The 72,089-nt window shown below is 37.5% G+C and overlaps 1 protein-coding gene across 4 annotated transcripts; it reads left to right on the top strand.

Annotated features, from left to right (window-relative positions):
• Positions 1–15,572: 15,572 nt before the first annotated feature.
• On the top strand, positions 15,573–71,888 carry LOC134529307 (serine/threonine-protein kinase 16). 4 transcript variants are annotated; one of them, XM_063363217.1, is made up of 6 exons: positions 15,573–15,745; positions 27,150–27,384; positions 31,958–32,162; positions 59,635–59,789; positions 59,871–60,005; positions 71,426–71,888. In XM_063363217.1, the coding sequence occupies exons 1-6, from the start codon at positions 15,669–15,671 to the stop codon at positions 71,540–71,542; spliced, it is 924 nt and encodes a 307-aa protein (XP_063219287.1). In that variant the 5' UTR covers positions 15,573–15,668; the 3' UTR covers positions 71,543–71,888. The 4 variants fall into 4 exon arrangements, with proteins under 4 accessions (XP_063219287.1, XP_063219291.1, XP_063219288.1 ...); XM_063363218.1 differs by lacking the exon at positions 15,573–15,745 and adding an exon at positions 15,756–15,923 and having other exon boundaries at positions 71,426–71,824; XM_063363220.1 differs by lacking the exon at positions 15,573–15,745 and adding an exon at positions 27,756–27,912 and having other exon boundaries at positions 27,296–27,384; positions 71,426–71,834.
• Positions 71,889–72,089: the final 201 nt, after the last annotated feature.

Raw genomic sequence — 72,089 nt, 5'->3', positions numbered from 1 at the left:
AACCAGGTGATGCCACAACCACGGCAAACCCACCCGCGACAAGGGCAGCACGACGTGAACCACCCACTACGACACTCACGTAAGGACGCGATGACCCCAGTGCCACGCCACGCTTAACCTCCGAGTACATCCACCGTGCCGACATACGCCACATGAGCGCCAGTGACACCACGATGAGCCACGTCAAGCACCGCCCACCATAACACCTCGCTACCGAAGACCACCAGGTATGCCAACCACGACAGAACTTACCACGACACTCACGACAGGACCTGCTCCGCATGCCCGTCGAGGCGAATGGACGCCCAACCCTCGCCCCCATCGACACGGGGGCAAGCCAGGTGTTCATCCACCCCTCGCTGGTACCTCTCGGCACCTTCCGCCTACACCAGGGCGAGCTCCGGCTGGCAACCACCACCCACACCAGCCGGATGATAGGAAATCCGGATGTGAAGGTAAACCTTCGGGAGCTAACTACACCAGTGACCGCTGTTGTTGTGGGGGACTTGGGGGAAGAGCTTGTGTTAGGGCAACCCTGGCTGGCAGAACATGATGCCCTGTTGGAGATGGGGCCAGCTAAAATCAATGTGGCGCGAACTGAGAGATTCGTTGTGTATGGGGTGGGTCGAACACCTAGTCCATCAGGCCCAACCATAACCCTAGACGACCTCCACCACGATGTACCACCGGAGTTCCGTAGCGCCATCAACAAAGTCCTGCACGAACGACGAGGTGTGTTCGCGACCGCCGAGCCCTTACGGCACACCACTGTAGCCGAGCACTCCATCCCGACCACCACCGACCAACCCATCTATGAATCACCCCGGGGTTATGGGTACAAGGAGCAGAAGAGCATACGGGAGCAGGTCACTGAAATGCTGCACAGTGGGGTGATCGAACCCTCCAACAGCCCCTACAACACGTGTATTGTTCTGGCCCCCAAAAGGGATGGTACCCTGCATTTTTGTACTGATTTTCGCCCCCTCAATGCCGTAACCATCAGTGCACCACCCCCGCAGATCAGCATCGAGACGGCAGTATCCGGCCTCGGGAGGGCGCGCGTGTTCAGCACGCTAGATCTGAAGTCGGTGTACTGGCAAGTACCAATCAAACACCAAGACCGGGAGAAAACCACCTTCACCGTCCCCGATGGCAGGCGATTTCAGTACAGGGCCTTACAAAATCCAGAGACGCGTGGGCAGGACCGCATACCTGGTCAGACTCGGGGGGCGGTGCATCCGGAAGATCCACTGCGACGATCTACGACTGGCCACGACACAGGGTGAGCTGATGCTGGAAGAACCCGACCACGACGAGACATACGACGACATGCACGACGACGAACAACCGGTAGCAGACGAGCCCGAACCGGCTACCGGAGAGCATGTCCACAACATCTAAACCAGGACACCAGAATATGTCCTCGATGACCTGGAAACACGAAGTGACGCACAAGATCCCATGCACGAGACGACAACGTCATGCCAACCGGGACAGATGACCCGCCACGGACAGGTGACCATCACTGACGTCTCACTGAGCGACCTGGAGGGCCTATTGGGAGACACCGCCACCATCGTCGACGAACCCGACGACGTGGTACTCGGCGCCGCCGGACAACAACTACAACTCTGTGCGGCTGGGCCAGTGATCGCCCACGCATCAGAGGAGGAGGCAGAAACCATACCTGAGGGCACAACACCCCTCGTGGAGGAACCCGACGACGAGGCAGGAGAAACCACGGGTATACCCGAACGAAGGAGGCAACCTTACTCTAGCGGGCCGTCCAACAACCACGACACGAGCAACCGCCGTACAACCCAGACAGAAGACCACAACACCACCACGACCACCACTCGGATGCCTCACGACCCACCAGTAGCGCCCGACGAACCGCCTACATGCCAAGTGACGAGACCCCCCAGGGTCAGGCGGCCCTCGGGGTACCTGGCCGATTACGACCTCAGGAGGGCCCAGAGGGGCCACCGCGGCCCCCGCAATCCCGAGGGCACGACGGAGGAAACTCGACCACCGGTGGACATGCACTACCACCTGCGACCGCCCAGAGCCCCAACCACTTGGACATGTTGTGAAAACTAGGCCACCACGCCACACCACCACACGACCACAACACTGCACACCACCACCTCATCATGCCTCCATGTTGCCCCACCAGTTGGAGCCACCAGGTCCAGAGCGCCGGTCCCACCAGCCGCAACCACCCCAGGTGCCAGGATGGGGAGTCAACGACATGCTAGGGGTGCAAACCGCTGCAGAGCCTGATCGGGTGCAAGGCCGGGCTTTTTCAGGAGAGGAGGGGCGTCTGACGACGTACCGACCGAAGGCCATTAGTCCGGCCTCAGCCCGCAGTACTGGCTCCTGCTGACGGAACGCACCCCTCAATAATTCTCCACCCAGATGAGACGAGCGGCATAACCTTGGCGCATGGAGGGAGTATCCCCTCCTCCGCACGCCAACCCCAGAGGCAGTTCTGATCAGCTCGCAGCCCGGAGCGGTTGTGCGCGTACTGTGGGGAGCCTTCAAGTTTTGTCTCTCTGATTCCTCATGACTGGTAACTATAGCCATCACCAAATACCTTTTTCAACGCAACTCCCCACGTGAATCGGGGTCGTTTTTTTTTCTACGGTGCAGGGATTAACCCGGCCGTCGCTTCTTTCCAAGTCAAGCTCCGAGTCTAGGGAACACGCTGGGGCCGATCGACCCTTTCACGGGTTAGATGACAGAGCTAGCCTGGCGCCCTCCCGGAAAACACCCCAATTCTCACGTACAGCTCCTTAAGGTACTATTTCGCTGGAACTGCCGACCGCGGCGGTTGGCAGCAGCGGTCGGCAGTTGCGACTTCTTCCCCTGTTGTCTGGTGAGAGTCATTTCGCAGAAACGGTTGCGCCGCTCGCGGCTGTGACGTCACGTCGGCTGGCCGTCAACTGCCGAGACTCGACTGCTCGAGGAGCAGTCTGTCCGGTCAACCGCCGCGGTGAGGAGGCTTTGCGCGTGCCTAATCGTGATTATAAAGTGTTGTCTTGTCGATTCAGCATGCCGAAAGGGACGTAAAGCTTTCTCCTGTGGCCAAGTATCTGTCACAAGACAAAAAAGTAAAATCACAATGTTTGTTGAAGCAGCATACTAATGAACTAAAGTTTATTATGTAAACAAACAATTATTATGTTTAGTAAACATTTACAGTGAAATGGCCTTTATTTTATTAACTATCATAAATGTTATCTATTTAATTTTAATGTAAAGAAACTTTATCTACAGAGAACACTAAAGGACTTAAAATATTGCAGTTGAAATTCATTATATATTATTGAATGTTTTCGTTTGCTTAATCTATATTTTGTACGTTAAAACAAACATACTGGAGCTCAATAGTCTAACCTGAAAAATGTAAGTAATTTTGTACACGTGACAATTGTAATAAAATGTTTGAGTTTTCTATACTGGTTTCAGTGTGGTGTGTGTTAATTTCGTGTACCCGAAAATGATTATTGTGTGTTTATAAAAGGGTTTTTGTTTCAGCTGAAATGTGTAAAAAACGGTGGAAGGATATACGAGACAACTTCTTCAAAATATTAAGGAAGAACAAATCATCAACAGGCTCTGCAGCACCGGCCTTGGTTAACAAGTGGGCACTATTTGACAGACTGGCATTTCTAAACAGCGTACGCCGGGAGAGAGAGACCTTTTGCAACATTTCGCCTCAGGAATGTACCAATGTCGGCGACACATCAGATAACGACGGTGACAGTTCTTCGTTTGGAGCAACCTCGGACGTAATCGAAGACGCTACACATGAATCTAGTAGCCAGAATACACTTACTCCTGCAAGTGATAAATCCAGTCTCCAGTCCACACACATAGGTAGATCGGCGTCATCTAAAAGATCTAAAGATCTCGCATGCAGGTAATTGAGGAAATGAGCAAGAGGCGTTTAGCATTACTTGAACACATAGCTACTAAAGAAAAGAAGATGATGACTTTGATTGCTTCAGGAAAAGTATTGCGTTGTCAGTGAAAAAACTACCAAGACATCTCATTTCCCAGGCGAAAATTGACATTTTAAGTACTGTTACACGACTCGAAGCTCAGGCTAGTTACAAGACAAGTGAAATGCCATCTGCGACAATGTCCACTCTTCCCTACCTTACCTCAGCTCCAAGCTCATCTGCTACATATGTGACCGCACATCTTCCTCAGAATGCTAATACATGCAACGATAATACAACTACTTGATTTGCTAACGTCCTTCAAGATAGTTTTCGAAAATGTATCGATTATAATGTTTCATATGCGCATGCATTGTTAAAGTGGCAAAACGTTTGTATGGATGTAAGTTACTATTTTTCATTGTCAGTTTTTAGATTCAAATTAAAACATTTTGTGTCACTGGCATATATTTTCAACCAAATCACATGTTCTACCTAATAAATGTACGTACCTCAATGTAATTGCTAATTTTTCCTTTGCACTAATCGGCTCTTGCATTGCATTAGTAGGTCTTCTTAACAATTCGTCACCAACTAAACTAAGAACAAAATCAAACTGTTGTGTATTAAGTCTAAAGAAATTTAATTTCTTCGTCATTAACGAAATGGGTTTGTATCATTGTTATAAAATGTCCCTCACTTTTCCTAAATTTGTACGGTTCACTTGTTTCTCTTCTCACCAACAGGCTCATCAATTCAGCTTCTTCCTCTTCTTCCTCAATCATAAACGCTGCAAACATCTATTGTATCCATGTCTCGATTGGCATTCGTACTACACAATTTCAGAGCTTGACACACACTGGCAGTAGCGGTGGGCAGTTTGAGCGAAATGCCCCAGCAGTAACTGCCGACCGCGGCGGTTCGCAGTTACTGCCGACCGTCGCGGTCGGCAGTTCCAGCGAAATAGTACCTTTAGACTCGCCGCAGGAATCACACCCGAAACCCCTGCTGATGGCATAGCTTACGATTTGAAGCCAGTTGTTAAAAATGAGATCTAAAATATGATCGACATAGTTCCGAATATTTGAATCCTTTAGTTGTGGTTAAGATGAAAACTTTGAGTGGGGAGGTGGCTAAGGCTAAGTTTAGATGGAAGAAAAATAAATCAGAAAATGGTTACATACCAGGAATCAACAGAACCTATGGATTTTTTAATACAAAAATTGAAAGGCTGTGACACCAGCCGATAGTGCGCCTCTTAGTCGTTCATGCCGCTATGCCTCTCCGACGCCTCTCAAAGCCGTGTGCCACGAACATGCCCGTGCGTGCAACATGGTGCAACGAGTGTGAGTGCACCGAACGACCCGCAGCTAGCACCACTACCGGCCACCTCGGCGGAAGCACTTTGCCGGGTGTGGCAATGTGCTTCCTCAGGACTATAGCATTCAAGGGCACATGTTTTCTCTCACAGACATAAACTATGTAATGTATAATTCATCAAACGTTTTTATTTATTAATGCAATTGGTTAATGTGCGAATATGTCCTAAACTTGGCCGTGTCTATTCCCCGCACGCTGCACTTCTGGCGTGCAATTAGCAGGCCGGCTATAGCGCCGTGCTACACGAGCGAGGGAATATCCACTGGGAGTTCGGTGAGGCTGGTCGTCTTCGCGGAACGTTGAGAGGCCACCTTCGCAAAAATTCTGCAACCTCATCTGGAGCGTGAGTTACAACACCACTGGCCGTGCATCACCGCGTAGGTCTTAGCAGCCGTCGCGCGCCTAGCGCCATAAAAGCAGCAACGTCCGCCACGTACTGTTCCCTTCAAACCCCCCCCCCCTATCATCATTATAAGCGGGGTCATCACCGTACAGCCATACACGCGCAGAGCTCACTAGCCCCGAACAGTCGCGGCCAGGGGATGGATAGCACCATGTAAAGGTTGATATGTAATAAAAACCACACTTCACGTAGCGGAGTCTATCATTTGTAGTGTGAGGCATCTTGGGTGGCCTAAACAACCCAAGTATCACCTCTACGGACATGTCCCTGCCTCCCGCCATTTGACCGAACTGAAACCCCGATTCCCATTCTGCAAAAACTTGATAGCTTTGATGAGGAGGCAGCCGGACTGGTGTCAGCTGTGCATATTTTTCTCAAATTGATCTAGTAACTTCTTATTGGCAAATTTCTTTAGCTGTTGAATCCAGACTTTGCACTGCTTTCCCCATCAAGGTAGAACATATTGTTTCTAAAGAATGCCTTTTGGGTTAAATGTCTTTGTTAGCCATTTCATTTCTGGGCTGGAAAAGGAACTGATTCCTGAAGTACCTAATTGATTTGGTAACCAATTATATAGGTAGATGATATTAACTGCAACTAGCATTATATTTCCTTGAAAATATCACAACTTCGAGACCTTCATAAAACTTTAACATATATTGCAAACATTTTATTTGGTACCTAAGTAAATGTTATCATTTGGCCAGCCATACAATAACAGGGTTTCTTTGCTTTAAGAGCAATATAAATCATTACTTCATATGTATTACTCTTGGAATCGACTATAATAAATGTTACTTCATCCCACTAACAACTTTGAAAATGTAAACAGTTCTGTTGTTACCTGTCTTTAATACAGACATATTAAAAAACAATATCGATAACATATGACCATAATTCAGAGATGCAAACAAAGAATATTACTACTCTATATTATCCAAGTGTCCCATTACTCGAATTAATTATAGTGAAGTATTGACGTCGACCCTAGTGTCTCTCTGGCTCCTTCAGGCCGTTATGCCTCGCCAGCGCCATCCCTTGCCTGTTTAGTGCGACGCAAGTGTAGGTGATGTGCGACGTGTTATTTCTTTACAGGATTTGACATCTATTTTTATTTTATATGTTTTGTTTTCAAATTTATTGTAAGTATTTTGTTTTAACTTTATTTTAAATATTTTTTCATTTGAAGTTTTATGTTTTATCTGAGTTATTTGTTCACCGGGCGCCAAAGCCGAGGTCTCTGCCCGTGACCTATCAGCGTGTTCCGCAGGCTCGCGGAGAGGGGAGAGACGCAGGTGCTCGGGCGCGCCAGGTGGAGGAGGCCAGGAGTCGTCAACCAGACGCGAGAGACAGCGGTCACGGAAGCGGGTCGCTCCACGCTAGTGGGAGGCAGTCGTGGACCCGGCACGAGAGGCAACGGACGGGTGTGCGACGTCGCTCCGGGACGGTGAGATCGGAACGGGCGCGGTATTAGCAGTAGCTCCGGAAGATTTCAGCTTTTCAGTCGCCTTGTCAATCAGTCGCGGTTTCTACTTTGGCATTCAGTCGCGTTTCTTATCTTGTCTTTTTCTCACGTGTGTTCTCTTAAGTTTTGCATGTCGCGGAGCGTTTTTATAAACTGGACATGCGCCGTCGCATGTACTGCATTTTAACGTGTCTTTCCGGTCATTGTGTCGTACAGTCAGACAGCCATCTAATTACACGTGTATCATAACGAATTCAAGTCTTTGCTGCGTGGGTAATCCTCATCACGGGCGGGACGTCCCGTATTTTCAGTACAATAAAAGTGCGTGGAACTGGGCTTCGCCCAATAGACATAGTCACAGGCGGAAACGCGGCAACCCCATGTAAAGTATTCATATTACTGTGCATAAAGGACCAGGAAACTTTATTCGAATTGTTTTAATTTTAATTCTGGAGACTAAGTCCCTCGGCCACGCAGCCTGAACCCCCCTCTACTGAACCCTGAGTAGCCGGCAAGTCGAACAGCCTACGACAGTATATATAGCAAACTACAACAACTATAATCCCCTTCTGAACCCAGGGACTATTCAAGATTATCACTCGCCTCAAAGTCCTCAAGGAAACATCCAAACCCAGGTCTGCGGCGAGTCATTTTCCAGTATCCACTCATCACCTGAGCAGCACTTTTCGAATCTAACAGTGCTCTACCTGGACTTTGCTGGTGGGAACTGTTAACAGGAGCTCCAAAACAAGCCCTTTGAGAAGTCTTGACCACTTGGATGAAGGACTAGCCTTGACTCCACCTTGTCACACTTGTCAAAGATGTCTTACTTCGATGACGAAACATAATAACGAATACAGCTCCAATATCATGGCGATGATATAATAAATCCTTTCTATTTATCACCACACACAGGTCGTTAATAATTATTAGTAGTCAATGTTTCATAATCCTGTCCTGAACCAAAATGCCATTGACCAGCGCCTTTTCACCACATTACTGCTGCCATTTTAGTACATACACCCCTCTTGCACCAAGTATTTTGATTTATTCATTACCTCATCACTCGCTCGGCGAATAAAGTAATTCATATCGCCGAAGATTATGTTGCACCCCGAGAAGGGATTGAGCTAGAGCGAACACAAATAACTGTGCTATGAGAGTCACACATTTTATTAACAGCAAAAAAATATTAAACGATTTAAAACATGTTAAACTCGAGCACTCATGTGGTCTTGCAAACATGGTCATTTCTTTCTTGAATTATTCAAACTCGCCTACAGCTAGGGGCTGTTAACAAACCAATTTCAAAGATTAACAACAAGTTATGAACTAACCTTAACATAGCACAAACATGTTTTTTGAAAAACATGCTTTTCTTATGTGAATTGTAAAGGGATAAATAATTTTAAACTAATGTCTGCTAAATTCACAATACATAAGCTTTAACACTGAACTCGCTTGAACATTAAAAAGAGCAAGGCTGAGCGAGTAACACAGTAATATGAACTTATCGATAAAAAAACAAAATTAATATAACTTGCTCGTAAATAGATATTTAAACCAACAAATTATTTACAATATTGAGATTGATTCAAATATTTATACTGCATATAATACGCCTCGAGGGTGAACATGGTTTCAAATGCTAACATCATCCACACCCGACCAATTCCTAACAAACCCCTCGTGTCTGCAGGTCAAAGCCAGCCGAACGCTCGCCTTTGAGTTTCTGCAGGTGGTCATGTCCTGGGCTCGCTCACTTCGTAACAGCTTGCCCGCCATCTAGTGCTCTCCTGCCCCAACGGCACTCGAGCCAGACTTCGTTGGAGAGCTCTAAGTCAGAAACACCAAGTTTCTGCGACGACAGCGACTCTGCGATGCGAAGGACAGGCCACAGCAATCGTCATCAATTGCCAGAAAGACTGCCCCTGTCACACTCATTCCAGTTCTTTTTAACAAGTCTTCTGTCATAGACCCATCACACTCTTACACAAATATCAGTGATACACAATAATTGCTCGAAAGTCTGAAGTCAATTGTAAGGAAAAAGTGTCACAGTAGGTTGTACACATACACTGCTATAGCAAGCCTGCCTCAAACCAACCACCACTGCTTGTTCCTCATCGCACACCCATTCACATAGCCATCGGCTTTGCCCTCATTCTTTCTGCTTGCTACCTCCTACTCGCCCGGCGAGTATAATTTGACATGTCGATGGCGAGCATTTTATGACCTCTGGTTCTACTGGTGCTACTGGCTACCTCTCACAGGGCCCAAAACTACAAAGTGACTTTTCACCAAAAAAAACTCGCTCGAGTCCCCAACTTGCAGTGCGAAATTACACATCAAGTCACCGATGATTACCTTCTGGACACTGTCGCTGTCCACATCACAACACTCTGGAATCCCTCGTTGACGACTGGGTTAAGTCCAATTCCAGAGTTAACGTTAAAGTTCCTCTTACAAGTCACATACACTAAGTCTAATTCTGCCGATCGGTCTGTTGTAGGTCATAGTGATGTTCTTCGTGTGGTCTGACAGGGCGATGGCAGGACAACGTTCTTGGAGCTGTGCTTCTCGTACTCCATGAATTCCTCTCTATGCTTACTGTGCCCAGGTCGGGTCTATATATACTCTTCTAGAGTGCTTCCCCTTCGTTCATGAAAAATCAAGAAGGGGCGAGTTCCTCCTTCTTCTGCGGGGAAGAAAGAAGGGGCAGTAGGGTCATGTGACCAGCAGTCACATGGTCACCTTCACCACTCCATTGCCTCAGCCAAGGTATTTGAAAAATGGTGAGATGCCTTGCCAGGAGGACAGGCCACCCGCAACATGCAGATGTTCGACGGGAGTAAAATCATTCAGAGGCAAACCACGTCCAGTCCAAAGATAAAAAAACTCCCATTGTGAGCCACAAACATGAAGCACTACAAGAATTTTCAGATAAATTGTGGTATTCTATACACACAGCACTACCAATTCCCATAAGCGAATTTCTGCATCTTACTCGTCGAGTGAGTAGCAACATGCAGGGTGAGTTCAACATTTTGGTCGTCGAGCGAGTGACCTTTGTTTGCTGCTGCATGGCCTCTTTGTTTACTACTGTCCTTGTCTGTGTTTGTATCAAGTCCGAGTTCAAACATAAGTTAAGCGCCTCTTACACAAATGTGTGTCTAAGTCCAAAATCATAGACAGTCGTGGATTCTGGTAGCATGATGGCAGTTATGGCAGCAGGGTGACAAAACTTTTCTTGTAGTCTCCTTTGTCTGTGATTGTGTGCCCATGAAGGGGTACATACACCGATCAGCTCCGATTGACTTCGATGCCCAGAACTAACTAAAAGGATTGCTAACAGTATCGCCACAAAATCAGTTCCTGGTCATATGACACTCTGTGAGAGTGCACCAGGAAGACAGAAAACTAGCGAAGCTTTGGTGTATGTCTGGTGATATGCCATCAGTGGCCTATTTCATAAAACTACAAGTCTACAAGTTACAAGTAACTTTGCTAGTAACTTGTAAAAACTTTGATAATGTTGTTTCATAAAGCTACAAGTAAATACTTGTAGTTACAAGTGAAATGGTACAAGTTACAAGTTAATTTTACAAGTAAATAAATGTTTTTGTTTCATAAACAAACTTGTAGCTAGCAAGCATTTGTAACTTGTAAGAAATTGCTACCCGTGTCAATACATAGGTAGAATATTGTGTAAGTCCAATTATATTAGTTGTAAATCATTAATAAGTCTATGCTTGTGTATAGAATGATATTATAACATCTTAGAATACAATGGATATTATTATATTTACCGATTCTGATGAAGATGATATAGATATTGAGGTTATGAGGCGACCACTTAATTTTAGAGAGAGGTTGAACATGGGACTTGGCACGGTATTTGAGTATAACGAAATGTTCCGCATGAGTGCTGTTAAACTGGAGGAGCTAGTACAAGATATAGGTCATATATTGTATCACCCTACACGAAGAAATAAATCGTTATCTGCAAGAGAACAAATATTTGTCTCTCTACATTTGTTGGGAAATGGCGGACAGTACCATGCAGTTGGAGATATGCATGGTGTTTCCAAAGCATCAGTACACAGATGTATCAAAACATTTGTAAATGCTGTCAATGAAATCATTTTTATCAGCATACACTTCGCAACTATAACCTACAAATTCGTTACATAATCAAAACACGAACAATAAACATGACTTGTCCCAGGCAGAGAGGAGAGGAGTAGGAGCGGTCCCCAAGCAGGGGTCGCTGCCCAAGAGCAGGGAGAGAGCGGGAGCGGTCCCCGAGATGGGGTCGCTGCCCAGGAGCAGGGGGGGGGGGGGGAGAGTGGGAGCGGTCCCCAAGTAGGGGTCGCTGCCCAAGAGCAGGGAGAGGTAGGAAGGAGGAGCGGTCCTCCAGAGAGGTCGCTGCCTAAATAATACTGCTCAAGTATTTTTGCCAATTTTATTTACCCAGAATTACTGGGGAGAGCTTTCCGCCTGGCTTAGCTCAGCCAGGGTAAATATACAATGTATGTACATATTCATTAGGGAGGGCACATCTGTACCCTTCCTGTGCATACATATTCGAATTACAATACTCTTTACATTCACGTGTATAATTAACAGGTTTCTTGTCACAACACTGGGTATTTACATAATTGTCCTGAATTAGGCTGGGCAGGTAGACAAAGTTTCCTTAATTTACATTCCCCTTTGTCTGCCATCTAGGGGCGGGTTGCGAACTAACTTTCATCCCCATAGATTATGTAGGATGGGTGGCGCACTTGGGGCTTGTGCTATCATACCAGCCGAGGCCAAACTGGCGGACATGACAATTCGCCCCACTCCCTCTGTGGCCTTGACTGGGATCGTTGCACATGCCAGGAGTCAGCACGCTGGGCTTCAGTCCCAGGGCTGGCTCCTCTACACTGGCCACTACACTATGTGGAGGATAGACGGTAGCGGGCTGGTCTGCCCAGCCGTTCCCATGGTCGTAGGGTCCTGGAGGTAGTTGTCCTAGTGAAGAGGGGCTAGTAGGTTCCTGGGGTTCGGGGTTTTTGGACAGATCTGTTTTCCGTCTCCATGGCTGCAGGTGAATCCTGTTCTGGGGAAACCATATCCCTCGGTCTGGAAAAGGCTCTTTCTTCCAGTGAAATCTTGCCTTTGAGAGGGCGCCACTCAGCGGCTGTCTCCATGACTGCATGGTCGATTTCCCCTTTGGGGTTCCTCCTTTCTGGCACCACTGAAAACCACTGCCCGAGTTATTTTGGCTTAGCTTGTTTGTGGCAGAGCGAAGGGAAGGAGTTTCTTGAGGTCTCTGGTCCCCTTGCGTCAACACAACCATAGGTTGGTCTCTGTGTTGTTCAGTGCAGATTCCAGGATTAGGGTTACCACCACTTTGATTAGGGGCATTCAGGTCACCCATTCCTTTGGTGCCCCAGTCAAGAGTCCGGCGGGACGTTCGCCCGAAGTGTATAGTTTGATCTTCAAAGTCCAATATCGCCTGCTGCTGCGTGAGCCAATCTTGGCCCAGCACAAGTTCTTCTCGAAGGTCCTTTGCGACTAAACATGGGATCTCCATCTCCATATCGGCTATGCAGCATTGTAGCACAGCATTGCCCAGTAAGGTCATGGTGGATCCCTGGGTGGCAAGCTGTGCCATTTGGGGTTGGGAATTAATAGGGGTCCCTATTATCTGCACCACACTCTCGCGCACATAATTAGTGGTGGCGACTGAGTCGATAAGAGCCTGAATGGGCTGTGAGTCCAGTTGCACCTTGACTCTTGGCAGTTCTTGTTGTGGGTGGTGCTGTACGCACATAAGGCTCGGGGTCGGTCTACCCTCGAGCCGAGCTTGGGAGTTGAGGTCTTCTACCTTCGGTGTAGGGGTAGGGCTTGTTGGCACCACTCTTCCTCCAGGGGTCTACTGTGTTGAGGCTGTTCCTTTCAGACTGTTGGCAGCGGAGCAGTGGGCAGTCTTTGTGAAAGTGTTGTTCAGGGCAGTGCCAACACTTCGGCAACCTTTTGTTGGGGGTAGAATATTCTTGTACCAGGGTTGGTGGTGAACAAGGTTTACTTGTTACAGTGCCCCTAGTTTCGAGACAGTCTCGCTGCACGGCAGTGGCTCGAACCATAAGTTCGGATAAATTCTCGGGAGGCGGATGCCGTAGAAATGGCCGTAGGTTGGGCCGCACCAGCTCCAACAAGGTAGGAAGAAATTCATTTGGGTCTCTCCCTGGGTGTAGCCTCTTATAAAGTTTCCTTTTCTGTAGTAAGAAACTTTCGACATCCTCTCCTTCCTTTTGTTTGGTACCATATAATTGGGCAGTAAGCTTTGCCAGTCTTGATTGGCTTCCAAAATGGTTCAGGAAGCCCCCTGTGAACTCTTCCCAGGTGTCATACAGCCCTTCATGGTTATTCCACCATCTAGAGGCTTCCCCAAGTAGTAATGGGCCTATCTGGTCCACCCATTCGGTGGGGTGGATTGCATGTGCCCGTAGGGCTTGCTCCCATTGGTGGACAGTTTGCTCAGGGTCCTCTTGATCCTGCCCTCTAAAGGGCCGAGGTACACTTGCAGATCCTGTACTTGAAGGTAAACTGGGATTCACTCTACACTGGGCGCAGGTAAACGACATCCCAGCAAGGTCCAGTGGTGTATCTTCCCAGCCTAGACAGGCGAGATGGTAGTCGCGATGGCAGGCCTGGCAGGTGACGATGACTAGGGCTGTCTCCGGGCAGTTCGGCGCGAAGCAGCGCCGGGGAGCTGGAACTGTTGGCTTCTTCTCTACCAGAAGTTGTCTGCAGGGCTGGCATATGTGGATATATGCCTGTTCACTGACTTGTTCCACAATACCAAGGCATTGTAGGTGAAACTGGGCATTGCAGCATACACAGAGAATGCTGGGTCCATCCGGTGCACTGCAGCGAGATGCGGCACAGGATCCAGAAGACATCCTTCAATTGGGTTGGGCGCCACCAGGTGTTTTCTGCACTCCTGGAAGTAGATGTGGCTCAGTCTGTGTAGATAGCTCTCGCAGAGGCAGGGCGTGGTCCTCAGGTTATCAAAGCTGACTGGCCCCACGTTGGGCGCCAAATTGACTTGTCCCAGGCAGAGAGGAGAGGAGTAGGAGCGGTCCCCAAGCAGAGGTCGCTGCCCAAGAGCAGGGAGAGAGCGGGAGCGGTTCCCGAGATGGGGTCGCTGCCCTGGAGCAGGGGGGGGGGGGGAGGGAGTGGGAGCGGTCCCCGAGTAGGGGTCGCTGCCCAAGAGCAGTGAGAGATAGCAAGGAGGAGCGGTCCTCCAGAGAGGTCGCTGCCTAAATAATACTGCTCAAGAATTTTTGTCACTTTTATTTACCCAGAATTACTGAGGAGAGCTTTCCGCCTGGTTTAGCTCAGCCAGAGTAAATATACAATGTATGTACATATTCATTAGGGAGGGCACATCTGTACCCTTCCTGTGCATACATATTCGAATTACAATACTCTTTACATTCACGTGTATAATTAACAGGTTTCTTGTCACAACACTGGGTATTTACATAATTGTCCTGAATTAGGCTGGGCAGGTAGACAAAGTTTCCTTAATTTACATTCCCCTTTGTCTGCCATCTAGGGGCGGGTTGCGAACTAACTTTCATCCCCATAGATTATGTAGGATGGGTGGCGCACTTGGGGCTTGTGCTATCATACCAGCCGAGGCCAAACTGGTGGACATGACAAACAGCTGACTCGTAAACTTGTAGGTATGTGTTACAAGTGCACCAACTTCTACAAGTCAAGCAACTTTCTTTGTGAAACACTTCAGATTCACACTTGTAAGAAATTCCCTTGTAACTTGTAACTAGTAACTTGTAGACTTGTAGTTTTATGAAATAGGCCACAGAGGTTAATACGAGACAATATCGGGTGGGAAGGAATAGTGTTAAGGGGGAAAAACTACACCGCAACATAATTCTTAATTTATGCACAAGGAAAGCTATTGATTACGGCAGTCTGGACATACGGCTCTCTCCGTAACTGCGACGCACTGCTGACTTGATTGAGACCTGGGATTCGAATACAGCCCAATGCAATACAAAGGTAATACTGTATTAATCATTTAATTTAACCGTCTTCGTCTGTAAAAGCTTTATAAACCGTCAATATAGTGATCTATTAAAACTAATAAATTTGTATATGGTTAAAAAACTAACTTTTAATTGTTTACTAATTAAGATTTGTAAATTATAAAATCAAATATGATAGAAATACTTAAAATTTTAACTCCTTCTAAACAAGGTCTTCTCCGATATGTCAATTTTTTCTTGCTTCATGTTTATGGCCTTATAAGTTTCGACAAGGCCTTATTATTTTTTTTGGTTCTAAGTTTTTTTTTTGTCAGTTTACAAACAAACAAGGGAACAGAAAAAACATTATAAAGATTAGCATGTGAATATTCAGAAAGTACTAATGTTTTAATTTAAAAAAAAAAATGGGGTGTTTTTGTTCGAAAAAAATTGTGACTATTAATGGGGAAAGGTATTATGAGATTGATCAGCTGGGAGAAGGGTAGGTTACTTTTGTTTTCAGGTTTACTTCCCCAATGAAAATGGTAAAGCTTGACTGGACTGAACTGATCCGTGGCCACCGTCCGTTTACCTTCCGCCTATCAATCACGTGACCTCAAGCAAATCTGTAGGCCCGTACAATTCCGTCTGTCAAAACCAGATTTCTACATTTGCTTATGGTAATTCTGGAGAGCCAATTTTTAGAAAAAATATTTTTGAAAATGTTTAATAATGAGTCTGTAAGAGGGCGTTGTGAATACCATTTTACGAGTGGTTAGGTTTATTATTTTATTTATTTATTCAGTTTTTGATCTGTAGATCCCATATGGAGGTAAGGACTCCAGGATATACAACAAGTCAATTAATACAAATATACACATATATACAAACATACTGTACAACCACAAAAACTAAATATTACAGAGTACTTTTACATTTCAATAGTAAGAACGAGAGAAGAAAAAAAAAACATGGGTACGTAAGAAATGGTATAAACTCAAGTCTAAGGCTCAGAGCAAAGAGTTAGTTTACAATTTTTATTGAGTTTTAACTCATTATTTTTCTCCTCGTTTTGTGATGGATTTAAATAAGATTTACCAGAGTTTAGTTTTCTTATCTGTTATTAGGTCAAAGAATTTTATCAGACAGTAGGAAGGATGTTCTAACAGAACTTGTTTGATTGTTCTTTTGAATATAGATAAATCGGTTATATTTGTGACATTTTGTGGCAATATGTTGTTAATTTTTATGCATATGTAATTTGTGCCCTTTTCATACTGACTGGTATTATGAACTGTTATCCTCAATTTATTGGAGTTTCTTGTGGTCTATAAATGCATATCTAGATTTTTTTGAAAATAGCATTTCTCCTTATGTATGAATAAGATTATTCTTAGTATTTACTCATTTATGACTGTTAAGATTTTAAGTTTTCTGAATTTTTGTTTACAGTGAGCTGACATTTTGTCATGTGTCATTATACGAATAGCTCTTTTTTGTAATTTTAGAATTGTTTCAATTCCCACTGTTACACATTGCAAATACGTGCTTATTTTGAGAGTGGTTGGTTAAGTTAGCTGTATTAAAAATACTCTTAAGTAGTGTGGACTGTTAGTTAACTTAGGTGAATTATTTGTTTTAATGTTTAAAATAATATGGAAGTTTGATTACGTTAGTTTAGCTACATTAAAAATACAGGAAACTCACTTAAACAATTGCTATCGGAACCTAACACTTTTACTATTTTATAGTATTTTTAATGTAGTTTACCGAGTCTTCACACAATTTCAGAGTATTTTAAACCAACCTTCCTCATTATTAAAAGTATTTTTAATGTGTCTAACCTAACCTAACCAATCATTCTCACAATTTTACACAATTTTTTATTTGCCTATCATAACAACCACTCTTTAACACTTTGAGTGCTGGGCTTAATGATGGATTCCCTTCTAGAAAAACTGGCCATTTTAAGGTTTTTTTTAATAATTTTTTAATGAAAAATTATTTTAATAATTATTGGGCACTAATCATTTTTTTAAAGTTAGTAACTTCTTATGTACAAAACAATATATATATATATATATATATATATATATATATATATATATATATATGGGTACACATATTGAATGTTTTCTTTTTAGAGATATGTCTGAATAGAACCTTTTTTTTAGAAAATATAAATAATAAATTAGGTACAGTATTAATTTTTACTGTTGACGTTTTCCGGGCCTGTGGCCCCCTTTGAGCCTGATATGCCACCGCCCAAACACCACCATCTCACTCTGTTCAAACCTCCTGCTTGTGCGTGCGTGTGTGCGTGTGTTGGTAGCCCAGCAAGAGGGCACTTAGCTGCAGTGCGCCGCACCCCTAATTGGAATTAATATTATTGTAACCTTTTCTTTTCGCCCCAAAATAGTGTCACGACGATTCTGTATGTGAGTGCCTTTTGTTTCATTAATATATTATGTTTTTGTAATGAAATACGTGCAAGCACGGACAAGGACGCTCCCGCCGACGGAACTAACATATAACTTTATTTAAACTATATTTTACCACATAAGTAATAATTACAACCGGTCTGGTCGTGGATGTGTATCTGGTATTTTTATAAAGAGTTCATGTTATTTTCTATAATAACCCGGGGCACGCAATAGCTAAGATGTTAACGGTAATTGTGTTCGGCGCGAAGGGCGCCATGTTGCCTGCTGCAAGCCCTTGTCTCAGCCCAGTCTCCTCCTTCAGCCGGCCGAGAGCGGACATCTGCAGACACCCCGAGTACATCACCGTTGTCTCACCGATAAGTAGTTCTGCTCAGTTAATTAATTTGAATCGTTTTCATTCTATCCTCGAGGCCTCTCTCGGTCGGAGAGACTGTTTAATTAATAATTCTTATACTCTCCGGAGTTTTTAATCATCCGTGTAATAAGTAACGACTTGAGGCGACCACGTGCGTGGTTCGCCTCCTTACCTAAATCGATTTGTGCCTCGGGCGTTTTCTAACTGTATCAAGGAAGGATTGTATAAGGGCGTGTAACGTGAGTAAATAAAACCAACTTAATTGAGTCACGTGTCTTTGTGTTCGGGGGGGCCACGTGGGTCCTTAACCCAGTCAGCGGCGTGTGGGACGCCCTAAGAGCCCACTGTGGTTAATTAGAAGCGTGCCCGACGCTGAGAGCGGGCTCGGTTAGGAGCAGGTGCTGGATTAAATATCAGGAGGGCCGCACACGGGCCACGTAACGCCCTAAGCAAGAGTATCGAGCCGGGTCCATGTGCCCACTCATGTGGTGGCGCCCACTAATTTCACCAGTAATTCGAACCTTAACACCGGTACGCCCTCACTGTATTCACAATGTGTCTATTGAATTTCACTGTTATCCACCTCAAAATATTTCTTTAGTCACCTACAGAATTGTATTATGTTAGTACATTATAATGTATAGTTTTTTTCTTGATTGGTACAGAGAAAAACAAGGTTCAATACACATTGCAAGTTTGCACACACTACACTGCCATGTTGTGTCCTTGCGAATTTCTGTGATAGTCTTTGATATACCTACCTGTTTCTGCGACAGTCCTTGATATACCTACCTGTTTCTGCGCACACTCTACACTTCTTTTGTTTCTTTTTCTGTCCTTCTTGAACTGGAATTTTCTCCAGAAAATGTTTTCCTGTGAGTTTAGCCAAATTAGCTCCAGAACGACTTGGCTCATCTTGTGGGTCCTCTTCGAACACAGCCAAGTCACTGGCAATCTGCTTCATAAAAGATGTAATTGATAATTTTCTTGGTTTTACCTGGTTGTACATAATACACGCATTAGATATGCCAATAAGGATCATGTGAAATGCCAACTTCCTCCACCATTTCACAGATTTGTGGTTGAAAGCTCCATATGACAAGCGCTGATCTGAAAGGTCAACACCAAACCTCTTACCATTGTAACTGACAACAGCAGCAGGTTTTATTTTCTCATTTCCCCTCCTGTCATTATATTTTATCATCTTAGCCTCATGTCGTGTGGTGAGCATGTACACATCCCTTTTATCCTTCCAACAAAGCACCATCAAGTTTCCTTTCCTATGAAAAATTTGCTCCTCTCTTTGTAAAGTTGCAGTAAGAATTGCACGAGGCATACCAAGCCGGTTGTTTTGAACAATTCCAACCAGTCCTGTCTGCACTTTTTCTAGCTGCACAGCTAGGGAAGGGCTTGTGTAATACCGGTCAGTATATAGAGTGTGACCTTTTCCTGCCAAGTCATCCAGTAGTCGCATGACAACATCGGTAACTACATTGTCTTTGCCACAAAACACATTGTAGTTCCAAACATACCCTGTCTTTGAGTCAGATAGCATGTACACCTTTATCCCATAACGACTGGGTTTTTGTGGCATGTATGGTTTGAAGTACAGTCTGCCTCTGTTGGCACACATTCCTTCATCTATTGTAATGTCTTCTGCAACTTGAAATGATGTTCTACATTTGATTTCTGACGAAATAGTTCAAGGAGTGGGCGCACTTTGTGCATAGGATCAAACCCAGGTTCGCCTTTCTGTTGCATGTGCTCATTGTCATTCAAATGAAAATTTGCTAACAGTGATAAAAATCTATCCCTTGACATCAAATTAGGGCAAAAGTTGCAGGAAACCACTGGTGTAGTTCTCCAGTGGTCTTTCATATCAGGGCATTCAGGTTGACCGAAGCAAAACAATCAATTCTATCGGCCCACATTTTCTATTCCTATGCGATCTAGCGGTGGAATTCAAAACTAAAATGAACAAAGAACTTTTACTGGTAAAACGGCGGACGTAATACTACGACTAGCCAAAGGAAAGTATTTTTAGATCATGGACGTACCAGTACGTCCGTCACATTTCTCAAAAGAAATCGAAGGACGTAAAATTACCTACGTCCATAGTATCACAATTCTGTCTTAGTTAATGATAGTAAAACATATCAGGAAGTAAAAAAAAAGTATTTTGTAATTTTTTGAAATAATTTTTATGAAAAAGTGAATCTCGTTCAGAACTACCAAAATTATAACCTCCAAAATGTTGGCAAACTTAACTATCTTTAAAGGTTTTAAAGTTTCAAAGTTGGTTTATTTGGTTAGCTGCTTCCTTTAAATGTTACAGACTTGTGTTTGAACACATTAAAGTTTGATGTGTGTTACAAATATTGACTGAGACATGGAAGTTTTTTTTTTTTATTATGTATGGTAAATCTGGAAATATATTATTAAATATCAAAAGTGCTAAAAAATTCATTTAATGATATTTAAGTGCTCACTTAATCATTGTCAATTAAATGTACCTATTCAAGAGAAATTTTCACCACTATTTAAGCCTTTTAGCATGTTGGCAGCATCTAAATGGAAAAGTATTTAACGAATGTGCGGCTCATTGTGAATCGCTCGACTTGGTGACGGATGGAGGCAACAGATTATTTAAAGCCCACCTTAATTTGTTACGATATGGGCACATTGGAAAAAAAAAATTCTCAGAATGTAAATTTTGTGCTAATATTTATTCATTGACCCATAAAACAGGATTATTTATTTTCAAAGTTGCTAATCTCACCTAACCAAACGTCCACACTATTTAACAGTATTTTAGATGGGAAAAGTTAAAGAAACTGATCAAAAGAAAAAATAATAATATTACTATTTTTTACTTTCTTGCACGTCTGGTAATATTACAGCAAATAGGAGCATCCGAAAAGAGAAAATGAAAATCTGAAATTGCAGTTTTTATTACCTGACATATTTTAGCTATCATGTTGAGGTAATTTCATAGATTGGTGGCTTTTCCATGATAAAAATTTCTGTAAATGGTGTTTTTCAGGACATTGTGCCAACCTCTTTCTATTTGAATTTATCTCGTTCACAAAATTATTAATCTAATTCACTCAAAAATGTATATAATCATTGTCTGAAATGCAATTATAAGCCTGCTGACATTCACCAATTATTATGATTTTTCTAGGCAAGATGTATTCTTTGATCACATGCAAAAGAATTCTGATAGTGTGATCTTTGAATGGAACATGGAATACCTTATTACTATGACTCGCATTGCCGCCGAAAACCCACGGTTCCTGAATCATATTAACTTTATTATATTTACGCTTCCCTACTTTGCCTCATCTATCTGAACTTTAGCACCCTGCCCACCTTATTTACCGACCGTTTTTGTAATGCATCATTCAGTCATCACCTCTCTGCAAAACAACACCCAATAAGTTACAGTATGTTTAGAAATGTGACAATCCCTGGAAATGTAGAGCATGCAAGAATTAGGTATGGTTGAAAAGGAAAAGATAATCTTAGGAATCATTTCAATTGAAATTTTTCTATTTGAAAACTATGTGGCTTTTAAAAACATTTCTTGAAAAATCTTTGTTGCCTTTCAGTTTTATTTCCCACACGGGTCGCAGTGATCATAAACAATGAAAAAATTTTCTATCCTTGGGGAACTCAATGATTTTCACATATTTTTCACATTTTACTTCTCAGACAAGCACACCGTTTTCTATCCAAAACTGGAACAGGAAATGCCAACTGTCAATCTTTAAAAATAAAATTTTTCCAGGTAACACACACCATAAAACTAATCAACAAACCACAACCATTACATAAGCACATAAATGACTACATCTTACCGTTGCAAAATTTTCATTTTAAATGACATTCAAACATTTTGTTCCTTTTCAAAATTCAAATGGCCCACCAAATCCCAAATGAAAGTGCCAATGTTTGCAGCTTGACTTAATATAAATTCATTTGAAGTATAAGAATGTACCATCTAAAATAAATTAAACTGTAGAATACTGTATATCATTCATCTTGATTTCACTGAACTTAATGTCACCAACATTCATTAATAAATTAATACTTACTTATCAAGTAACAACAGCATACTAAACTTTTTTCTGATATTACCGCCTTTCCCGTAGTTGGAACAATTGTATCGGACATTAATTTAACATGAAATTTAACATGGCTAACCTATATCCTTCCATGAACATGCTACTGGATTTCAGTAAAAGTAGGAAGCGCTAAACCTTTAGTAATGCAAGTGAAAACAGGTTCAGCTGTGATATTTGTTTCAAATGCTACATATCAGACAAATTGGTCACACGGGAAGTTGGACAAGACAGGAATCCAGTAGCAAACGTATTTTGGGGGTTTCCTTCTGATGAAGGGAAGTTTGAAGATGGAGGTTATTTATGGTGAACAGAGAAAATTTTTTTACCTCTATTGGTAGTGGACTCAGGGTAACAGAATTTATTCTCTCTCCTAGGTCGAGATTGATTGGGACGATTGCGCATTGACTGGAAATATATTTTTTTGTGCAGTTTTAACATTGAAGAGGCCCCAACCTAGGGACGAGATTCTAGAGACGTTGTTGCACAAGTATTCTGATGAGGATAGAGCAGGATCTTGACTTGGAAAAGAAACATATCCTAGAGAAAGTAGAGTACAGCAACTGTTGTTATTACAACTTGTTGGTAGTACCGAAAGTGAATGGAGACATAAGGTTATGTGCAGATTTCAATCCCACGGTTAATCCGCAAGTGGTCCTTGCATGGTAGCCATTGCCATGTATTGATGATATTTTACCATTCCTGAAAAATGATTATGTGTTTTGTATGTTAGACTTATTAAATGCGTACCAACAATTATGAGGAAAGGTTCTACAGAGACACATAGAATGAAAACACAGAACAAGGTAATGGTCTGAGACAAAAGGAGGCCTTGAGTATTGTGTTCGCTTTGAAAAAGTTAGATAAATATCTGTATGGCAGACATTTCACACTATATGCAGATCACCACAATTTATGGTTCTAGAAAATCTGTTCCAGTTATGGCGGCCTAACGGTTGCAGTGTTGGGTATTGCTGCTAACAAGCTATGATCACTCTGTCGAGTACAGGAAAGGGCAGGACATGGGTAGTGCAGATGCTTTATCACAGCTACCATTATCTCGGGCACAGGCTCTGGAGCAGCCAGTGTTTCAACTCCAGCCTGTTCAGAATTTGCCCATCTAAGTAACAGACAACAAGCAACAAGCCAAGATTCAGTGCTGCAATTAGTAATAAGTCACACCATCGATGGTTGGCCACCTAAGTCAGTGAACCAGTCTTGAAGGCGTAAATGCTCATGAAAGTCATCCAGGAGTGGTTCGAATGAAGATGTTGGGAACAAGTTATGTTTGGTGGCCAGGTTTTAAAAAAGAAGTGGAAGAAACTATAAGGGATTGCACTGTTTGAAAGCTCTCGAGGCATAGCTCAGATAAAGGACTAGAGGTATCCTGGCCACTGACATCTCATGAGTGGGAACACATACATGTAGACTTTGTAGAAAAAGACGGCAGCAGATTCTTGGTTTTGGTCGATGCCTACTCTAAATGGTAGGAGTGTGGAGGATGCAAATCACAATGGGGGAGAAAACCGTTGAAAAGATACATTTAGCCCTGGAAGCTTACGGTTTACCAAAAATGATTGTGGCAAATAATAGGTCTCAAGTTTCATTCTGAAGAATTTGCACAGTTTTGTGGAAATAATATGATCACATTTCAGTTGACAGGTGTGCCTTCAAACTAGCCTATGTCAATACAGCAGATGGTGGATAAATGGTTATATGCCTATTGCAAGACACCCCATACATCCACAGGGAAGACTTCAGCTGAAATGTTTTTGATACAAAAGCCACACACTAGGATACAATTAGTGAAGCCTATCCTGCCAGAATAACCGGAAATTTAAGAGTTTACTGACCAAGGGAGGATATGAAATCTCCATTGGAGGTGAGAGATAGTATGCTAGTAAGAAGTGTTTGAGGGAAATGGCTACAGTGACTTCCTGGTTACAATGTAGAAGTGATGAGCCCGGTCCCCTACAGGGTTAAGGTAGGTGACATGATACGGTTTTGTCACAGAGACCATTTAAGGCAGAGTTTCTTGCAAGAAGCTATTAAGGACTCAAATGTGAGGGTGCCGAAAGTGACTAAGGTTAGTCACTTCTGAGAATGGGGTGGGGGCAGCACAACAAAAGGGAAATCAGCCAAGGGAAATCCTGTCAATAGGGCACGAGAGAACAAGAACACTTTCAGGAAGTACTGGCTCAGAAGAGATTGAGGAAGAAGCGGGAATTAAAGGATTTGAAACGGGAACAACAGCTACAGTACAGGAGGAACCTCTCTGACGCAATGAAAGACCAAGTTGTCCACCTAATTGAGGGAATTACTGGGCGGTGAGGGAAGGGGAAGGAGATAACTACCACATTCAAGACTTTTAACTATTTGTGTATTTTATAAATTAAGGATAGAGATGTGTATTGTAGGAAGGTTGGTTGGTGAGTGTTGTAAACTGTGTGTGTGTGTAAACGATGGCGGTTGAACGAGATACGTAGCAGAAATAACATAAAGTATTATTATATTAATTCGAATTCGTGAAATAAAAGCTTTTGAAATGATCAAATGTTTGCTGTTTCCTTATTCACCACATGGCATGAATTATGATCATGTGATATCCATGTATGATATGTAAATGTGGATCATTGCTATGTGGTTACAAAGCATTCCTGTCTAAAATTTAAAAATTCAAATGTAAAACTGCTTGCAATATGACAATGCCCAGCAGGAAAGTAATATAGTGTTAGTGGTAGTGTAGTTACATAAAAACAATTATTTTATTTGTACATTCACTATTAAAATTAAACCTGCTTTAACATTTTAAGACAGCTACAAAATTTAAAAACACAAATAACTTAAAAAAAAAACCTATTTAAAACATTTTCCATGTGAATTCAGATTAGAGGTGTCATATACATGTATTATATATATGTGTGTGTATATGTGTGTGTGTGCGCATATATATATATATATATATATATATATATATATATATATATATATATATATATATATATATATAAACAAAGGCAAGAAAAAATGATTTCACCATAAAAATTTTGCATTGACAAAACAAATGTGGCCAAGTGAAAATATATTCAGGACATTGAAATTCAGTAATATATGTTGTAAGTGAAATAAATCAGATACTTAAGGGGCTGTGTATTTCAAACCACTAACTTACTTACGTTTGGTAAGTATTTTTAAAAATCAGTTAAATGCGACCTTTTAGACATTTTCAGAATTTTTTTTAAAAAAATATTGCTATTAAAAATTGTTATAAAAATATTTGAAATAATAAAAAACTTTTTCTGATTTATTATCCAGCCAGGGATGAATTGATTTAAGGGAGGGAAGAGCCTACATCCGGCAATGGGTTAGCAGGAGTGCAGGATGGGTAGACAAATTTATTGTACTCTTAAAAAAGTTTTTTTTAAGTAAGGCAAATGGAAAAAAAGAATTAGATAATTGCTTCTAATATTTTGATTTTAATCATGATCAGTAATCATGATTTCAATGGTGATCTTTATTACTTAATTTCTACTGAGTTGCACTGCATTCTTGCATAGAGAATGTGAAATAAAAGGTACACTTAAACATAGGTAAGTAAACCAAGTTTGATAAAATTTAACTTAAAAATTTTTTTACATCTAATGTTAACGGGTGGAAAACGATCTATGCCTGGTATGTTTATTTTGGGCGAAAGAAAGCATAAATATGTCCCTGCATCCAACATTAGTAAGATTTTAAACATTATATTCAGAATATTATTATTATTATTATTTTAGAAAATATCTTTAAACTTTACAGAGGTAGTTTAAAGTAGGCCTAATATTAATTGCAGATTTAATAAGCCTATACATAGGTTATAAACACCTATTTTTGTCTGAATCATGACTGTGTTAGTTTAAAAATATATATTATTTATTAGACTTAAGAATTTCAATTTTTTTTTATAAATGTTAAGTGCCATTTGAGGAACTAAGAAATATATAGTACTGATTTTTAAAAATAATTAACTATTCTACAGAATTAACTCAAGGTACGTAAATTTAATAAAGAATTGATTCAGGCTTTGCTTACGAAAAGTGATTTAGTCATATTTAGTTTTGAAACTGGTTTAGTAGACTAAGAAAAATTGTTTATAGCTACAAAGCATTTCTTTATGTGTACCAACCAAAAATATCTGCTTTGAGCACTGGCTTGGTAATCACAATATGATAATGGCAATTACAAGCCAAAATTTGTAGATTGATTATATTAGGAAAGATATTATAATTTCTTTGATCACTGATTGGGACTGATTTTCGGAAATTCTAAAGTAATTTAATGTGTTTATTTTGAGAAATAGGTTGTATTAAAGAGTTAAACTAATTTTCATTTAAATGTTTTAATTATTTCCTTTTTAAATTTTTTTAAAAGTAAATATTTATTAAAAAAAAAACCTTAAGTAACATAGACAAAATTTTGTTAATCTGGTTCTGTTTGTTTTCAAATATAGAATAAGTATTTGTTTTATGACACTCGAAAATATGATGGGCCAATAAAAAATACATAATTTTTTTAAACCTGTAACATTTGTATTTGTTTACAGAAAATTAAGATGCATATTTTCAGATGACTACATTTTATGTTTTACTTTTTTGAGAAATTTGTGTGTAAGTATCATAGTACTGGCACTTAAAAAGCTGTAGGATACAATTTTTGATAAAAGTAATTTATCAATAAATAGTATAAATTTTTTTTTAATTTCATTCATCTAATGGTGTAGTCACATAAAGTTCCAACACCAAATAAAACTTTTCGGTGCTTCATTGTGAATTAATGAATATTAAATACACTGTGTTCTTCTTTGAATGTCAAGACATTAGTGGTACTATGTCACTGAGAAGTAATGTAGAAAATAGAGCAATGGTGCTGTTTCTTTTCCTTAAAAATTTTCAGGGTTACAATTATTGGTTCCAGCAGAATAATTTTTTTTTTTGTTCTTTTCAGAGGCTTCAGTACAATAATGCTAGCACAAGCTATTCATTCATGCAAATATTATGCAATAAAAAGAATTATTTGTCACGACCTGGATGATCAGGATATTGGCTTGAAAGAAGTTGAATATTATGGTTTAGTTAAACATCCCAATATTATTGAATGTGTTGATTCATCACTGAATGCATCATGTCAGCCAGGAGCAAATTTTATGAGTGAAGTGTTGATAGTGCTTCCATACTATAAGGTATTTGCTTTCATAATTTTTTTCTGTAGTCTTTTTAAAATATTATCTTCTATTTTGCAATGGAACATTTTGTATCTGTTTTCTCACATAAAATCTGAAAACAGACTTTTAAAAATGTTGAAGAATGTATGTGCTTCTACTAAAATTTTAGCTCAGTTGGTTTTGTTCCATTTTAAAAATATGAATAAATATGCATAGGAGAAACTAGCTGCTCAAATTCCACTCTTATTAAAAAGCACAAAATCCAGAAAGTTGTAAGGTTTAACATAAAAATCCAGAAATGATAAACATGTTAGAGACAAGTCATAGAGCCATAGGTATGCAGATGTCTTATTTTCTTTTCCATTAAGTCTTCCTTCCTTCCATTGCAGATTCACTCAAAGTCCAGTTTACACCTTTACTTTACTAAGAAAAGGCTTGGCTTGTCTTTTTAGTGAGCAAAGCCGATCGTCACACGAACGTACACGTCCATGAGTGACGTCACTACGTCATTATCATTAATAGAAAAATTATGTTAGTATGTGTAAGGTAATGTTTACATTCCTAACTTTGATTTGTAGCAGGTATGTATGATATTAGATAGTGCCCAAGTATAAATAAGCATTGTACATTTTAAAATTTGTTTTATTAATTTTCAACATGTGAAATAAGTACAAAAAATCTCAGTTTTCTTACTTCAGCATTTCATATTCTTATCTTTAATCATTTATGTACGACACATAGAGTACTTTTTACCATTTTTTTGATATTCAACCCTCAAGATAGTAATAAATCATACATCCAAGAAAATTTAGATGGAGGTAAGAAACTGAGCAAAAATAATGCATACAATTATGATTTAAGATAATGTTTTTACCTATACAATTTTCCTACATTCGACCGCAAAAGTGGTGAAAAGGCGGTCTATTTTTTATTATTATTCAAGTTGTATCTCTGAACCTAATCAAGTGGGATGTAAGTTATGTGGTATTATTTATAAACATCCAAAATCTACCAACTATTTTTTACAACTAGGTAAAGTTCTATTTAAAAGGTGAAATATTGTAAATATACTCTTAACATTTAAAAATAATATGATCTGATACAATCTAACTTAATTTAACATTTTAGAAATGATAAATTAAAATATTTTAAGCTACCTTTTTTATTTAATGTTTTCCGAAAAATCACCTCTTAAGTTGTAAGAGGGATTAATATTATTTAAATAGTAAAAAAAAAAAACTTATGGAATCCATTAAATCAGTATTAGCAAGATAAATTTAAACTCAATATAAATTTATTTATTATAATTATTGTAGAGTTCATATCTGCAGTTAAAAGACAAAAAACTGGATTCGTTTGGTTTTTGTTTGGTAAAAGGAGATGAGTAAAAATTTTGGTGATTTTGTTTAAGTAATAATAAGCAAACTAAGAATGACCAATACAATTGGATAAGAAATTTCATATTTGTACTCTACATTTCAAGTAAAGATGTGATTGTGTCCAATAGTCTTTTAAATAATTTGAGGTATTTGTAATAAGGTGAAATTATTTAATTATTCTGAGCATAGTTTTAACCATACAAAATAGTAGTGTAAGTGCAAACGATGGCATAAACATAGTTGAAATGAAATGGGTGTGCATTTAACAATTTTTTAAATTGTCTACCTCATGAAATGAAAAGGAGTTAGTGTGATTACATCAAGGTATAGATATCCTTGAACACTCTGACGTCAACCGGGCCTGCGCCCCAGAAGCCTGGTCAGCCTCCGCCACCTTTCCCCTCACCACCGTCCCACTTCCCGTACTGGCAGCCGCTCCGTCTTCAGTACGTAGTCGGGTGGTTGTGTTTGAATAGCGCGCCACGGACGTCAAGAGGGCGCCGTAGCAGCAGTGCACCACACCTCTTTAACTAGAGATAAACATTGTAATTCTCGTTTTGCTTATTTTTCCCCAAGTGGCATGTGACGGCAAATCGGCCGGGAGTGTTTTACGTACTTTAAGTAATTAATATTTAGTTAAGGCATAAACAACGAAAAGACGTACCGAACATGCACGAGACGAAACGAAGTCCGCCGAAGCCGGACTGGTTATCATTAATAATAAATTGTTGTAATTTTAGTTAATAGTTTTTATCATGCATTAGGTGTAATCTAATTATTAAAGAGTGTTTCATGTTTTACCTGTAGCTTCCTGTGGCACGTAATCTTAAATAGGTATAACAGTAATTGGTTCGGCGTGAAGACGCCATGTTAGGCTAGCGGAGCCCTGAGCTCACCCAGTCCTTCGCCAGCATCGACCGAGAGCAGACGCATCAGCACCCCGGGGACCTCACCACTTGTCTGCATTGCAGAGTAATTCTGTTAAATCTTAATCATCTTAAATATTTCGTTCGTAATTCCTCGGGGCTTCTCTCGGTCGGGGGGACTGTTTAAATAATTGTATGAGTGACCACTAGGTCCTTTTTATGCTAATTACCTAATTGTAGAGTGTGACCACGTGGTCAGGTCGCACCACGTGAACCGATTCGTGCCGCAGGCATTGTGTGATATAATCAAAGGTGTAGGCAAAGTAGCAACTAATAAACCAGGGCATACAATTTTATTTGTATTTGTTTATTTCAACATCCTGAGTGTGACGGCGTGTGGGACGCTGTAAGAGCCCACTGCGTTGGTGAAGAGCATACCCGACGCTGAGAGCGGACCAGTGGCGAGTACTAGGGTTGGCTTTAGGGGGGTTAAAATCACGCCTCACATGGGCGACGTCACGGCCCTGAAAAAGAGTCTCTCCCAGGTCCGTGCCCCTTGCACGGTGGCGTCCACAAATTAATCTCAGTACATGTATCGATGCGATCCCCCGTTTAGCATAAGGACAGTTAGGCCGCAGGCATGTCAACTCTAACACAAAAAGTTTTAAAATCAGATACTTCATACTAAAAATTAAAAAGGCTTACACATAACCACTTAAAAAATATAAATTTTAAATTTTTTTTATAAACTAAATATTTTATCAGGGTGGCCAGCCAATCGGGAAATGCGGGAAATAGCCAGGATTCCTTAAAAAAAACCAGGAATACCTGGAATCAACCAGGAATTTTTATTAGAACTGGGAATTATTTTATGAAGTAACGATCGCAATAACATACGGCTGTTAAAAGCCTATGATGGAGAAACTTGAACTTGAGCACGTTCACCACCCGTGGAAGCACGACAGTATGCTCGTGAGCTATATTTTGTGAAAGTTTATTTGTTCATATTGCATTTAAAAACTTTTGTAGTACGTAAGAAACCGTTAACAATTCAGACTTCCATACTTATGTTTCTGTATTCAAAAGCAACAGCATTTTGGCTGAAAATGTTGTAGGGTGGTAGTAATTTCTCGCACGGCATGTTGGTATCACTAGTTTTGTATATATATATATTTTTTTACTTTGCGCTCATGTTGTTGCGTCACGGTATCACGGATACTTTTCTCGAGTTTTTTAAAAGTTTAGTTGTGCGGGACGTTGTTTTGAATTTTTTAATCCAACATGTAATTTGCGCAGACTATCAAAATGTCAAAGAGTTCGGTCACCAAATACGACAAATATACGGAAGAGTTTGAATGGGTGGAGAAAGATCCAAAGTGCAGGACAAACGCCATTTGCAATTTGTGTAATGTTAAAATCAATATCGGTAGCATGGGAAGAACAGCATTAGCCAGCCATGCAAGAGGGGCAAAACACGTGCGTTTGGTGTCAAGTAATTTTGGTGACGTGAGATTATAAATTTTTTTGTTGGTGGTAGGTTTTGTTTTAAGCAAGTTCATTGATTTAATGTTTAAGCCTATAGTTAAGTTGTCTATTGTTTAACACCAATAAAACATCATATTGTGTGTGCTTTGTGTAACAAAAATGCAAATTGTATGTAAATATTGATAAAAACCACCCTTGAAAAAACCTGGAAAAAACCAGGTATTTTATCATCCCAGAAGAGTGGCCACCCTGTTTATGCACCTGACAATTTATTGTGTCTATTTATTTTGTAAAAATGTTTGGAATTACTCACATACTTTTCTTTCAATGGTAAGATTTTAGCAATATTCTGAAATCATGCAAGCAAAGCCACGGGTTATTAGCTAGTGTATGAATATGTTTGGACTATTGACAGGACATCTGTGGCAGAAGGACGGATAGGCCTTTGGAACAACTGCATTGGAACTTTAAAGAACTGTCAAAAGAGAGAGCACTTGCTTAAAATTTACATAACATCTCTTACTCTTTTGTGCAAATACTTTATATTAATTACATTATAATAAATTTTGCATCTATTTTGGACTAGGTACACATTTACTTAGTGTAAACAATTTTCTTTGGAAATTTTAAAGATCCAATAAGTGTTTCTGATAACCATTGCTATTTCCTATATTTTGTAGTACGAATGTAAGTTATTTTTATTTAGTTTAGTTACCACCAAAACTAACCCCTGCCTCTTCCTACACAATTACATAGATACTACTAATTATTACTTAGATGATACTGTAAGAAAAACAATCACAGTAAAGTCTTGTCTGTATATGAAGTCTGACTAAGCAAGTTTGTTTGATTTTTTTTTAGAAAGGAACACTGCAAAATGAGTTGGATCTTCGTCGCATAGCAATGGATCACATGCCTGCTACAGAAATATTGTCCTTATTTCTGCAGATATGTGAGGGTGTTAAAGCATTCCATGAAGCTGTTCCTGAGCCATTAGCTCATAGAGATCTCAAGACTGCAAATATTGCTTTAACAGATGATAATAAGCCAGTTATAATTGACTTAGGTATGTTGGACTAAAATTGTTTTGTATGTATATATTTAGTATTTTTATGAAGGGTTTTGATTCTTTTTTTTTTAGCTTTCAAAACAGAATTTATAATTATGAGAAATCCTACTATGTATAAAATTAACTAAGGTTTATACTTTTTATTAATATTATGTGTACCACTTATGTTTTGCTTTTAGTAAATAATTATCTGTGATTTATCGGTCAGTGAAATGTATTTTTATGGGTTTGTACCAATATATATTTTTAATTATGATTTGTAGTCTCATTTCTGATATTTCAAGGATTTTGGAGAAATGAGCTACTTATATTGTAATGGTCAGTTAAGGTGTGTGTGATGAATAAGATGAATAATGATTAAATTAAACTATGGTTTGTGAAAAACCTTAAATCACATACACTGGCTGCATAACAATACCCAGCCAAGTATTTTTTTGGCACGTAAACCAAACAGGAACTGGAAGTAACCAAAAGCAACATGCTTTAAACAAATACAGAAGATAAAACTACAAATATTACTGCAAACTCGCTCTGAATGAGAAGTACTTTCAAGAAATGTCGTCAGAACTCTCGAGTAGACACCACTAATAAAAAGCTTCAGTAAACAATAAAAATGTTACATAAATCATAAATGGTACAAAAATGGTACATAATCCTAAAAGAATGTATTAAATAAGGATACAAGGATAAAATGTCACAAACTCCAAAAAATGCTATAGCAAATTAGCCTTTCATTTTACAGCAGTAGGTTAGTTTTTAAAATTCTCCACGTCTCACAATTCAAATCAGTATCAAAATAATTAACACTTGGGCCAACTGTTCCTGTTCTGCTACAGCCATGTTTTATACTTAAATCTTAAATCCAACCTTGAAAAGACGTACTACATTTCTAAAGAGAACGTGGCTACTTAAGTAAATACTCAGCTTGCATTAATCCAACACTACTAGTTACTCTAACAGAAAAAACAGTAAGGGATAATCACCCGTTTCAAGCAATCAGGAAGCAGAAACCACAATCTTAATTCCAAAAGCATGTCATTCTTCAAAATGACAGCACGGAAGCAATATGTGTTTCTTCTATTTCATCCGGCAAGCATCTGCCCTCGACCTCAATGCCACCCAACTCACGCCATGCTACTATATAGGGCCATGCTTCTCCATGTACCTCAAAATAACCAATCATATCCCAGCTATCTACCACCCACGACTGGACCTTTGTACTGTTCCCCTTTCCTCCATCACACCCTCCCTGTTGGCTACCGCAACTGGTGCAAAACCATTTGGTGCGCAGCGATGCTATGGGGGAATTGGGGGTGGGTGCTGTAAAAACTGCTTCTCACAGCCTCATTACATCCGTTCACCTATGTATTGACCTTATAAAGACCTCAAAAATACCTGCATGACAATGTACAATACAAAATGATTTATCTTTATCAAATATGGTTGCAGTATAGTTTGCCAAAAAATTAATGAAGTGTTTGGCAAAATCAATTCAGTGGAAGTACATGTTAAAACCCCTGTTTCTCGGCCGATATTGATAAGAGACAAATTACTTAATTTGGCGGAGAATTCAAAGGCTTCTGAAGGAGGGGCATTTTATAAACTTATTTTTTTCTCAGTTTTTTTGTAGTTTTTCCCAGAAAATCTTTTATATTATGATTATAATATAAATGGCTTCCTTGCCCTTGGAACCACCACTGACTTCATTCAAAGCTATTATTCATGTTAGTTCTGAGTTTTACTTAACAGTATCTTTAAAAACTCTTGTATATTGGACATTATATTTTTTTATTTATACAAAGATAGGATACTTTTTAGGACATTAAATAAAATAATTATAAACTAAAACTTTGAGATATATGGATATGCTTTGCATACCTGAGAATGCTGTTTGGAGGTCCAGTCAATCTTTCTATTGTTTTGAGTGCTTGGCATGTGATCAGTTGGGCTCAGTGAAGTCTGTCTGAAAGGGGACCTGTTCTGCTAAAAAAATTTTGAGTTCTCCCTCCCTTTGGCCAATCTTTGGCTTTGGTTTATGAAGGGGGAGGGGAGTAGTCTTACGCATGGGGAAGTTGCTCTGATGGTAAATTTGGGGAGAACTCTGAAAGACTAACGGATTTATATTAACATTTTAGATAACACATGAATAACACACCAGGAGACTTTTGAGAACTTCAGTGAGACTATTGGTTCTGTGTTTCCCTGGGAAGTTGGCAAGGCACAGAAAGTAACAGAACCTGCAGGAAGTCGTCAGAAGTCACAATGTTTTTGCTAACAGAGAGGGGCTGGGGTGGGCAGGTTCTTCATTACTATTATTTCCCTCCTCAACATTGACAGTGTTTCAGGGCTACCCACCCTTTTTTGGGAAGAAGATTTGTTTTGTGGTTATTGAGTGGTTGAACCTTTGGAACAGAGCACTTCTTTGGTCAGCAATGATGAGACTGTCATCCCTCTTACCTGTGGTTCTCTGAGGAGAGGCACCTTCACACTGAGCATAACTTTGCTTTTTACCACGAGACAGTAACACTAATGTGCTGGTGATTTCCTGGGTTGGTACGTGTACTAAGTTTTCCCGTGGACATTTTGAGCTCATGTAAATATTATAGAAGAAAATCAGCTTATCTCAATAGGTATAGTTTTCTGAGTTTTTGTCAACAAAAACTTAATTACCAGTTTCCAAATGCTGGTAAACAAACTTCTGAAATATTCATTGATATTGTGAAAATTCCTTACCAAAGATTGATCCAGTTACCTGAGACTTACAGTGCAGGTGGTCCACCAGAAGGATTAAGTTAGGTACCTACTAGTTATCATGAACCTATGTGGCTGCCATAATTTGAAAATAAGTGCTTTAATCTTTTTCAAACTTCACTTCTGGATCATTACCACAATTTCACAACTCACCACCCAATCTTTGGTGGTATGATGCAATATTGAACCAAGCTGAAGCAGTTTCCAGACCACAGATATTCTGTTTGAAGCTTACGAGTTGCTTAGTCTGTTCAATATGGATAGATGGTCCAGCAAACACAGCAGTCTTGTTTTTGCTAGTATTTTTCACTATGCTGTGATAATCAGTGCCTGCGCGAGCCTGAAGAGGTGACAATCCAACCTCCTTTTGGTTTTTAGTCAGACTGGCGATGGGTACAGGCATGGCAGAAGTAGTATTGAGCAGCAAAGAGTGTGTTTGTGATGTGGCAAGTAGCAAGCAAGGAAGTAGAGGAGTATAAATGTTTAGGGACAGTAATAGAATTGGTGTAGGAATTGTTGTGGTTGGCACCATTGAGTCATATAAGTTTTAAGTAGTAGTTTAGTATTCCCATTTTTTGATCAACTTTAGGCTTTTAATGATTCAAAAATAATAACCATGAGAAGCAGGGTTATTTGAGTTAACTAACTCAGAAAATTCTTTTGTTTAGCTATAGAATTAAGTAAAATTAAGTGAACAATATGTGTTGTATAAATTATTATGCAAGTTAATAGTGATTATGTGGCTGTGCTACTTTACATTTTAGGCCTACAAGGAAGAGACAATGACAAGATATAATTGTTAGCCACAGGACTATTAGCAACCATAGATGTAAGTGGGTGACATTTTTTTGAAACTCGTATGAAGTCCAAGGCCCCGACTGGCTGTGCAACACTAAAAATTACTCATATATAAACTTAAAGTGTTATAGAATTAAATGATGCTTTACTTCACACAGTTATGCTCAAATGATACCTCCGTGATCACAGTGGGTTGCAAACCACTTTTTATATTGACTCAGTGCTCAGTTGATTCATGCCAATAGGTGTTATGAACTCACAACCGCATTTGCATAGTTGTGATGCTAACGATAACTGCCCCCAATAATGTGTAGACCCTTTTTCAGTTTCATGCAGGCTAATTACTAAAATATGTCAAATGCTAAATATCACCAATTATTGTATTGGGGTACTGATTTTTATAAATAATCATAACTGCTGTGTTTTTTGTTATAAAAGTAATGATTTTTTTTTTAGTAATTGCTCTAATAGGTATGTATACGTATAAAACATGAATGAACATAAAAAAATTTGCACAAATTGAAAGCAATAGTTAATGTAGTTAATAGTAAATAGTAAATAATACTTATAGCAAAATAGTTAACATTTTTGTGAATTAAACCATTGAAACAAATACAGCATTCAGGATGTACCAATAAATACATAAGTTCAGGAGAATATGCTTCAGTGCTTTCTGTTGCCTGTACTTACAAAGAAGTACTTGAAAAAGTAGACATCAATAGTGTACCACAACAGTTACAATAAGGAATACAGGAAGTTCATCATTGCAAGACTTAAACAGAATAATAAGTCATGGATTGGGTTCTGTAACATGCAGTTTCAGTCAGATGGAGTAAAATTTACCTACATCTTAGACTTTAAATTTATTAATTGAGAAAAGTTTCTGTTTTATTTTTTTTGTAATCATTAAGTTAATATTTTTTTAAAATTTTTTTTTTAATAATATGCACTGCTATCAGATGTATTAGGCTCTACACATTATATATTTGACATAATTTCTTGTTTTGATATATTAAAGTTGTACATAGTAAGGGGTCGACCACAGATTGTTTTGTAAATGAGAGACATGGTTGATGTTGCAGTAAGCTAGTGGGTTTCCTCGTGTTGTTTCTATTTCACCAACCAGTGTATTCGTCACTTCTCCATCCACATTATTTCACCTCTCAAAGTCTCTAATGACCTCAATGTTTTTGAGACATTAAGCCTCAATTCACTGTACATACCCACTATATCTGTCTATATAGGGAACAATGCCACAGATAATTAAAAATAACATATAAAACAAAATCGCTGATAGTTCAAAATAATAGATAATCAGCTCTTATTATAGATGTTCAGCAGCTTCTTACGAATATGTTGTAGGATTTTTTAATGAGAAGTTTATCTTAAAAGTTTATGTCTTCCAAACAAGCAGCTACTTTAAAATTTACAACCTGTTGCCAAAAAAAAGATAAAACACTGAGTCTCTCCAAATATTTAGTTAGCAGCCAGTGGAATGTCCATTTTAAATGGTTTTTTGCAAGAATTAAAGATTAAATATTAACTTATTTCATTAGTCTCATGTCCCACAAAAAAATTGATACCTACTACATAAGGGCTAATTCATCACCTTTTTTGTCACCAAACAAAGCAACGTTGATTGACACGGACAGTTTAGTGATATTCTCGTTCATAGTTTTTTTCAGTAGTGTCTGATAGAAAAGTTAAACATGCTTTTTATTGAGTTATGTGTAATTTTAGTATTTAGACTTCAATTGAATAAAATATTCTCAATATGTGTAAAAAGTTTATCTGTTGCCAAAATAAACTATAAATAAAGAAGGATGCCTAACTTTAGCAAGCAGCTAGCATGAAGCCCATTTTTCAACTATGATATTAGTAAATTGTTGCAAAAAAAAAGGTTTCTGTTAAAACATTAAATAATTTCTTTGATGATAGGTTTTCTCAGCAAAATTTCACCTGAAACAGGCTTTCCAACAAGTTTTCACCAAACCAAAGCAAAAGCACCGAGTGATTTATAATTTCTTACAAATGTGCATTCAAAGTTATTCCTTTTCAGAGACTTCTTAGGAAAAAATTAAAATTATTTTTAGTGAAACGGAAATTCATTTTAATAAAAAATGTCTAGGGAATATTATTGTACCATAAAAGTGTAAATAAAACCATTATTGTTTTCAAATAAAAGTATAAACAAAAAGTTGTGTGCGACTTGTACTGAATAAAATGAGTGCTAAATGGGTGGCATGTGCATCTCAGGCTGTTAAATCTGGAAAAATGTTTGCAACTTTGTGTATTGATAGGAAATTTTCTAATGCCTGTAGAAAAGCCTATGAAATATTCTTAGTTTTTATAAACAAATAGTGTATATTTCCTAGCTTAGAATTTTTGCAATTATTGCTATAAATAATATGCTATTTTGGTAACTTTTGGCACTAAATACATTATTTTTTTCACTTACAATAAATTATTGTACAATGTAGTCTTTTAAATATGGGTTAGAATGACAATGACTATGGACATTTTTTGTTGTTAGCTGAATCTGTTGAAAGTATCGCTTCATCTAAATACCATTGTTTGTTAAAAATGTTTAAAATATGGTTGTGGGTTTGAAATATTGATTAAAATAGCATGGTTTTCCCCCTCTCTTTCCCCCCAAATCAAAGTAGTGTTTGTGGTGGCCATGCATGCACTTGCACATTACTTAAGCCCTAAATGATATGTTTTACAATTACTTAAAAAAATGCATTGAATAAAAAAATACATACAGGATGGCCTACTGACTGCGAAAATTGGGAAAACTTGCCTTAGCCGGGAATTTTTTTGTTGCCCAGAAAACTGTGAGAAACCTATAAATGTTTGAAAGCTATCGGAAATTATTTGTTTGTCTAGCAAGTTGAAAAGAGCTTACAAGGAGAGAACGCGAAGTTCAGGTCACCAATTTTGATGTCTCTTTGCAAGGGTAAAGTACTTCCCAGTAGTATTCTATCCTGTAAAGGAGAAAACCCAACTCATTTTTCTCGAAAAATAGCCGATCAAATAGCAAGGGCAACTTTTATACCCGTAACATTGCACCATTGCACTCATTTTCTCTAAGGCCGCGTGGGCAAGCGGTTAGAGCGTCTGACTACAACACTGGAGACTCGGATTCTATGCTAGTATGGATGCTTTACTATTAATTTTTTATCAATTATTCATCAATAGTGTGAAAATTTAAGTTAATTTATTGAAAATAATATTTTTGTTTACTACAAACATTCAACAACTAGGGTGACGGTAATATTAAATAAGCAAAATTCTGTTATTAATGCACAACATAATTTATTCTTCAAACACATACCAAAGTGTGGCAATTAACAAAGACAGAGGAAAGAATTTTTCTGTAACATTTTGAAATGTGACTCATGGTTTGATCAGTTTTGCAGCATACCAACATATAAGTAAACTTTGGAGTGCTCAGTTAGTGAAGAACTAATGATGTATTTTGATGGCATCTTTGCGTGATGCTATTTACCATTGTTCTTGTAATAAAGTAAGGGCATTTATGTACAGAGAACTTCAAGAAATTTTAGTTTTAAATAACGTACAAGGAAAAAAATACGATGTGTAAAATTTCATACTGATAGTTCATACTTTGCTAAATTAATTTTTTTATTCTTCTATTTTCCATAAATAAACATGAATGTTAACGTAATCAATGAAAAATTTATGAAGAATTTAAAAAAAATGTAGCCAAAGATAGGATTAAACCTGAGTTCCCAGAATTGTAGTCAGACATTCTAACTGCTGGGCCTCGCTGCCTTAGCAACAGCGAATGCAACGTTACAGGTATATAAGTTCTGCCTTGTTTTTTGATCAGCTATTTCTAGAGTTGGGTTTTCTCCTTTACTGGGTATATTTCTATTAGGAAGTACTTTATTATCGCAAAGGGATGTCAAAATCATGACCCAAAGTTGGCGTCCTCTCCTTATACCATTTAGAAGCTCTGTTTGCTGTTGAAATTCCTGCTAAGGTACTATGTGTTGTCAGCGATTAGCTGTAGGGTGAGGAAGTCTCTACTTAATTTAATTTCTTTCGTCTCTCATGTTTCTTTTTTACTTTTATATCTGAATATTTTCACTGATGGTACATAATAAACAGAAGCCATGATTCAAAACTATTACCTTGTCTGTCACATGAAAGACTGGAGGCTTTATTGTGGACTAAAACCAAAAAAATAATGTTGAACATTGAAGAAACTGGACTTAAGGATGGTGCTATAATTATTTCTTTCGTTAAGTGTCTTAATATTTTTTTTAAAGGCTACCATAAGAAAAGAACAATATCTGTTCAGTGGCGAATACAGGAATATCCCTTGGGAAAAAAAATAGGAAAAAATTAAAATTTGAACATGTATATTGAAAAAACTGACATTACTATTGACACTAACATACTGACACATGGGCCTACAGTAGTAGCTATAGGCAATGTGACTTCTCACACAATTATGTGCTATCTTCATTGATATTTTGCTTAATTTTTTCATAACTTCAGGGGAGGGGAAATGTATCCCCTCTATCTATCCCTCCACCACTGTATATGTTCATTAAGATTTTACCATTACAGTTAGTTTATAGATACTTTTGTTTTGCAGCCAGTATTAAAGTGATTTTTAATGAATAGTAAAAATAGGCTGGACAAGTAGGGAGGTACTATCACAACTTGAAATTCATAATGTGCAGATTTCTGTAATTGAAAGGTTCTCTATCGAGAATTTAATGCTAGGAACATTTTTGTATTCCGCTAACTAACAAAAGTACTGGTGAGAGTTATTATTATTTATGTTGATAATTATGATTTTAATGTGTAAACTGTTTTCATCCCTGGCAGCTGATGAAGTAATTTTAATGTTACCCTTATTGTTTGCTGTATTTATTATTTATACCAATATACTCTTTTTGAAAAGTTTGGTTGTTGATTGCTACTGTCATTGTTTAAAACAATATACGAGAGATTCTAAATAATGTTCAGGAAATAGACTTTTATCATAGAAGTAATACAGGAATACTTTCTATTTTACATAATATTAATGGTTGGTATTTAATATTTGCCGTTAGCCGGGGTCTCCGGTTCTGGTCCCGCGGTGAGTCTAAGGGGCTGGTGGTGCTTTATGGTGTGTTTTTCCGGGAGGGCGCCAGGTTAGCTCGTACGTCTAACCAATGGGGTGGGTCGATCGGCCCCAGCGTGCTTCCCTAGACTCGGTGGCTGTATCTTAAGTGTGGTAGTAACTGCTAGTAGACAATGGTGACACTCCCTGTTCAGCATAAGGTGGCTGGTGCCTAACTACATATGTAATACACGCACTGGAACTGAAAACGTGTGGTACACGTATTTATTAACGGATATATTTGGGTACACAATATTGCACAACACTACTCTTGGTTGATAATTTGGACATAATTGATATTACACGACACTACTCTTGATTAATTATGATTGTCTATCCCTAAGGCAGTCCGCTAGAGGGGGGAGTTCGTTGGTTGTCCTGGAGTCGGCCAGGTCCGTAAAGTGACTGACCTTAAGGCTCTGTGGCCCGTGGCCTTAAGAGTCTTCTGTACCACCATGCGAACATACTTTATTATGGTTCTTGAAAGAAAATGTTTTTAAAAACACTGGGGCGAGATAGGAGACTGAGATTTTAAGGGAGTATAAAGGAAGAACGTCCACATGTCTGTATGAAATCAAAATATAAAAAAATGTTCATAAAATTTAACAGAAAAATTATTTTATTTGCCATAATTCACTACATTACTGCGTTCAGAGCATTGCTCTGAGTAATGGTATATTTACACCGAAACATAGAGTATTTTTTGCTTAATAAAATGGTATATTAATAACATACTGACGCCGCTGAAAATCATGCGGGATTCTCTCGCAAAGAAACGCTGTTTTTCGCTTTTCTGGCCCTGCAGAGTGGCCCTCTCTGGCGGGGCTCGGTGCGTGGTCAAGTCGCGCGCAGCAGGCCTGCTTCCTGGGCCGGGTGGAGGGGGGAACATTCCTGCGGAGAGGTGGCAGCGAAGGCTGGGTCGATGATCGGGGGTTGGGGGAAGGAAGCGACAGGTAGCGGGATGTGCAAAGGAAGAAGTGGACGGAGCCTATTTCCCTGACCAGACGTGTTACAATACTTCAAGTTGATAGTGTTTGGTTTGTGATACAGTAACCCGCACGTGGCGGGAAACGTCTGATATTCTCATATTTTTTTATTTTTTTTATTTAATCCTCTCCAAGCATGGAAGGCAAACCATACTGGAGAAGAGGTAAAAAGGCGCGTCTTCGCCTGTGTGCATCTCGGAAAAAAAAGAAAAGCTCTTTCCTTGATGGATACAGAAGTGAAAGGTAAACTAAAAGTTGACTGAGATGTAAAACCAATAATTTTTCTAAGTTGGCCATCTGAAATGAGTCTATAAATGTCGAAGTCAGTGTCAAGGTAACAGTATCTTATAACAATTTTTTATGTCATAAATGTTTTCCTAAAGGCCGGGATACATTTGTAACAGCACACGTACATCAAACACAAACGGAATTTTAATGTGCCTAACAAATAACATCTGTTACATTGGTAAAAACGTGCAAGCACAGAAATCAGAATGCAAACGGCGCACAGAAAGTTGTAGGACTGCTAAATTTTCTCCATGTTGTGCACCGAATTTTGGTACGCCATCAATCAGCATGCGATACACACATAATCACTAAGTCGAACGACCAACACAAGAGTAGCTAGCGATTTTTAATATGTGCGTTTCAAAGATAACATGTAAAACATAATTTTAATGTATTTATTTGGGAAGCAATCTTTGTAGTTAATTATTCTTAGTCTTTCAAAACTAAATGGCAAAATCAAGTGTTTGAACTTAAGAAATCAACTGCTTCATATAACAAATGATTAAAAAGTTCAAAACATTTGAAATAAAATTAACGAAGAAAAAAGATGATAGTTTTCAAACCGCTGTGTTGTGTGCGAATGCAGCTTCTAAATTGGTTTTAGACAAAAGTTCTTGATAATATTCACAATGTTTATTAACACTGTAAAAAGGGACTTAGTCTTTTGGGTGAACGACCGGATCCTTATTCTTGCCATAACGCATTACCTTGGCAACTGCATCGTTTAATGTAATTTATCCATTCAATAAATTTAATCTATAATGTGCCACACACAACTAATAATGCTTTTTGACTCATTTAATATATTTACAAGAAAAGACTGAAGCTTCAAGCAACATAGTGCAGAAATAAAGAAACTTGCGAAGAAGAATTTCAGGTTACATCAAAAAAGCCTGAGGAAGAAGAATTTATTGATAGGTCTACTGATTCCCAATTTTCAAACAGAGACAAAATTCAACATGTCGTATATCTAGACAACGGACAAAAAAGGTGAGTAATCTTTGAAAAAAAAATTTGTAGTTATAGTAATAATAGTTATCAGAAAAATATTAAAACATTTAAGTTATGTGTTCTTAAAATTATAGGTATATTAAAAAAACAGACAAAATCTACAGCCTGTGCTGGTGTTCCCACTACCGTTATTACAAATCTTTTTTTTTAAATTTTATTTGTAAATCCTGAATAATGCTTACGTAAATTGTTGTCTAACTGCTCCAGCTAAAAAGAAAATGTTACGTTAAGTATTTAAAATTAATACCTGTAAAAATAATTTCTGTCTCACTCACACTTCCCAGTCTCACTCAAACTAGAATTTTAAAGTTTGTGCTTTGAGGAAAGGCTTGGGTACACTATAATCATTTTAAGTAAGTAATAAAATGTAAAAAAAACTGTGTTTCTTTACTAAAAAAAAACAGTGTTCAAGAAATACCAAGTTATAACCATTATTAAATGCGCCAACTTTTATAGTACAGTCAGCTGAAATTGGGTGAAGTATTAGTTTTTAATACTTAGTTGGACGAAAAGTGACATTTTCTTTCAAGCTGGAGCAGTTGGCTTTAAATTTTAGGTGACAATTTATGGAACATTACTCACATGATTTCATCCAGCTTTATTTACAGGACATACACAGTTCTCAAACAGATGCCACCAGATGATCCAACCTATTCGTCTGGGCCTGAGAATAACCAATGCGTGGCCGAATCTTCATTACAACTCAACTGCCTAATGACCAGTTCTCCTATTGTTCACGATCATGAGGTATGTTGCATAGTGAAACAATATAAAAGTGAATAGCTTTTTAAAGTCTAGTGCTGATACAGTTTCAGTTTTTTTCTTTTCAAATAGTGACGTTTAAAAAATTTCTTGATTCAGTCGAGTGTTAATTAGGTTCTAAAAGAACATCAACGCGTTATTTGAATGGTTCTTGCAATGGAAAAGATTTATTCAAAATGTTTTTTAGGGTACGCATCATTGCTGGTTGCCCTGTGTGCCATAAGAAATCTCAATAATGGTTAAGTCGTCAGCCCACTGTGTTTGTTTGCGCTGTGATGTTTTTCTGACTATTCCCTCCACAGAATTCTCTCTGCAGTATTTGCATTTAACCTCCGATATAGGCTGATTTTGGCTTGTTTTATTTGTGTTGGTTGTATTAATCTGTTTTTTTCCATTTTTGGGTTCCTTGTGACATACAGTTTAACCAGAAATTGCAAATGTAAAAAAAAACACATTCCTAGACTTTCATGATACGTGCATGTATTAGAAAAACAATTGCTCAAAATATATAAATTCGTAACACAAGAAATAAAAAGTGTGAAATGAATTGCTTTAATATTTCACAATATAATTTTTACAATTAACGCTGTATATTTCTATATGCTTTGTAAAATTTTTGGAACAAAAATTAAAAGTTCTTTGCCCTACATAAAGGTTTACTTAGAACAGAAATTGAAACAATCTTTGATCAAAATATTGATTTATGAAAATGAAATTATAAATAATATTTTCTTGTATTTGCTGAACACACACAGGGAGAAGTATTTTTTGATTCAGTTAATCATAATTCAAAATACTGTCATATTAAAATAATAGCAATATCATGTGATTATTTTACATCACAGTTTACAAAACAGCTAAAATAATTTGAAAAGTAGTATTGTATAAATTTAAAGTAGTACTACTTAAAAATTACCCATTTAGTTAACTTAAAAAAACTTAGATTTTTTATACCTAACTCTCATAGAATATGTTTGAATAAAACTAACACTGTTTTATTTCCAAAGTAAATCCTTACTTATATTAATTATTAAAAATTATTAGTAATATTATAAATGCGAAAGTAACTCTGTCTGTCGCGCTTTCACGCCAAAACTACTGAACCGATTTAAATATATGATCCTAAATGCCATCAAGCAAAAGCCACATTAAGGGGACTGGGAATTATGAAATTGTTTAAAAAAAAACATTTTTTATGTTTTTGCAAATTATTCTTCAGAATGTTAGCTTTAAAATGACATATTACACTAAGGGTAAATACTAAAATAATTTAGTTAAAAATAATAATTTAAAAGATGTGATTTTCAGGAAAAACCATCAAAGTACGAAAACAATTACAAAATTCAATGTTCAATAACTTTTTATTTTAAAATGCTATTATATTGGGACTTTTATAGTTAGAAAGACATTTTTTCCCTCTTTCAATGTTGGTATTGGAAACCATGTTGAGGCTAGTAGTATATAATAGTATGTCCGGAAACAGGGTCCAGGGTCCGGTGCCGGTGCCCGCCATCTTGGATTGTGACGTCACGGCGGCCTTCTTGGACGAGTGTAACGGGACACAGCGTAACGGAACACAGCGTAACGGGACATAACGTAATGGGACAAGTAGATCACGGTGGCCATTTTGGATCCGCCATTTTGGATGACGTCATTTTGTTTTCTCAAACATTCCGACGTTGTGTTTTCCGCCATATTGGATGATGACGTCACCGTTGCAATTTACGTTACGGTCGCCATCTTGGATTATATAAATGTTGCATATTTCGTTACACCCACCATCTTGGTTGAGTACCATGTCAACGTTACACTTTACATTACGACCGCCATATTGGATCCTATTAATGTTGCAATTATCGTTATGGCCGCCATCTTGAAATTTGGACGCCAGCTTGAAAATCTTTAATTAGTATCCGATTTTAATGAAAAAAATTCCAAAATTCATCAAAAAATTAACTTAATAGAATTCTGATTGATTATATCGATTCCCGTCCTCGGTTCGAACCCGGTGAGGGCAAAAAAATAAAAATGACGACCGATCCTTCCCTCGTGGTGGGTGCTGGCAGACTGACTCCCACCACTTTTTTTCAAAGCATATATATCTTCACCTAGCATGACGCCATGTCCGCCATCTTGAAATTTGGACGCCATCTTGAAAATCCGTAATTATTTAGCTAGAAATTCGGGAAAAATTCCAAAATTCATCAAAAAATTAACTTATTCGAATTCTGTTTGATTAGATTGATTTACATCCTTGGTTCGATTCCCGGCGAGAGTAAAAAATAAAAAAAACAACAGATCCTCCACAGAAGCCACCTACAGACTGATCTACCAAGGTACATATATCGTCAGCTGATATGACGTCATGTCCGCCATCTTGGCTTCATTCACTGGAGACTATCATCTTGTTTTCGTCTGATAGAGTGTGCAGGCGACATGTTAGTATAATTTTCTGGTCACCATACCCTTATCCTCAACTGTTGGCATTGAACTTTGACTGTGACTTTGACCTTGATCTTGAATGTTGACCTTGACCTTGAAATTTGACCTTGAAATTTGTCATTGACCTTGAAATTTGACATTGTCCTTGTCGACCATCATGGATACGACATTTTATGTTCAGTACATGCTACCAGGAGCTACCACCTGCTGGAGTACGCCATCTTGTGTGTGTGTACTTGTATTATAGAGTACATTTCCATCTGGATAATTTTATTCTAACCCACTACAGTGCAGTAATCATTTATTACGGAGGTGCCCCCCGCCATCTTGAAATTCGGCCGCCATCTTGAAATCGTGTAATTATTTAGCTATAAATTCGGGAAAAATTCCAAAATTCATTAAATAAATCACTCATTAACTTACATATCGATTCGATCCACTCCAGTCCTTGGTTCGATCCTCGATCGATGCAATAATGTTTAATTTTATTAGAAAAAAAAAATAATTCCAATAAACCATGTTCAACATTCTTAATGAGACTTTAAATCCTCTACTTCCATTATCCTATCAGACATCAAGACCACCATATTGTAAATTCGGAATTGTAATGCTAGAGATTTGAAAAAAGTTCAAAATTCATTAAATAAATTTGTAATCTATATATCGATTGATTAGATCGAAAAAGATCCTTGGTTCGATCCCTGGCCGATACAAAACAACTTTAATTTTAAAAAAAGTACCAGAAAAGGGTAAGGTTCAGGAAATAAAATACCACAAAGTCTTTTACAAACATAATATTTATTACACAATTTCTATCCTACTACAGAATCACTTGCGAAAGCCAGCAATCTTATAAACATTTAGCCCTGCATAGACGTGCAACGACTACTTCTTAGCTCCAACAGCTCCAAATGCTCCAAATGGCTCCAACAGCTCCAAATGGCTCCAAATGCTCCAAACGGCCTCCAAATGCTTGACAGCTCCAAATGTCTCCAGCAGCTTCAAATGCTCCAAATGGCTCCAACAGCTCCAAATGCTCCAAACGGCCTCCAAATGCTTGACAGCTCCAAATGTCTCCAGCAGCTCCAAATGCTCCAAATGGCTCCAACAGCTTCAAATGCTCCAAATGACTCCAACAGCTCCAAATGGCTCCAAATGCTCCAAACGGCCTCCAAATGCTCCAAATGCTCCAAATGACTCCAACAGCTCCAAATGCTACAAAAGGCTCCAATTGCTACAACAGCCTCCAAATGCTCCAAAAGGCTCCAAATGCTCCAACAGCTCCAAAAAGGCTCCAAATGCTTAAGACAGCTCCAAATGGCTCCAACAGCTCCAAATGGCTCCAACAGCTCCAAATGCTCCAAGAGGCTCCAAATGCTACAACAGCCTCCAAATGCTCCAAAGGCTCCAAATGCTCCAAATGGCCCCAACAGCTCCAAAAGGCTCCAAATGCTTCAAAAGGCTCCAATTGCTCTAACAGCTCCATCTTAAATTGGTTCCAACTGATTCGAATTACTTTTCTTATCGAACTTGGCATGATTACTAACATGTCTTTATTAGTATACATTTTGACTGGCAGTGGTAACGTATTTTGCACCTTTAAGTTATAAGTTTTATTTAGAAATCAGATTTCGATAAATGGTAGATACCATTTGGAAAGAAAATATATTAATTTATCTTCAAGTTTATACACATACATTTAATATAAGCCATTATTGTATGTAGCCAGCTTCCTTCAGTTCTTTGAGTATGAAGGATATTTCTTTAATGTTCGAATAGTTTCCTGCACAAAGCGATCCATGTAGTAGTCGTAGCCTGTCAACCAATATGTTAGGATCTTCCCATGAGGTATAATCAATCTCTTCTGCTGCGTTCATCATCCTTGCATGTTTATAATAAATATTATTTATTATCTCTGGTGTCTATCGTTTTAACACCAACCACAAGGTCACTTTCGTCATCGTGCCAGTGATTATCACAAACTTGATCAGGATAAATTATTTTATTACGTCGTTTCCATCGTTTTGGTCTCAGACCGCCATCACAGTCTTCGATCTTGCCTGCTTTAGGTGCTTCAGTACAGTACTCAATCATGTCAGCCTCAGATGTGTCACCACAATCTTCAATCATGCCAGCTTCAGATGATTCATCAAAGTCTTCGACCTTGTAAGCTTCAGGTGGTTCTCCATCTTTCACATTTTCATGGAGACGACTAGATATTGGAGTAAATATATTTTCTTTTCTAATGTGGTTACAACTTTCTACGTTTGTTTTAAATTTTAAATTATTATCTTGCTCTAGATCAGTAATTTTAGCATTAGCTTTTTCGCCTTCGTTCCTCTTCCACAATGTTGTAGATCAGTCTTCGTTATCTTTATTCATCTTAATTGTACAGGTCTTGTAATGTCTATCCAAGTAATATCTTCTACCAAAGGATTTCTGACAGTGACTGCAATGAAATGGTTTTTGACAAGGACCCAAATTACACTCGCTTCTCTCATGTCGTTTAGCATTCTTTCTCAAGGTAAACACCTTGCTACAGTATCTACAGTGATGTCGTTTTGATACAGCAACAAATCCCGAATCAGGATTCATATTAGTTACTGAGACTAATGCCAGACGCAAACTAAGAGTTTTAAATTAGATATATTACTTAAATAGATTTTTTTAATTATTTCATCAGCGAGAATTAATTTATCTCATTCAAAGGTACTTGTTGCAAGTAGTTCTGCTTTTCAACAACAGATGTCGCCACATGTTACTTGCAGGTAAATAATATTTAGTTCTTTTATGCAGGATGCGGGATGCTCACTAACGATCGCAAAAGAAGGATGGCTTCGCTAGACACCAAGGAGAAGGAATTTCGTCTTGTACGTTAAAGCTTCACAGAAGTCTCATGATATATTATTTGACCGAGTAATGATTTTTTGTTTTGTTTCCACCCGATAAAATCCTTCATGCACAGATCAACTTCTCATATGTAACCAGAAGCACTCGGAGAATATCATCAGATGTCTAGTAAGGAATAATCAGAAGCACTAAGAGAAAACCATAAAAAATATTGTCAAGAATAATAAGGAGCACGCGGAGAAAACCACCATAATATTGACAAGAATAATCAGGAGCACACGGAGAAAACCACCATAATATTGACAAGAATAATCGGGAGCACACGGAGAAAACCAACACAAGTTTTCTTTGATATCATAAAATTACAGAAAAAAATTTAATAAAAAATTTAAAATAAAAACAAAAAAATACAAAATTAAATTCTGGCTTGTACTAGAACTCTAACTTTGCACGTCAATGATAAGTTCACAAGCTAGTAGGCACCGGACCCTGGACCCTGTTTCCGGACATACTATTATATACTACTGAGGCTGTTGTTTGTTTTTTTATAGCAGCTAATACACACTAGTATTTTCAAGTAAAATTTTCAACTGTTTTAGGTGTTTTTACATTTTGTATATTTTCAGAGTCCTTCTTTAGGATTTAAAATGACTAAAAGTAAGAAACTTTTCAAAAAGAGGACAAATGTAGGCAAACAAAAGCCTATAGTAGTGTGTGAGCCACATGGTTTTGAGGTTATGAATGAACCAGTTGAGGTTAGTTCCAACAATGAAGTGCTTCAGTGTTCATCTGAGAAGAAACTCAATGTAAATATTTACAACACATTTGAAAATAACTGTGACTCAAATGAAATTATTAATTTATCTGTTTTACAAGAAGCTATTCAGAAGTTTGTTTTCTGTAAAAGTTGCAGTGGCATTGTTTCTCTATGTTCAAAGAGAGGTGTTGGTCTTGCCTGTGAAATGGTTTTGTATTGTAGTGTGTGTGAGGAGAAACTAGAGTTTTCTAATAGTAAGAAATATCATTATTCTACAGAAAATAAAAAAGTAAGTTATGATGAATTTAATTTGAGGCTGGTTTATGGGTTACGTAGTATTGGGAAAGGAGGAAGAGCTGGCGAGAAGCTTTGTGGTGCCCTGAACTTACCCAAACCTCCATCGAAGTTTCAATGCTATGTAAGCATTTTAGGTTCTGCTGTAGAAGAAGTATGCAAAGACTCAATGAAATCAGCTATGGAAGAAGCAGTGGCACAAAATAATAATGATCGTGATTTGACAGTTGCCCTTGATGGGTCGTGGCATCGTAGAGGGCATGTTTCACTGCATGGTATTGTAACATGTACGAGTGTTGATACTGGTAAAGTTATAGATGTAGACATTTTATCAAAGCACTGTACATGCAAGGATAAACTAAAAGGTCAGCATGAAGAAGCATGCACTGCAAACTACAAATGCACTAGTGGTGGCATGGAGGTTTCTGGTGTTGTAAACATTTTCAATCGATCCATATCACAGTACAATGTACGATATACAAACTATTTAGGTGATGGTGATTGCAAGGGACACAAAGCTGTTCTTCAGGCTGCCCCTTATGGCGATAAAACAGTATCAAAATTAGAATGCTTAGGGCATGTACAAAAGAGGATGGGTACTAGGTTGAAAAATTTGAAAATCAAATTGCAGGGAAAGAAACTAGAAGATGGCAAAGTTTTTGGTGGCCGAGGACGAGTTACTGATTCAGCCATAGCGGACATTCAAAAATATTATGGTTTGGCAATAAGAAGAAATTCAAATAATCTTCAAGGAATGAGAGAGAGTGTATGGGCAGAGTATTTCCATTTATTATCATCGGATGAAGACCCCCAGCATGGACTCTGTCCTAAGGGTTCAGAATGTTGGTGTAAATATCAGCGTGCAAAGAGTAAAGGAGAATGTTATAAACATGCTGATCACTTTCACCTTCCTCGTGTCGTGGTTGAAGAAATGAAACCCATATTTAGAGACCTAAGTGAGCCCGAGTTGCTGAAGAAATGTTTACATGGAAGGACACAAAATCCAAATGAGAGTGTAAACAGTGTTATCTGGAACAGACTTCCCAAAACTACATTTGTTGGTTTCCGTACCTTGCATTTTGGAGTGTGGGATGCTGTTGCATCATTCAATGATGGAAATTTGGTGGTGTGTCATGTGTATGAAAGATTGGGTTTCCCTCCTGGTAAAAATTGTGTGGAAGCAATGAAGAGACTAGACAGCTACAGAATAGACGAAGCAAAGCGTGTGGTGAAAAATATTGAAATGAAAGCCAGGCAGAAGAGGAATGCAGCAAAACGGAAGTTGGAGGATCTGTATGAGCAGAAAGAAGACCCGGATGAGCCATCATATGGAGCTGGAATGTATTAGAATGTTAAGTGAGATTGTATTATATACAGTATTTACTTTAAATGCATTTTTCTCAAAATAAAAATTTTCTCTGCAAATGCCCCTTTTATCAGGAACTATTCGAGATAGAATAATGAAGCTTGGAACATAAATTGCTAGTATGATTATGCGACTTTTAACACAAGATTATTTTTCTAAATTAATTAGAAAAAATGTTATTGCAAAATATTTTGTAAAAAAATTTTAAAATGCTAAATCATTTCCCCCCCAATTATACCACAACACAATACAATTTCCTTATGTCTATTCCATAAATAAGGCTTCATGAATAGGTAAAAAAAATTTCAACATGCTGTGACAAAAGGATCCTGAGAAAATGGGACATTAAGATGCTAATTTTAACACTGTCAAGATAGGGCATTCCCGGTCCCCTTAAGCGCCCTAAAATTGTCAGGTTTGGCAAAAAGAATTGATATTTCCAAGCAACTTTTACGAACATTTTCTTCACAAAAAGACATATATCATATATTCACAAATTTAACTTGTTTCAATATCATAACATTGTGTTAATTACTAGTTTTTAAGTTCACAAACCTTGAGACACAGGCCTTAAGTACACCTACAATTAAAATCAATTAATAAACTAAAAAACAATTTTTTTTGTTCTAAAACTACGGAAAAATAATGCTTAACTGGTTTTGGATATAACTACTAAAGGCATTCGTATTAAATAAATTGAAATTATTGGTTTCAAATTTCTAAAATGATGATATATATTGTTATATCATAAAACTTGAACTCAACAGTCCCATAAATATAACTCTTTGTTTATTAAACTTTATGAGGCTACTTTCTTTAAAAATGTATAAATACCGTAGTTATTCATGCAATAGATAAATTTTATAGCTTACAGTGACCTGTTAAAAACAACACACAATTATACTGAATTTAAAATGTCATATATCACCCAGATTGGTTTGTTTTGTGCAATACATTATGTTTAATTACTTAGAAAAAAATGAAAATACATTTGTATTTTATTTTTCGCTAAACTATTATCCAAACAAACTTAATAGTACAAACGAATATAAAGTTTTCAATTTATGTGAAATTATTTACAAATGTTTTAGTTTTTGTATTTTCTATTTGCAGTGGCACTGAAGATTCTGAGCGATGTGGCAGTTCGAGTTATTATGCCGCAGAAGAACATGATAGCAAGACTTCCAGCTCCAAAGAAGACCTAACGGAAACAAGTCACAGTTTTGAGCCTCCACATGAACAGACACTTTAAGGAGATCGTATTGTAGACATACAGTATATTCTAAGAAAGATGACAGAACTTGGACAACACAATCCTGCTTTGGGATGCTCACTTAACAATTTACATTTCATTAAAGAAATACATCATGGTCTTCAGTCAGTTTTGTTTTTTGAGTGCAACATGTGCAACGGAAAATTTTCAATGCCTACCCATGATCAAATAATTGCATCAACACATATGGATGTAAATTTCACAGCTGTTGCTGGAATAATGGGTGTAGGAGGAGGATTTTTGCATTTAGAAGAAATATGTGCTAGTCTTCGAAAACATATTCAAAAATACATAACAAAGTTTGTTATGGGTGGGAGAAAGCTTCCATGGATAAAATGAAGGATGCAGTGAAGGAAGAATCTGAACTAGCTGTAAACAGAGGACATGTTGATGAAAATGGTATTCCTCTTTTGACTGTTGTTGCTGATGGCTGTTGGTCAAAACGATTCTACCAAAATCAATATAATGCTCTTTCCGGCGTGGCTGCAATAGTAGGATTCCATACAAGAAAAGTTTCGTTTATGTCCGTAAGAAACAAATTTTGTTTCGTTTGTGCTCGAGTTTCGAATAAAAACGAAATTCCTGTGTATACTTGTTATAAAAATTGGACTGGAAGCTCTAGCAGCATGGAGACTAATATTATTGTTGAAGGTTTTCAACACAGTGAAGCAGTTTACAATGTAAAATATAGCAAAAAAATTTTGCTGATGGTGACAGTAGCTGTTATAAGATAATCTTGGAAGCACGACCATACAAGGATACAACAGTTGAAAAGATTGAGTGCCGAAATCATCTTTTACGTAACTACTGTACTAAACTAAGAAATCTTTCAGAACAAAGCCGAATAGGGTCTTCAGCTCTAAGGAAACTGCTATCTCAAAAAATATTGAAATTGCGAAGGGCTGTAACAGAGGCTGTCAAACATCGAAAGAAAGAAGTACTCATTGCCAGAAAAATAGCATCTCTTCATGATGATATTTTGAATGGACTCAGCCATGTATTCGGAGAGCACAAAAAATGTTCGGACCTGCAGTATTTTTGTTCCGGTCCTAAGGATGAAGAAAGAAATCTTGTGCCGAAACTTACAAGTTGTGGGTTATACGATCTCATAATGAAAGCTGTTCGATATTTGGCCCAGAATTCACGAAGCTTAATACACGACGTTGACAGGAATGTTGTAGAACAGTTCTACTCAATCATTGCAAAATTCGTCGGTGGCAAACGGATGAACTATGCTCTAAAAAGATCTTACCAAGCATGATGCTCTGCCGCAGTTGTTTCACACAACACCAGGAAACCTCACTCTGTACTCCTTAAGACATTGTGTAATGGCTTCAATCCAAACAAATTTGTGAAGAAACTAGAAATTTCTCGGTCAAAAAAAGGAACAAAGTAGCAGCAAAACAAAAGCGCGCCAAGCGAGCTCTTATTTCAAGAAAAAGTATACATCAAAAACATTCCAGTCTAGGAGATACTGACTTTGACCCAAACTGCGAAAAATCTGATATGACTAATGAAGAGTTTCTTTTACAAAAAGAAAATCTGTTTAAGTTATTAGAAAAAACAGATGAGGAGCGCAAAGAAATAGAGAGAGGGACACTTCTTCAGGCCGGCAGCGGCGAATGACTGGAACATAGGCGCAAAATGCTCACAGCTTCCAAATTTGGCAGAACATGTCGTCGGCGAGCTAGCACAAGCTGCAAAAATTTGGTCAAAAGTATTATATACTCACCCGATATTCTCAATATCCCAGCAATTGCATACGGCAGAAATAATGAATCAGTTGCTATTAAGCAACTCGAAAAACAAGAGAATATTATCATACAACCCTGTGGTCTCTTCATAGACAAGCATTTACCATATCTTGGAGCAACTCCAGATGGTTGCGTCGGGGAACATGGTCTGGTTGAAATAAAATGTCCTTTATCTGCGGCAGGCATTGAAATTGACAAAGCAGTGTTGTATGGTAAACTTCGTTATCTTGCATGTAACAGCGGCAAAAGTAAAATACCTGGCCTGAATAAAAATCATGAATATTATTATCAAATCCAGGGGCAACTGCATATAACCAACCGAAAATTTTGTCTACTGGCTATCTAGACTTCTAAAGAACACTCCATCAATGTTAATACAAATTCAAAGAGACGTCACTTTCTGGGAAGATAAAATGGAGAATAAACTAGTACAGTTTTATAATGACTGCATGGTACCTGAACTTGTTGACCCTCGCTACACCAGAAGTATGGAGATAAGAGATGTAAATTAAGTAAAACGAATAAGTACCTAATAATCACCAGTGTAAAGATAAATTGTAAGTACTGTAACTTTTTAACATGTTATAAACAATATACGAGTGTACATAATGTTAAAACAAATGGATGTGATTTTTATATAAGCTAAATGTTATTTTTACTATTATTCTTGAAAGTGAAGCATATGCAGTAGCAATAATTGATTACTATATAGATGTATGAGAATCTATTGAACATGCAAGTATATAAAATTGTTTTCAGTAATTAAGTTTTACTTTGAGGTTTTGTATAAATGGGTTGTTTAAGACCTAGCTCATGAAGTCGTACCCTATTTTCAAACATTGTTAACACTTGTCATTAATCTTGCTATTTCCTATAGGTCTATTAGGTAGAATTAACGTGTTAGAGATAGTAGGTTGGAAAGGTAATACATTACATGGAGAACAGTTGTCTGCGTAGTGTATTAGATTTTAATTTATCATAATGTTACGATCGCGCTTAGCTGCAGTGCTTGGCATCGCCGCGCTCGTTCGGCCTGTCTGCGCCCCCTTCCACCCGCATCCTCTCCCTGGTATCTCGTGTCATACTATCTCGCGACATCCTGACCTTCGCAGCGCGCACCTGCCTCAGATCGAGTTACTTAAAAGAGGCCGCACTGCAGCATAAAAGGACTCAGACATGTTTATCGGCGCGTTTTGTGGGAACCTGATGCTTGTTGCGTTTATCTGCGTTCTTTGAGCAGCCGCCGCGTCCTTCGACAGGACTCACGACGCGTTTCTGGGCATTTAGACGGCGAAGGTTGCGCGATATCTCGGAGACATGCCCGATTGTTCTGGACGGGAACCCAAGGGCTATATAAGGAGGTGGGGCCGACCTTCGAGGCTGAGTCAGTTCGGAGTGTTCAGTCGGGAGTTCTCCCGCGGCGGAGTTTCCGGGCGATAGTGCCGCCGGTGCGGCAGAGTGGCGAAGTCTTTGGACGAAGGTTCCAGGGCAGGAAGTGAGTGAGTTCAGAATATTCGGGAGTTTTCCCGCGGCGAAGTTTCTGGGCGATAGTGCCGCGGGTGCGGCGGAGTCCCGAGCGAAGTTCCGAGCGAGGCATCGAGTGGGATCTTGGCGAACGGCAAGTGCGACAGCGGCGGCGGAGTGTGGCGACGGAGGTCCGCAAGGGGTGCTACGGCAAGAGTTGCGCCAGAGGTGCGGCCCAGCGAGGTGTGTGAAAACGAGTGACTGAGGAATAGACATTTCTTTAAGTGTAGTTAATTATTTGCCATCTTAGAAGATTAATTGTAAGTGACATAAGTAGTGGAAATAAATAAAACTGTGTGTGATAAAAATCTTTAATTGGGCTGTCCTTTACGAACCCGCGGTAAATCATAACAATAATAACATTGCCACATTTGATCCAACATAGTTTTCGTGGCTAGTAAATTAGAGGTTTTTTTAACTTTGTAGTGGGAAAACACAAATTCTAAACCTATATTTATAAAAGTTTGGCCTTATCTTAAAGAATTATTTTAAATTTTGTGTCCGAGTTGAGTACTATAAATTTATTTGCCCATTACCAAGGTTAGATATTTACACACCTCTGGCGAGTACTGAAAGATTCGCTTTCATTTTATAAATAGGTATTTTTACTTTCATGGAGAGAGCATTTCACAAGTTAATACAATCATATATTTCCCAAAGTTATAAATATGTTGTTATAAGTGAATATGAGTATTATATATATTCTTAACTCATACATTAATTTCGTGTGTCTTTGATGGAATTTTATTCCATCATGATATGTGTATTTAGAAAATTAGAATGATCATATAGCCTATATATAATGTATTTGTTTACAGCTGTGTTTAAATATAATTTAACTATTTCTTTATTTTTTAAAAAATTAATGCAACACTTTTTTTTCAGCTTTATAGTATTAATTAAAAAACGCAAATATATACAAAAAGTAAGATTTTCATACAATATTATTGAAAATATCCTTCGCTATTTTTCTTTTTGGTAAATAGAAATATTTAAACAAATTTAAATGTTTTTTTTTTTTTATCTTTGTTTGTGTTAACTACGCCACCTACAAGAAAAAATCCGTAGCTAGTTGGACTCATGCCGACTTCGGGTGCGAGGGTTTAGGTTTCAGAATACTCTGACACCACGCAAACTACGTCTCAAGGGAAGAGGGGGGGGGGGGGGGGGGCAATTAAGATTTAGGTCTACAATAAAAACAGATATAAAATGGTTTAAAAATATCTGTAAGTCAATGACCTTGCATTCCGAAGGATTCCGGTCTCGTAATTCTAATTTAGGTTTTGTTGACGGCCCTAAAAATATGGTTATGGTATATGTTTATAACATTTAGCGAGTTTGAATTCTTTCTGAAAATCTTTGTTGAATAAGTCTTTATAAAAACAATATTACAGCTTATAGATAACATTGTTTGTATGAAAATAACCACAAATAATTACATTTATGAGTATTTTATACTTCCCATTCTTTGCCTAGGAACATATTAAATTGCAGGCATTATACTGAGCGTGATGCCTTCAAAGACATACACTTCCATATAAGAGTTATTCAGACAGGTAAGAGCCGCCTGCAAGCGAGTGTCGCCGAGGCCTGTGGACGAGCGCTCCCAGCGCAGCGCAGCGCGCAAGATCATTCCTCCGTGGCTAAGGAATGCACAGTGAAGGAAAGGAGGGGTGGAAACCCTGAGACTCTCCCCACCCCGGCAGCCGGCCGCACGTACGTCACCGTCGCATCTGCCCGTCTGACTCCACCCCCGGTTGTAAACCACGGCTCCCGGAGGGCAGAAACAAGTGGCCGGCCCGGCTCATCGCTGTGAGGGCTCCGCTCCATAAGAGTCTTAAAGCAGGAATTACGACGGCCGGGTTAAGCCCTGCACCATAAAAGCCAACCCGGGGTCGCGTGGGGAATTGACGTTACAAAGGATTTGGTTCATGACTATATTTACCATAGTGAAGAATCGGTGAGTTACTAAATTGAAGGTTCCCCATGGAGCGAACACACGAACACATCCACCCCGGGCTGCGAGCTGATCTGTACTGCCGGAGGGGGCTGCGTGCGGGTGGGGGGGGGGGAGACTGTTCCCCCGCGCGCCAAACCATGAGTGAAGAAAATAAATTACTGTTATTCGGTTTATAATTGAAAACTTACTTGTTAATTATACATGACTCTTGATTGAATATTAATGCTGACATTAAATGTATTACGAAATATTGATTAAAGCTTTAGTTTAAGCAATTGAACAAATATTATTTAAAAAGATGAGTCAACTTAAAGACTACTGACTAGTTGGTAAAAACCAATGGTTATGTTTATGTTTGTGGGTTTGTTCTGGATATTGCTTCAGCACCTTGTTTCTTACTTAAATTAAGGCTCTAGGCCGCAATGAGAATTAAGGGCGTTCATTAAACACTGTGCCCAGAGGGGGCTAACACACGTGCTCTACGACGCACATTTCTTATCACGTGTTAATTTAAGGGGATGGCTTGATGAGCTTACTCCGTGAAGTATTATTGGTTGTTTGCATCAGGTGCAGTTCCGTGACAAAATTTATACACTGGGAGTACTTGCATATCTACTCCGCGTTTGACCCGGGTTGAGTTTGCGAGGGGTGCGTTGCACCAGCAGGAGCCAATACTGGCGGGTCGAGGCCGGGCTTAATGGCCTCCGGTCGGTACGACGTCATATTAAATGGTTGGTTTTTAATTTTAAATAGAATGTTTTCAGCTTTCATGCAACCAGTATTATTATCTAAGTTACATATATATTTTTATTAATGTAGTAACAATTTAAGGAATTTCTTAAAAAACTATAAAATCCTGATTAAAACCTGGAGCTTGGTTTGGCCAGTAGAGTGGCCAGCCTGTATATTAAACCTAATTTTTCTAGCTTCGAAGATCTTTAAGAAAAACATTAAACTTTTATCAAGCCTCAGCCATATACTCTGTTTTGATTAAATATGTGAAAACCCTACCTGTTACTGTTTGAACAAAATTTTGTTTTTAGTAATCTGAAAATTTTTCACAACAAACACAAATTTTGGTTATTATTGTTTGAAAAACATTACCCATTTTCCTAATATAAGCAGTGCATTATTTTTTTTAACATATCAAATTATATATTTTGATTATTTACTAACAATTTTCTTTATATTGTTTGCTAATTTTGTAAGTCACTAATTAAGTGAAATTATTTTATTTAGATTTTTTCCTAGAGCTTATTTAACGTCTGGTGAACAGCGAGGGCATTAGAGATGGATTAACTCAACAGTGCAGTTAAAGGAAACTGGAGAAGGAATCCGCCATGGACTTCAATAAGGAAACATCTCAGGATTTGCCTGGACTAAGTTTGGAAAATCACGGGAAACCAAAATCAGGATGGTCGATCAGAGATTCGAACCTGGGTACTCTGCCACCTCACTCCATTTATTATGATAATTTAAGTTTATTTTAAATCTTTTATTTTATTAACAGGTTCCGTTGCTCCAGCCAGAGTAAAGGTTAGTGGCAGCTGTGCAGCTCACAGGCTTCAAGATGTAGCAAGTGAAAGATGTTCTATGCCATACCGTGCACCAGAACTCTTTAATGTAGAATCACACTGCTCTATAGACGAACGGACTGATATATGGGTAAGAAAGAAAATGATTGTGTGTTAGAGTATGTTACTGTTTATTTATTACTTTGTGTTCTAATTATTTTTTTCCTTCAAGTCTCTAGGGTGCATTTTGTATGCCATGTGCTATTTTAAATCTCCATTTGATGCAGTATATGAAAGAGGAGACAGTGTAGCACTGGCAGTAATGAGTGGTGTGATGACATTCCCAAAAAGCTCCATTTATAATGAGGTAAATAATTATTTCATAATTATTCAGTTTGTTTTGTGAATTGCTTTTGTCACTTAAGTAGATGTATTAGTGGTAATTTAATATGAATGTGCAAAATACTACCACATATACAAATAAGCATATTTCTCCAAGTTTGTGGCCTACTTAACTGGTGTTCATTATCTTCACTGTTGATGACAACAAAAATGCCACACTGCCTGCCTACTTGCTGGATTTTCCAGGTGAAAAATTCTAAGAAACTCAGGGAAAAAAATTTTACAACTGCATCAGTGCCTGCACACCTGCAGAACATGTTAAAAATTATTCTAGATGCAAAGTGCAATACCAGTTATGACAACAATGTAAAAGAGAAGAATTAAATGCAAAAACATAGCAGCTGCTGGGTAGAAATAAACATGTTTCTGTCATTTTAACCAAATACTGAAAATATACAAAAATAAGTCATTCATTTTAAAAGCATGTTACCCACAGTTTTGATCGTTAATATTTTTCTTCTACACGTCACTTACAAAAAAATTATACAGTTTAATGTCTTTGATTTAAAAAAAATCCTGTCCAACTCTCGAATAAATGGATGAAGTTTTTTTGATGGGCTAATTTAGAAATGTAGTCATATCATATTATTTTAAGATGTATTGAACAGAATTTGCATTTGATATAACAAAGGATACTTGTGAAATATATCGAATCATAAAATAAGATGCATTTAATTCATTGACATCATCCATGTCTATAGTAATAAATGGGTTCATCTTAACAGTTCAAATTGCCAATGAGTTAATTTTTTTTAACGAATGAGTCATAACTTTTTAATAAATGATTATTTTTTCTGGTCACAACCAAGAAACAAGCAGAGTTTATAATAATTTAAGTTCCTATCATAAGATAAAATCCTAAGTGAAAGAAAACAACCTCACATTTTCATTTAACAGGTTTGCAGTGCCTATCAGTTGTTCGTTTGAACATCAATAATATATGGTCATTCCATTCCATGTAAATGTCTTTAAGTAACAAAGTGTTTTTATTTGTTTATTTAGAATTAAAATTTAAAAAAATTCTGTAGGCCTAACTAGTATGAAATAACCAAACAAATATGTGTGTGTGTATATATGCTTTAAAAGTTTTTACAGCTATTAGAGAAATAAATACAATTAATTTTAATATTTTTTGTATAAGATACAGTATATATAATGCAATAATGAAGTACATAAAAATAAAATGCAATAACAAGATAGCATGAGAGCTTGTTTAATAAATCAGAACTCTCTACATTTTTCTTGGCAATAAGTTAATTTTATTTTTTTCTTTTGTTTCATTAGAACACTTGGAGAACATTTTTCGTTTTGATGTAGAAGTTTTAAGGTGATTCAGTTATAACATCAGTTTTTCCATGTCTGTTGCATGGTTTTCTCTGGCTTTGTTTATCCACTTTTGGAATAGCTAAAATGAATTCAGAACTGATAACTTGAAAGTTAGAAGAAGCGGCCACTTGTTCTTCATCTGGTGATTTTTCTGGTGTTTTACACCTTGACGCAATTGCTTGATTTCCATTGAATGATTCTAATGAAGCATTTGTTTTTGGATTTTCTGGAATCTGTTCTGCAGTTTCTATATCTTCTACTGTGTGATCTTTAGGATTGACTGTTAAACCAGTCTCATTACAATTGAAGATTCTCTTCCCAGTTAACTTCAATTTGTCTACTTGTCTTTGTAAAAGATCGAAAAACTTGCCTACAGCAACTTGATTTAAACCCATCGCTCGTGCAACTGATGTAGACTCCTGTTTTCTTATTGCTAAGGTGTGATTACGAGTAAGAAAACCTTTTTACCCTATCTCTTCCAGGAGATTTGGATGCAGCATTAAATGGATGTTTGATGTTGTTTCTTTCAGCAAGCTGAAAAGCAAGTTCACAAAGTTCTTTAATAGTTAAGCCAAAAAACTGTCATTTCATTTTCATTAGATAGTCTAAGTTCTGCATCTTGTTCTGTGGTTAATTCACTAGTTATTGGTACTAATTTTTTCACAACAGTATACCCAGGATTAGCACGTTTCTTTGCCACATGTCATTCAATTGTAGTTTGAGGCACTTTGAACTGTCGAGCAGCCTTCAAAGAACCCATTTGGCCTTCTAAAACAGCATTCATAGCTCTTTCCATGGACTCCAGTGACCATTCTTGCCTTGTGGTTTTCCCTTGATACTTGCGAACCATCTGAAACAAAACACATTAACCTAGAATACATGAGGATTACACTTAATAATCCATGTTATATCTTTATAAATTAAATTGTAATGCCTGTATTTTTATGTGTTTATGTTTGTTGAGAGCGTAGTGCAGTAATCAGAAATTGCAGAAAATCTGTATTTAGTACTCAGGCACCTTGGGTTATGCTGCAGTGCACCTCGAAGCGATTTTTCCTGTTTTCGATTTCGGAGATATATTTTATTTTTTTTTATTTTTGAGATATAAATCCATTTATTTCTTGAAATACTGGATGGAAAATTACAATTGAAGTTGCAGCTTAAAGCTCAATTTTTTCTGTAACCAACCGTCTTAAGATTGTTGTTTAAATTTGTTCCTATAGGTCATGTGATCCCTTTTATTTTTATTTTGATAATTAAAAATTAGGATCTAGGCCTGATTAGAATTTTTTTTGACAGCAGATGATAATTTTGTTAATGTAATTTTTTTAAAACAATTATTTAGTGAAAATAAGTAGGTATCTAGTGAATTGTATAATAGTGGGGGCAAGATGGGGAGCTTCCTCCTCTTGCCTCTTCCCATCATGCCCACAAGCATGCTTTCAGGTTAGGTTAGGTCTAGATGAAAATTGTTTAGTGAAAATCAAAATGCTATACAACATTTTGTTGCTAATAAGACATCATATTTATTCATTGTATACATACAATTCAAACAATTGTCAATGTACAATATGTGTTAGAGCATTAAAAGTAAAACAATATCACAATTCAGTACAAAAATTATACATACCTTGCAAATCTCACAGAATCTGGTGCGGGAATGAAATTGGATAAAGTCAATACAATGGATGGTACCTACTGATCAAGTTGACAGTTTCCACCAGATGGCAGCACTGTAACTATTATTTAGAGCCCTTCCCTGTCTTACCCCATCTCCCTGTCTTGCCCTGCCTCCCTGTCTTGCCCCACCTTCCCCTACTTTATTCACTTCAGTATTCAAAACAACTAAGCAAGTCTTTAAAGATGAAATTTCATCAACACAAATAATACAAACACAATTTGAATTCCACTACTATTCTTTATTTTCGGAATATTGTAAAGAATCTAAATCACTCTTACATAGAGATAAAAATAATTTGGCTTTCTAATATCAACACAAATTCAAGGAATATCCGAAAAAAATTTGGAATTTAGTTAAAATTATGAGAAAGGGGTATGGTCAACATTTCTCAATTAAAGTAAATGACTTAGTTACAAACAACTATTTACAAACTACAAAAAGCTTTGCTGAGTATTTTTCTAGCATCTATGCATCAACTAACAATAACTCTAACTTTAATCAACCTACTTCTAATTTAGGTAGCTACAGTATCCCTAATGGCTAATATATAAATTAGTTTAGTTTTATGGAGTATCAAAAGGTGGAGCCCACCTTGCGTAGTGCAGACATGCTTGCGCTCCCTTGACACGGGCAAGGACTGCTTTCTTTGTGTATTTGTGTTTGTCTATGTTCGTGCCCATCTCAAAAGTTGCAAAACTGTTGGTGGGCATGCCACAAATTTAATAAAAAATAAGTAAATAAATAAATACATTAAAATATACATTGTCCACAGGTCCTGACAACATTACAAATTTTATTATTACAGTTTGTTCTCTATTCCTCGCACCTCTTCTTCAGCATATATTTAATTTTAGTATTGAAAATGGCAATTACCCTGATAATTGGAAAATCACCAAGGTTATTCCCATTCATAAAAAAGGTACCATATTAAATGTAACAAATTACGGGCCTATTTCTCTACTAAACAGTTTCGCTAAAGTCTTTGACGAAATCATATTCAAACATCTGGATTTTATCATAAAAACAGATTTTCTGATTCACAACACGGTTTCAAAACCGGTAAAACAACCATGACAAATCTAGTCTCCTTTCTTAATCCTATTTATTCAGAAGTAATTACACACAGTCAAGTAGATGTTTGTTACTTTGATTTAGCTAAAGCTTTCGACACTGTCAATTATCAAATTCTACTTTCAAAATGTTCCATATTTGGTCTAAGTAATAAATACATTACCAGATTAACTAGTTACCTAAGCAAAATGAATTTTTACATTACAATACAGAATATAACCTCGGATTTTCACTTACGTCCCTTTAGGCAGCTCCTTATTCCCTCTTCTTTTCAACATCTATATTGATGACATAATTTCAGGCTTAAAGAATTCCATAGGCACACACTTTGCCGATGATTTACAGAAAAATATCTTCTTATCATATCTACCTTCTCCAGTAAGTTATTACAAAAATTGTCAATTGATACAAAACTAACTTGGTTCGTCTTAACAAGGATAAAACTTCTGTCATCACCTTCTTCAGAAAATCAATACCAGTCAGTAAGATTATAAACTTGATAACTTATCCATCACAAAATCTAAAGGCATTTTACTTGATAAAAAATTATTTTTTTCATTTTGAATACCTTATCTCATACTCTAATACAGGGCTGCCACTGGTTTCTAACTTAAACCCTGGAAACTGAAATTAGAAATCCAGAAAAAATTCCTAGAAACTTAAATTTAAATCCTGTAAAATCTTTGCGATCTAAATTAAATAACCATACACCAAAATTTTAATCAGGAAACTTACCAAAAATGTATTCACCTTTGATACTAAAAGACTGGTAAACTAAAAAAGTCCAATTAAAATTCAAAAAACCATAAAGTTATTTCCACCCAATAAAATGTTTGTGGTCATGAAGCTTACTTGTTAATGTTTTCGTTGCTGAGTAATACACTGCAGCTGTGGACTACTATACTTAGTTGAAATAAACGCTGTCTTTCACAAACCAACTCAATCACTTTTTGAGATTTCTTGCTTTCTTTCTCATCTGAAGATTGGGCTTGAATTCACTCTTTTTTTCCTAGCAGATACTTGCATCAAAGCATTTAGCATTGGTGACTGCAGAGATGACCGATGTGCTGTTTTGATGAGTTTCAATTGGCTGAATGCTCTCTCTACACTCGCATTACTGTGAGGGAGAATCAACATTGCCCGTGCCAACTTGCAGATTGTTGGAAAATGTGGTGTGCCATTTCTCTCACACTTGGACACTTTGTGCCGAAAAACATTAGTAGAGTCAGGGTGTCTACCGACCCTGGAAAACCTGGAAAAATCAGGGAATATTGTAATCAGGGAATAATCAGGGAAAAATCAGGGAATTTTTTTAAAAATCAGGAAATTTTTGTTTGGTTGGTTGTAGTTGGCAATACATTTTTTGTTTATTGATCAGATTGCATTGACGTAGCATCAAGTGTATCTCCTCCCATTTTTATTTTTGAATGGCAAATAACGAACAGCTCCTACATCCATTTTCTTTTATTTGCCATCAGATTCGGAAGTGGCGTCAAATCACGTGATACAAACTGGTTCAAGCTGGTCTGTAATCCTGCTGACGTAATGTTCTGCAGCATGTGCTTCCCACGTTCGGATTATACCGACAGGTGTATTTCATTTTAAGTATCTATGGATGCCCTCACCGTAAACTGGGCATTTTTGTTAGCTTTGAAAATGCATATCACAGACACTTTTGGTGAAGATTCGCCATAATTGCTAGAAATTGGTAGGTGTGGGCTTCATACGGTCCATGGTGCTTTCAAAACTGGAATTTCTGTTACACAATGGGACGTTGTTAGTTTTTTGAGGCACAGTTACTATTTGTTTAAGCATGTACCTGCAAGGAGGACAGATTACATTAGAATAACTGGATCGAAGCTTTTTCCCAAGAAATTTTGTGCAATCAGATGGAATACTGCAGTTGCTGAGCGTGCCATGAAAATGTTACCCCACCTAAAGAAATTTGTTAGTTAAGTTTCTATTTCATCTGTCTCTTTCAATGTAATGAAAAGTGCTCTTGAAGATAATCTTCTAGAAGTAAAATTGACATTTTTCCACTATTTGGCATCAGAGCTGGAATTGTTTCTTAGAATGTTCCAAAGTGAAGCACCCATGGCACCTTTTCTCTATGATTCACTGGTAGACATTTTATTAGCTTTGGCAGGAAAGTTTTTGAAACCAGAGGTACTGAAGAGCTTTAGGGAGAAACACAATGTATCTCGATTAGATGTTGATAACCAGGAAAATCTATTGACTGCTAACAATATCAAGTTGGGTTATGCAGTACGCTATGCCATAAAGAAAGAGAAAGTAACAGAAAAGTCTGTCCTGTTACTGAAAAATGATGTTAGGACTTGTCCAAAGGTTATGGTAAAAAAACTTCAAGACAAAAGTCCCCTGCAGTACAAACTTACCAAGGAAATTTCCTGCTTATGTCTGTCTGTGGCTTTAAATTCAGGTGTGAGGAAACAGTGTTTGAAGTACAGTTTAGAATGTTGTCTTCAAAACAGGTGGCTATCAGGACAAGAAGCTGATAACATTGAGCAATCATATGAGTTGGTATGTTCCTCGCAAGATTCTGAAGCGCTGTTCTCGTCTTCTTCTCGAGAAGACGGGCGCCTTGATCACTTGTGGATGCTCATTCTTAAGGCACATACAGTAGCTGCCAAAACAGGCCTTCTAAAGTTTGTGAGGATGATGTTGGTACAAGAAGCTGATAACATTGAGCAATCATATGAGTTGGTATGTTTCCTCGCAAGATTCTGAAGCACTGTTCTTGTCTTTTTCTCGAGAAGACGGGCACCTTGATCACTTGTGGATGCTCATTCTTAAGGCACATACAGTAGCTGCCAAAACAGGCCTTCTAAAGTTTGTAAGGATGATGTTGGTACTTTTCCATGGAAATGCATAATTGGAAAGAGGATTTTCAGTGAATTCTAATCTGCTGACTGAAAACTTGCAGGAAGAAACACTGATTGCACAAAGACAAGTGTATGACTTTGTTCAACGTTCTGGAGGTGTAGAGCATGTTGATATCATCAAGTCCATGTTACAATATGTAAGAAATGCTAGTTGTTGGCGTAAGGAAGCCCTGCAAACAAAACAAAAAGAAAAGGAAGCTACAGACAAGAAGAAGGCAGAAAAAAGAAGAGTTAAAGAGGAGATCAAGGCATTGCAGTTGAAGAAGGCTCGAGTGTTGGATTTGGCTCGTTCTGAAGCAAGTGCAAAAGACGCAAAAGTTGATTCACTGCGAAATTGATGGGAGCTTCCTTTTACTAATGTTTTTGCAAAAGTAAGTGTGTGAAATATTTGTAGCAGCATGTTTTATTTGTCATCAAATGAGTCACTTTGGCCTCATCTGGAAGAAGGTAATTTTTTTACAAATTTAAGTGAGTTGAAATACTTTGAAACCCGTCAATGTACTGCTATGCAGTTTTTCAGTTTCATGGAATGTCATAATTGTGTTACAGAAAACCTGAAAAAATTCCATTTTATACCTGGAAAACCTGGAAAAATCAGGGAATTTCATTTACTAGATCTGGTAGACACCCTGAGAGTCTGTAGGCTGAATGTCTGATGCAGATAAATCCACAAGTGAATAAGCAAAATACTCAGCATTCAAGGAATCATGATCATCATTAGAAATCACATTTGGGAAAGCTTTGGCCAGATTTTCCACCTTCACCCATTCTCCACATTATTTCTTGGCTGGGTCGAAAAGTCTATGTTTTGAACGAACATGATCATCTAGCGGCAGAAGGTGATACAGCTCTTTGATCCCAGTTTCATAAAACTTCCTTATGTTGTTGAAAAATTCAACTTGATGGATGAGGATATTTTGTTCTCTGCTAGGAATGTACGAGCTGACTGAATGACCAATGAATAGAGAAGCATCAGACAGTTGGTTTTGTCATTCAAAATTTATTGAGGTCAGATTACTTTCATGTACAACACCAAAATTAACGAAACTGGCAATTGTTTGCCGCAGCAGTGCACATATCTCACTGTACAATTTGTGTAGGTATGGTTGCTCTTGCTGGAACAGTACATTAAACTTGGCAAATCGTGGCAGAACTGCTTGAAGGAAAAGAAAGTACAGTTTGGCCGAACTTGAATGCAATGTTGTTCTGATTCGCTGAACAAATTACAAACTGCCATCTTTTAATTCAAAAGAATCAAAATATTCGGTCAAAGCTGGCCATTGCTCAAGTAGATGATTCACACACTGAAGCATGGCCAGCCATCTAGTGAAACATGGGCACAAAATCTTATGTTGGTCTATCTCCAAAATCTGTTGTACATGTCTATATTCATCTTCGCATTTTCCAGATGTTTTGAAGAAAGAATAAATATCTCTTGACAACTGCTCACACATATTAGGTAGTTTAGCACATGCATGTGATGCAGCCTGATGGGCAACATTACAGGTGCAATGTAGAAACCTTATGTTATCCTGCTGTCCCCTTGCTCTGGAAAGCACAGAATTGAACTCCCCAACCATTGCCTTTGCACCATCTTAAGACATGCTTAGACAGTTCTTCCAAGGTATTTCATCTTCTTGCAATGAGCTGCTCACTATGTTAAACAGATTTTCACCACTTGCTTTGCCTTCAATAGCCACCACTTTATAGAACTGTTTCTACTTGCTGATCTGTGAAAAATCTTACCAGGATAATCATTTGTCTATGAACTGTTATATCAGTAGACTCATCAGTTAAAAGAGTAAAGAGTGATGTTCTCATTGTATTCACAATGTCTTCTTCTTCTTCTTCACAAGAGGCTAATTTAATGCCTGCAGAATAATCATACCCATTTTTGTGTGACCACAATTAAAGTTTTTTTGCTATGTCACTGTCTGGGAACATATTTGGCACTAGTTTAGCAAATTTCTCACTTAAACTTATTGGCAGATTGTTTTCACAAACAAAATTTTCCCATTGTAATTCAGCATCAATCACACCATTATTTTCTTTCAATACAAAACTGGACAGTGAGGAACTCTGTTCTTTGCCCCTTTGATTTCTTTTGTGATATTCTGTGTTTCTGTGACGTTGCAGATCCTTAAGCCCCTCACTGACAATGTTGGGCATAGAATTACACACTTTGCACTTAGCTTGGTAATTGCTGCTCCCTGGATTTATCCATTCGTTTATACTTCTGCTTAAACAGAGCCCAATCTGGTAATGCCTTACGTTTTTGTTCATCGTAACAAGGGCTGCAAGTATTTAATTCTAGTTTAAATTACCAAGAACTAGAAATTTTACAAAAGCAACACAACAAAATCTTAAGAAAATAGCTAAACAAAAGCAATAACCATAAATAAATGGATAATCAACAATAGAACCTCATTTTTACTTACCGAGGATTTATGAATTGCTGTGTATAACATTTTTTTTTTTACTTGCACCGTCATTTTCCCTATATTACCTTTAAGTGAAAGCTTTTCCCACAATTTACGTTACAACAGCGCTGCATTCAATAGCAAACCATCAGAAAAGTTTAAACGGAATATTAAAAGCTGAAAGTGAATATTGCAAAGATTTTATTTATTTTTACGTTACTGCGTGTGGTCACGGGAGCTTTGCTTACCATGGTAAATAAAATCAATTTTTTTACGTGCCACGGTATTTCATATGGCCATGAACCAAAACGTTGGTTATGTGAACGCAAAAATTAAGTTTAGTTTTATATCTCTCCCGTTTAAATGGTTACATATTATGTATGAAATGTGTTTTAAATGCAAATTTACAAAAACAATCAATGGGTTACTGTGCCCATATTGAAATAATTTCTAAAGCTACATAACTAAACTCCTGATAATACGGCATCTTCATGCATATTCGGCAATGCTCGTTTTGCATTAGAAATATTTTGGGAAGGCAGTTGGTAGCACTAAATGTGCATATATTGCGGTTTATCACTGCCATTTATGATATTTGTTTTACGAACGACCAAGTATGTACAGCCATGATGGAAATCCCATTAGAGAAAATCTGTAATAGTTTAATAAAATCCTAGAATCCATTTGAGGGCCCGAAATCCGTGAAAATGGATAAAATCCATGAAATTGGCAGGCCTGCTCTAATAAAATACTTGGTCTCATTAAATTTATTACCTTTAACACATTAAATATTAACTCTATTCTCTTTCTCTACGCAGTGTTAATAATATCCAAACTTGAATATTGATCAACAATATGGAACACCATCACCAATACAAATAGTGAAAAGTGGGATGGGGTTCAATTTAAATTATCCAACTTTCTTAACAAAAAATTAAATGACTGCAATAGCATTGATCTAAACTCCATTCTAGGTTCTTTATCAACTAGAAGAAAGATTTTAGATGCTATATTTGTTTATAACTGTTACGTATAATTCTAATTTTGTATGTCCTTACATGTTAAAAGTTCCTGGCATTAAGATTCCTTTTTTGTAATAGCTGTAACCCACATTTTTTATGTACACTTTCTAATACTAATGTAATAACATATAGACTTATCAGCAATTTTAATTCCTATGTTGATTTTTTGCAAACAAATAGTGACAAAAAATTAGTTGAAAAAGTTTTTTCTTATGTTCCATTACATCACTAATCTTGTTATCATATTCTCTTTTTTATAAACTTCATGTTTTATTTATATTCTATATAATCTTTGCTCAACCACAAATTTAATTATTTGCTAGTTTTTATATCACCCCTTAAATAATTGTATTATTTTTTATTTATTTATCATGTGAAAATTATGTAATATTAATGTACCATAAAATACTATTACTTATCTTATATTTATTTTAACTAGCATTTGTATGTTAAATAACACATTATAACTAATAGGATCCTTTTGAAACCAATAAGTAAGCACTAATATTTTCATGTCTATTTTTTTCTCTATCATTTATATAACTAATACATTTTTTTGTATCAAATATATTTTCCTATTGTACTTTATTAATTCTTAGATAATCATGAATTTCATTTTATCTTATAACTTGTATCCTGTATAAGGTCTTCCCTGTAGAAGTTGTTTCCTCTATTATGTTGTTTGACCTTTTTTATTTTTTTAATAATTTGTGTTGTCTGTTTTTAATGTTTTGCTTTATTATGTAGTTATGTGTTTTTTTTGTAAATGCTTATGAAGCAATGTCTAATATGTGCCCTCCTTTGTTATAGTCCATTGCATTTTTATGTTATTTCAAAGAAATGTGTATGTAGTGATATTAAGTGTAGTGCTGTTTATGATATATATAAGTACTACTTGTGCATTTTTCACTACTTTATCTTCAGTACATAGATAAAGGAACCTGTTTCTTTCTTTCTTTCAGGAGATACATAATTTAATTTCTTACATGTTGAAAGTCAACCCAGTGGAAAGACCTTATATTTATGATGTTATTCAAAGGACTCAAGATGTTTATAGAAAACTTGAGGGTAACGTGTAAGGATAGCGAAATGACATTTAAAAAAATGTATATAGGCCTACTGTGATGTTTTATAGTTTGTAAGAGTTTATAAATTTGTTTACAAAAATTCTATATTGTAATATTTTAAGAAAAAATACAATTATGTTATACAATTAGTAAGATGTTCTAATGATTATACTTCTAAAAATTATATTTGTTTGTCCAAATTTTGCACTAAAATTTGTAATTTGTTATATTCTGCAGCTTTATTTATCATACTGATTTAAGTTTTTCTGTTCCTTCATTTTTTTTTTAAATTTTGACTGTTACGTATGTGTGTACATCCTAATTTTAATTAAAGTGACTTATAATTTTGGTTTTTGAATATAATTTATTTATTTCAGTTAATAAGAATTAGGTTGTACTATCTCACGGGGGGGGGGGGGGGGGGGGGTTGATACTAATTTAATCAAAATGTATTATTTAATCGTGGGCGCTACCACATGGAATACTGGTCATGTGTATCCAGCAGCCCTCGTCTCAGGACCGTGATGTTGCCCGTGTGTTGTGATGCTCGTACCCTCAA

This window comes from Bacillus rossius, chromosome 2, assembly GCF_032445375.1.
Source record: "Bacillus rossius redtenbacheri isolate Brsri chromosome 2, Brsri_v3, whole genome shotgun sequence".
Taxonomy (NCBI): Eukaryota; Metazoa; Arthropoda; class Insecta; order Phasmatodea; family Bacillidae; genus Bacillus; species Bacillus rossius.
Note: the sequence above shows the minus strand (reverse complement) of the source record. Positions and strands in the feature narration are given on the sequence as shown.

Coding starts and splice junctions, on each gene's coding strand:
- LOC134529307 (XM_063363217.1), top strand. CDS start 15,669: ATGGGGTGTTTTTGTTCGAAAAAAATTGTGACTATTAATGGGGAAAGG. Junction 59,790..59,870: donor ACGAACGGACTGATATATGG/GTAAGAAAGAAA, acceptor TTTTCCTTCAAG/TCTCTAGGGTGCATTTTGTA. Junction 60,006..71,425: donor AAAGCTCCATTTATAATGAG/GTAAATAATTAT, acceptor TCTTTCTTTCAG/GAGATACATAATTTAATTTC.